We start from the raw sequence: 71,756 nt of genomic DNA, 5'->3' as shown, positions 1-71,756 counted from the left end.
GGATAAAGAAGTTGTGGTACATATACACAGTGGTTTATTACTCAGCTATTCAAAGGAATGCATTTGAGTCGGTTCTAATGAGGTGGACAAACCTAGAGCCTGATATAGAAAGTGAAGTAAGTCAGAAAGAGAGAAACAGATATTGTTATACAAAGTGAAATAATTCAGAGAAAAACAAATATATATGGACTCTAGAAGGGCTTCCCAGCTGGCTCGATGGGTAAAGAATCCACCTGCAATGCAGCGGACGCAGGCAGACTCAAATTCCATCCCTGGGTCGGGAAGATTCCCCGGGAGGAGGGAATGGCAACCCACTCCAGTGTTCTTGTATGGACAGAGGAGCCTGGTGGGCCACAGTCCACAGGGTTGAAAGAGTCGGACAGGACTGAGGCTACTGAGCACGCACGCACGGAATCTAGAAAGATGGTACTGATGAACCTATTTTCAGGGCAGCAGTGGAGACTCAGACATAGAGAACAGGCTTGTGGACACAGAGCAGGAAGAAGGGGGTGCAATGAATGGAGAGCGTAGCGTGGAAACACATACCTTACCATACGGAAAACAGACAGCCAGGGAGAATTTGCTGTGTGACTCAGGGAGCCCAACCTGGCACTCTGTGACAGCCCAGAGGGGTGGGACAGGGTGGGGGGTGGGAGGAAGTTTCAAGACAGAGGGGACAAATGTATACCTGTGGCTGCTTCATGTCATGTATGGCAGAAACCAAGACAATATTATAAAGCAATTATCCTTCAATTGAAAATAAATGTGCTGTGTGCTTGATCACTCATGTCCGACTCTTTTCGACCCCATGAACTGTAGCCCACCAAGTTCCTCTGCCCATGCGGAGTCTCCCAGCAAGAATACTGGAGTGGGTTGCCATGCCCTCCTCCAGTAAAAATTAAAAAAAAAAAAATTTTTTTAAAGAACTGTACTATGTGAGAGAAAAATTCATTTCTCTAATCCTAAAGCCACTGTATTTTGGAGTCCTTTTAACAGCAGCTTGGCAATACTCTGATATAGAAATTGGCACCAGATATGGAAAGGTGCCATGTATAAAAATCTTAAAACATGTGGCACTGGCGTGGCCAACAGGTGGTGAGTAACATGGAAACAAATATTGGAGAATGGAAAACCGGTGACCCTTCTTGCTGCTGCTGCTGCTGCTAAGTCGCTTCAGTTGTGTCCAACTGTGTGTGTGACCCCATAGAGAGCAGCCCACCAGACTCCCCCGTCTCTGGGATTCTCCAGGCAAGAACACTGGAGTGGGTTGCCATTTCCTTCTCCAATGCATGAAAGTGAAAATTGAAACTGCAGCTATTCAATCGTGTCCAACTCTTAGTGACCCCATGGGCTGCAGCCTACCAGGCTCCTCCCATGGGATTTTCCAGGCAAGAATACTGGAGTGGGTTGCCATTGCCTTCTCTGATCCTTCTTATGCTGTGACAAAACATTTAATAAAAAACACTACCTGTGGTAATTTGGAAGGCAGATCACATGCCCACTTGAGCATCTAATTCTAGAAAAAATGATTGAAGTGAAGTGAACATCACTCAGTTGTGTCTGGCTCTTTGCGGCCCCATGGACTATACAGTCCATGAAATTCTCCAGGCCAGAATACTAGAGTGGGTAACCTTTCCTTTCTCCAGGGGATCTTCCCTACCCAGGGATTGAACCCAGGTCACCCGAATTGTAGGCAGATTCTTTACCAACTGAGCCACAAGAGAAGCCCAAGAATATTGGAGGGGGGGCCTACCCCTTCTCCAGCAGATCTTCCCAACCCAGGAATCAAACTGGGGTCTCCTGCATCGCAGGCAGATTCTTTACCAACTGAGCTAAGCAAAACATTTGCATGTGTTGACTTCTCAATGTTGCCTTTAGCAAGATATTACAAGAGAGTGGCTAGTTTCGTTTACAATGAGAGATGGACAGAAAAGCAGATAATGAAGAAAATCATCCTATCCTCAGGGTTGGAAAAACCAACTGGGTTTTGTCCAAATGGCAGGTGATTAGACCTCAGGGCTCAGAGCCTTTCTCAAAACCCTGTCTATTACAACAAACAGGAAGCCGAATAACAGAATCACACTTGCGGCAAAGTATTTTACTAGGGGCGGTTACCTTGTCATCCCTCCAGGTCTGTTATTTCAGATGTCCTTAGGGTAACTTTCATTTAAAATGGGAGAGAAAGAGACAGGTTGGGCAACACAGACAAAAACTCCATGAAGAACAGAACTTGGGAGAAGGGATACATGTATACGTTTGGCTGTATCCTTTCACTGTCCCCTTGAAGCTATCACAACATTGTTAATTGGCTATACTCCAAACAAAATAAAAAGTTAAAAAAAAAGAACAGAACTTGGGGTATGGTTACTGCACATGGGACTGAGCAGAAAGACCTGAATGAAGCCTACTACATTTTTGAAGGGACTGTTATTATCAACAAAATTGCAAGACCGGACTTGAAAAGCCCATGATGGTCCCAGCCTTAAAAAAAAAAAAAAAGCACCCAAGGAGGACAGACTTTCAACATCCTGTGGGGTGGCAATCGAGAGCCACAGAGAACTGCCAAGGGCCAAGCCAGGGGCCAGGGAGACACAGAGGGGGCTGCCCTTCAGAGCACCTTCTCCACCACCAGGGCAGGAACCCCCCTTGCTGCTCACCCGAGTCACAGGTCTGCGCTTTCATCTGGGGAATGAGAGCAGAAGTCAGACTCCGGTCTCTCTTGCTTAAGAGGAAAATCCCGCCCGGGGCTTCCATGTTCCTCCCCTCATACTGGCTGTAAGCCCCAGAGGTTTCATGTTAAAGACCACAGTGCCATCATCAGCCCGGGTCCCCAAATGATCCTGTGGATCAGAGCTCTCTACTGACCCGAAACACTTCCTGTGGAGCTATTTTGTGAGAGAGCCATCAACTGGATACTTTTAAACTACTCTACGTTGGAGTCTCTTTTACACTGACTTGGATTATCCCAACCAGGAGAGCCATTAGACATTGGGCGGAGAGGTCAAGTGGGACTCTGGAACTTAGAGGAGGGTGGGGGGTGGATGCGGGCAGTTTAGGAGTCACTTCCCGGTTAGATAGGGAAATGGGTAGAAACCCGCCTTTCAGACAGACAGGGGCTCGGACAAGCCAACACGGAGAGGAGTGTGAATCAGTCAAGGATTCAGAGAACCAATGTCCAACAAGGTAAGAGTGTGGACACTAGGAGAATGGGTCAGAATCCAGGAGAAGGATGCTTCTAGAAGGAAGGCGATGATTGGAATGGGAGTAGAGACGAGGCCTAGCCGGGCTCCACCTGAACTTACTGAGAGGCCGGGGCCACGCCCTCTGTGTCCCTGCCCTGCGGAGGTCTCAGCTCCGAGGCAGCTTTCTCACAGTAGCCTTCCTGCCCAACCGCTTCAAGGACCCTGCTCAGTCGCTCTGTACCACTCTGCAAGGCCTTCTCATGTATTTGCGCTTGGTGTAGCCTGCCTTCCCGGGACAGGCTAGGTTGACTCCCCGGCCACCCTGGAACACAGGGTGGCCCCTCTCCTCAGCAGGCCTGCACTCCAGGACTGCACGGAGGGAGAGAGACTCCCCTGGGCAACACCTACGACGTTCGAGCAGCGTTCTGCGCGTGCCTTATCAAGTCATCCTCACTCACTGCCCCCCTCGCGGGGGACCCCGCTCTCACTCCATCTCACAGATGAGGGCTGAAGGTACTTGGCAGCTGACTGGGGTCTCCTTTGGTGTTAAAGTGTTGAAGCCGGCACTCAAGCCAGGTCTGCCAGACTCAGAAATCAGTGCTCATGGTTTGCAACACCCCATCTCATCAGCCCCCCCGACTCTTTCAGTTTTAGGGTTTTTTTTCTATTTGAAATTGTGTTTCTTTGTTTACATATACATGTATCTATTCTTTTTCAAATTCTTTTCCCAATTAGGTTGCTACAGAATGTTGAGCCAGTTCCCTGCACTGTACAGTGGGTCCCCACTAGCTATCTATTCCACATACCATCCCTTTGATGCCATGGGGCCAGCACTGGACGAGAAGTCAGAAGCCCAGGTTGCAGCCTCAGCTCCATCCTGTGGCCTGGAAACCATTGCTTCCCATCTCTGAGCCTCCGTTTCCCCATCTGAAGTGAACAGGCTAGACTCTGATTTGCTGGGGACCCTTCCAGCTCTGATAGTCTAGAATCCTCGGAAGGAAGTGCTGATGAGGCGACCCAGTTGCAGGAAGGAGATGCTTGCTCTGGGGCCAGAGAGTGTCAAGCAGCCCGGGCTGAGGCTGCAGGGGGAGGGCTGCCCTCCAGGGAGGGAGCCGCTGGGGGAGCAGATGGGGAGGAAGATGGCAGCAGCCTGGGCGGGGGGGGGGGGGGCATGTGCCATCACCTCCTCCACCATCCCCACCCACACTCTGGCTTTTGGGCAGAGCCAGGGTTTAAAAATAGCAACCACCAGTTCTTCAGCTATTAGCAGGGCTTCGGATCCAACAGAGCCTGCGGTACCTGGTCCAGATCCAAAGGGCCCAGGGATGCTGTGTCTGTCCTGGGATGCACAGAGGCAGGGAGCCACGGGGGCCACACAGCAAGGTGGGAAGGACCAGGTCAGGGCAGTGCTGGTCACAGAGCCCTTCTCTGCTTTCTGACAAGAGGGCCTGGCCCCTTCCTGCGGCACTGGCAGAGACCCATCGCCGGCTAGAAGCCTGAGTCAGCTGGCTGTGCCCTCAGGCTCAGCCAGAAGTCCTTCCAGGGGGGTCTCAGGCCTCTGAGTGCTGACTGAGATCATGGTTATTCCAGATGTTGCTGTTTGGGTCATTCTGTACTCTGGGTGTATTTTGGCTCAACTAATACTTGTTCACTTGTGTGTGTGTGTGTGTGTGTGTGTGTACATGAATCCAGGTGGAGACGGGTGATGGAGGTGGATGAATGTGGCACTGGGGCGGGGAGGAGTCAGCTGTGGCAGGCTAGTGACAGGGCCTTCCCCAGGTGGTCCTGCCTCCTGGACCTACCCTCAACTCCCGCTGTGGCCCTTTTTACCCCGCAGAGGGACCTCTGCACAAAGCCCGTGGCTTCAGCATCCTACCAGCTGCTTCTGCCTCACTCAGAATTAGCACTTGGTCTGGTACGATTGTGAGCATAAAAGTGCCTTGATAATTTCGCTGGAGGGTTGCCATGACAATCCCCAGCAAGCTCTACGGGAGAGGATGTTGGGTGTGTGCATAGGACATGGGGAGAGACAGAGGGAGAGAGTCTGAGAGACAGAGAGAGGAAGGGAGAGGGTCCAGGGAGATCCCCAGTGATATCCCCAAGTCAGATCTTCAACCGCCAGTGCCCCCGCCCCAGTGGCCCCATTCATGTCGCAGTGAGCTCACTGTCTAATCTGGGCCTCACTGTACATAGGGCAATGGCATACCAGCTGCTGGCAGGCCGGCTGCCTGAGCTGGCACAGCAGGGCTGGCCCAGCCAGGGGAGGCACCCAGACAACGCCGACTCCCAGGATGAGCCCCAGGGAACACCAGCCTGGAGCTGGGGACAGGGAGAGTCTTGGGGACTCAGAGAGAGCTGGAGCCCAGGGAAACCCAAGGATTTTGCTCAGGCTGTGGGGCCCGGCCACGCTGATGTGCATAATGGGAACGCATTTCCCTGCTGGGGGCTTGCTGCCTGACACAGCTTTAGCAGCCCAGGCTGTGTGGCTCAGTCCTTCCCGCGCACTTTTCTTTTCTTTTTTAACGTTTATTCGGTTGCACTGGGTCTTGGTTCTGGCACACAGAATCTTTGATCTCCGTGGCAGCAGGCGGGATCTTGAGTTGTGGTGTGTGAATGCTTAGTTGCGGCATTGGGGATCTAGTTCCCTGACCAGGGATCGCACTCAGGCCCCTGCCTGGGAGCTTGGATTCTTAGCCACTGGGGCACCAGAGCAGTACCCGCCGCCCACATGCCTTCTTGCAGGCCTAAGTGTAGCCTCTCCTGGGCCCACAGGGCTGGGACTCGCTCCGTGGCTAAAGATGAAATAATGCACAATCTGGGCCCCAGAGCTTGGCCAAGGAGTCTCCCCTCTGTGCCCTCAGCAAAGCACTGCTATCTTTGCCGTCTTTTGAGAAGAGAACAGAGGCTCAGAGAGGGGAGGAAATTAAACCAAGGTCACACAGCAAGCAGCAAGGCAGTGACAGCATAAGGATAGAACCCAGTCCTGAACTTGAGCCCAGCCTCGCTGCCCTCTATGGGGACAGGTTCTCCAGAATGGGTCCAGCGGGCACTGCCCTTCACATATAAGCAGGGACACTGAGGCCCCGAGACATCCCTCCAGCTAGTGAGCATAAAACTGTGCTGGCAGCCTCGGATCCTGAGAAATTTCACAGCCTCTATTGAACCACGAGCCAGCCCCATGTGCCCCCTAAAACAAGCCCCAGCAACTTATTTATGTTCCAGGGTTAAAGAGCCAGCAACTGCCTTGGAAGGAGATTCTCTGGTGTGAGACTCTGCACACCTGGGGGCTGGTAAAGAATCTGCCTGTGATGCAGGAGACCCCGAGCAGACTCCTGGGTTGGGAAGATCCCCTGGAGAAGGGATAGGCTACTGACTCGAGTATTCTTGAGCTTCCCTGGTGGCTCCGATGGTAAAGAATCTGCCTGTAATACGAGAGACCTGAGTTCAAGCCCTGGGTTGGGAAGATTCTCTGGAGAAGGGCATGGCAACCCACTCAAGTATTCTTGTCTGGAGAATTCCACTGACAGAGAAGCCTGGTGGGCTACAGTCCATGGGGTCGCAAAGAGTCGGACACGACTGAACGGCTGGCAGCTATGAGGATCGAAGCAGACTATTTCAAGAGAATATACTATGAGAATCCCTCCTCGCCCTGCAGGAGGGTGAATTTTTAAGCGGATTCCAAAGAACAAGGATCGAAACGAAGTCCCATGGTGTGGCGTGCGGTGAGCCTGGCCTTGAGCTGACACACAGCGTCAGCCTTGTGAGAAGCTCCTGACCCATGGGTGCCCACAGAGCCCATTCTCCCCAGCCCCTGTCTGTGTTCCTCCTCAGACACTGTCTCAGGCAGCCAGCGGACACGAGACGCCTGCTGCACCCTAGACTCTGCACACCTGGGGGCTGGGGGGGTCACTCCCAGGACCGCCACCTTAAGGCAGCCTCTCTCCGATGTCGCCCCTCCTGTAGCTGACCCTGGAAGGCGTCTCCCCTTTCTTTTCTCAGGGCAGCAACAGCTGCCGTTTCTCCAGCCAGTCCCTCACAGAGACACCACGGGGATGGGATTTAAAAGGACTGAGTTTTCCTCCTGCCGGACACCAACACAAAGCACTCTACCTATCACCTCACCCTAAGCTTATCCTCCAAAACGGGGCTTGCCATCGCCAAGAGTTAACTGAGGAAACAAGCTAAGGGACGTTAGGGAACTTTCCCAAGGTCACACAGCCAAGCAGAGGTGGAGCTAAGGTTTGCACCCAGGTCTGTCAGTCCAAATTTCATCTCATCCTCCATCAGCAGCTCCTGTGATGGGGACTCCTGGACCTTCAGAGAGCAGTTCAGGGCGAGGTGGGTTCAGCGTGAAGAGGCCAGGCCTGGGGAAGAGTCTGGAATTCCATCTAGGAGCCAAGTTCCACTTCCCAACAACTTTTCCAAAGAGAAGACGGGTGTCCTCTGGCCCCGGGCAGCAGTCGGGTGGGGTGGGGAGAGAAGCGTGGATGCCATTCACACCCACTCCTCTTCCTGTGGTGATGGCACCAGGGACCCTCCCCACCCACAGACACAGAGCAGGCAGCACCCAGCCAGACAGTGGGCGTGCCAGGACCTCCCACGGAGAAGGGGTGGGGGGGACTCACATCAGCGCCATCCGTCCATGGGCTCCCTCCTGTGTCTGAGGTTACTGTTTGAAGATATGAAGAAGGAAACCACAAAGGCTTGGCTGATGGGGGTCATGAGGCCAGAGGAAATGGAACAGAACTGCTGGCTGCCAGAGCAGGAAGGAACCTTCCAGATGAGCTGGGTCAGTTCAGAGCAAGGAGGGCCATGACCAGCATTTTTTAATGATGCACAACAGAAAACATCAGAGGACAGAAGTGTAATAAAGGATTGTTCCCTGGAGCTCTAGTTAAATGTGTCTGTAAACCAATCCATTCTGAAGGAGATCAGCCCTGGGATTTCTTTGGAAGGAATGATGCTAAAGCTGAAACTCCAGTACTTTGGCCACCTCATGCGAAGAGTTGACTCGTTGGAAAAGACTCTGATGCTGGGAGGGACTGGGGGCAGGAGGAGAAGGGGACGACTGAGGATGAGATGGCTGGATGGCATCATGGACTCGATGGACGTGAGTCTGAGTGAACTCCGGGAGTTGGTGATGGACAGGGAGGCCTGGCGTGCTGCGATTCATGGGGTCGCAAAGAGTCGGACACGATTGAGCGACTGAACTGAATTGAACTGAAACCTTTGTTTTTCTTTTTTTTAACCATAAATTGTGGTCAAAACAGCTACAAAAAATTGAATTTGTTCAACCCTGTATTCTTCAGGTGGAAAAACTGGAGCTAAGTGTGGGAAAGGGCTTTGGCCTGGGGGCCAGAGACAGACAAGACTCAGAAAGTCCGGATGCTGCGATGCTACCGCCCCAGCCCCCAGGGGCCACCTTTCAGAGCATCGCTCCTTACTCACCTTTTAGCCTTAAACACAATCAGCCTTTCCAGCTCTTGCCCCATGTTGCTCCCAGGCTAGAGTGGGAAGAATCCAGTGCTTTGTACTGAGGCACTGGGGTGACGGGTGGGGGTGAGGTGATGGGGAGGGGGATTGTAACAGAACATTCTCCTTCCTCTCACTGTTCCCTCTCGGTCTCTTTCCCTCCCCGCCCTCCTCCCTGGAAGTGAAGTGAAGTGAAAGTCTCTCAGTTGTGTCTGACTCTTTGCGATCCCATGGACTGTATAGTCCAAGGAATTCTCCAGGCCAGAATACTGGAGTGGGTAGCCTTTCCCTTCTCCTGCGGGTCTTTCCAACCCAGGAATCAAATCCAGGTCTCCTGCATTGCGGGCAGATTCTTTTACCAGCTGAGCCGCAAGGGAAGCCCTGGGCACACCCCAGAATCAGGTCCCTTTCCTTGCTTCCTCCCACCTGCCCCAACAGTGGCCTCTGTACAGACTCTCCCCTGCCTCTCTTGGCCACACTGGGCCCTCTCCCCCCAAGGCCTGCTCCTAGACCCATCTACACAGAAGTCCCTCTGTCTTCATCACAGTGAGGTCGGCCCCAGCCCACAGGGTGGAGGACCTTCCTCCTGTCTCCATTATTTGATGATGACAAGTCACCCAGACGGAGACAGTTAAACTGTCACACTCGATATTCATAACACCCCGATATTCATTAACAACCCTGTTGACAGGTCAGGAAGTTTGCCAAAGGCCGCACAGCAGGAAATTGAGGGGCTAGTTCTAGACCCAGCCCGAGATGGTGCTGGAGCTGACACCTGGACACCCCCCTGCCTGGCCCATTCCTAGCAGCCGTATCCCCCAGGATCCTGGATGGGGCGGAATGACGGTGCTGGGGAGAGCATCTCCTACCTTAGCGCCAGAGAGGAAAGGAGCGCTCCGACCCCAGGAGGGAAAAACATCGGACCTGTTCTCCAAGGCCCCCTTATCACTCCTCCTGAAGAGGACAGGCGTCGCTGATGGTGGGGACGGGGAGCCCCTTTTCTGCCCGCTTGCAGATCTCTGACCCCTGCTTGGGGGTCACAGGCCAGAGGCAATGGAAAAGAAAAGCGCGTTGCCGCTCGACTCCTGGGTCCCTGCCTGGGAGGGAGGGACGCCCGGAAGGTCCAGCGCCCCCTGCTGGAAGCTGGCCCGAGGCCCACCTCCCCGGCTGCCCCTGCGCCAGCGCGGCGGGCTTGGCGGTGACTCTCGGGGCAGCTGGTGGGTCGGAGCTTGCTGTGCTGTCTCCTTGAACAGAGCGCCCCGGACTTGGTGAGGGGGCATCAGGAGTCTGACTGTGGCCGTGGATAGAAGCCAAGGTCTCCCGTCCAGCTCTGGCAGACACGCTGACCTCGTGGCTGAGTCCTGCGTCTGTTTTTCTTATGCTGCAGCACTCGAGGCACCAGGAAACCAGACATATTTTCTCCTCACTGCTCTGAGAGTATCTACTGGGCGGCACACCCAGGCCCCTCTGCCTGGGCCGCTGCACTGGTCTCCCGCAGGCTTCCCCACCTCCAGCCCCAGCCCCTTGTTCCCTCCTGATAAACATATTTTCCTAAAAGTCTCAGTGCTCAGAGGCTCCGCACCACCAGAGCCTTCTGCCTTGGACAGCTCCCAGACCTGATCTGCGTCCATCTTCCTCTCTCACTGTCTCTCCTCCAGCTCAACACTCCCTACCTGAGCCCTGGACACAAGCCACCTAGGGCTCCACCGTTCATGAGCCTTCAGGTTGTCACTTCAGGGACTCTGGTCCCATTCTCCGGGTGCCCCCTCTACCGAGGTGCCTTCCAAGACTGCTATCCCTAATTACATCCCATAATCCTCCAACGCCTGGAGCACTCCCTGTCAGGACCCCTCATTCCACATTCACCTTGTTATTGAGGTTCTTCAAGTATGTGGCTTGTTTACTCAACAAATGACACATCACGTGACAACATGCTGCTGCTGCTGCTGCTGAGTCACTTCAGTCATGTCCAACTCTGTGCGACCCCATAGACGGCAGCCCACCAGGCTCTCCCGTCCCTGGGATTCTCCAGGCAAGAACACTGGAGTGGGTGTCATTTCCTTCTCCAATGCATGACAGTGAAAAGTGAAAGGGAAGTCGCTCAGTCGTGTCCGACTCTTCGCGACCCCATGGACTGCAGCCCACCAGGCTCCTCTGCCCATGGGATTTTCCAGGCAAGAGTACTGGAGTGGGGTGCCATCCCCTTCTCCGGACAACAATGCGAACGCGGGCTAATATGTACTGAGTGCTTGCTTACTCTCTGCCAGGCACAGGACAGTCTCTCCTTCACGGACGGAAACTTTGCTAGAACACTGGCCTGGCACATGATTGCTGCTCAAAGCATGGCCTGAGTTTCTCAAATGCACACAGACACTATTGGTAGGAGAAGTTGGGGCAAACTTTCTGGAAAGCTGTTTACATTATGTGTGCGTGCTCGGTTGCTCAGTCATGTCCGACTCTTTGTAACCCCTGGCTGTACAGGGTCCTCTGTCCACAGAATTTTTCAGGCAAGAATACTGGAGTGGGCTGCCATTCACCTACTCCAGGGGATCTTTCCGACCCAGGGATCGAACCTAAATCTCGTGTGTCTCCTGCACTGGTAGGTATATTCTTTACCACTGAGCCACTTGGAATACATTATGTATTCAAGGCCTTAAAAATATGTATAGCCTTCTGAATCTGGGCCAGGACCCCGTTTTCAGGAATGTATTCTAAGAAACAGGTATACATGTCCACAAAGGTTTCACCACAGGATGGCTGCATAAGGGGAGGGTTAATGCTTCAGTTTCATCAATTGTAAAATGGAGGTAAAAATAATGCCTAGTCTATGGCCTGTTTTGTGGATTTACAAATCATGTGTTAATATATGTAAAGCACTTAACACAGTGCCTGGCACAATATTCAGGCACAATATAAAAATGTTACTTATCTCTTCTTTTATTATTTGGAGCTTTTTTTTTTTTTTCTGTTTGTTTGAATAAACATTTCCTTTTTTTTTTCCTTGCCTGTGCCTTAGTTGCAGCATACAAACTCTTAGTTGTAGCATGGGCGATCTAGTTCCCTGACCAGGAATCAAACCCAGGCCCCTCCAGTGGGAGTGCAGAGTCTTAGCCACTGAACCACCAAGGAAGTCCCCTTCTTTTATTATTTGAATTGAGGTTTGATTGAGGCCAAATTCTAGGCTCTTAGCTAGAAGAGCACCACCCCACCATCCACTCTCATGACTTCCAAAATCAACAGAATGGTTACAAATAGCAAAAACAACTCCAACCTCAACAATGACTGAATTATCTAAGACAACAGACTTGTTATATAATGATATATCTATCTTCACAATTTTATGCTGTCACTCCTTAGGGAACAACAGTTAATATCACGCAGCAATTTACAAAATAAGTAGAAAAACACACTGATGGGGTCAGTATGAAGTTGCTTTTCTCTTTTTCCAAGGATACAAATATGTAGAGAAAAAAATCCACTGCAAAATGTGAAGAGTTGTCAACTCCAGCGTAAAGTTAGAAATGATTTTCTTTTTTGTCCTTGTATCTTTCTTTGACATTTCTTACCAAGAACACATACTCCTTTTGTAGTTAGGAATAAAAACTAAGTTTGAAGGAGAAAATAAAAGCCATGCTGGTTTACTTCTGTCTGTAATAGGAAGGATCGTGTCTCCCTTTTATATGTTCCCCACTGCAGCTAACACACAATTTCTGGGCATAAAAGCCCTGTCTTGAACAGAATTCCTGATTCAAGATTGCCTGGTAATCTTGTTTACGCTTCCAGGCCAAGGCGTTCTGTACAGAACCCAGAAATGGCCTGCAAGGATAAGCAAACAGTGTGACTGGTGGGGGTGTGTCACACTGACCTGTGACCTGCTCTCCAGGCTGGGAAACATCAGGAACTGACTCAGGGGTGGGGCCGGGGTGGAGGGGGAGGCAGGGGAACCAGGCCAGCCCAGGGGCATCAGGAGACCCATTACCTGGGGAGCATGTGGTGAGGCTGCTGAGAGCCTCCAGAGCCTCCATGCGAGGCCACTTCAGCATCTGGGAGCACTCTTCGGCTCGGGCTAAAGAGCGTCCCAGGAGACACTAGGAGGTGCAGCTGGACCCTAACAGGATCAGCCTCCTTGTGCACAATTTCCCTTTTGCCCTTCCTCCCCAAAGCCACTGGGCCTCCCCTTGCTGAGTGCAGCGGAGATGCAGGCACCCAGGGAGCCTGGCAAGGGGAAAGGCGGGGTCGCAGGGCCATCTGTCAGTTACAGCAGGACTGCCCACCCAGCACAGGGGTTAGGGTCGGGGCTAGCGGGGCATGTGGAACGTTCTGCGTAAAGCAGTTACACCGCTGGGCACATGACTATCAGGCACGCCACACTCAGGATCTCGCCCCTCACGAGACCCTGGAGAGGTGGCTGCTACGATGTCTATTTCACAAGTGAGGAGACTGAGGCTTGGGGGCTGATGGATGGGGCCCAAAGTGGCTCACTGGGAAGGACAGATGGGATCAAGGCCACATCAGCCTGGCTCAAGCTCGATCAGCAATGGCTCTGCAGAAGTGGAGGCTGGGACACAGAGGGTGTGTCAAAGTGAAAGTGAAAGTAGCTCAGTCCTCTTTGCCAACCCATGGACTACATAGTCCACGAATTCCTCCAGCCCAGAACACTGGAGTGGGTTGCCATTTCCTCCTCCAGGGGATCTTCCCAACCCAGGGAATGAACCCAGGTCTCCTGCATTGCAGGCAGATTCTTTACCAGCTGAGCTACCAGGGAAGCCCCCAGTATGTCAAAGCTCTTTCCTAACTCCACCCTCCCAGGCAACACAGTGACACTCAGGGGGGCATGGGCCTGTTGCAAAGGTGACTCTGAGGCAGGCTTGCCTGAAGTTGTCCAGCCAACTCCCTGGAGCCACTGGTGCAGAGTTTGGCGTGCTCTGTTTTCGGCAGCAGGATGCTGCCTGGAGCTGCAGCAGGGATCCTCCCCACATACCCAGTCACCTGGCTGGTGCAACATGGGAGAACATCCATACCAGTCCTCCAAGGGCTGCCCCACAGGCACTGCGACCTTCTGGGGCTCTGTGCCCAGGTTCCCTCTTGTCATCTGGTTCTGCTTTTAGCTGGGGATCTCAGGTCAGAGAACCCCAGAGAGATGCAAAGGACACTGGCCTAGGCACTTGTGGGTGTTCATGCTGGTTCTGCCAGCATGGCCCTGGGTGGCCGTCAGAGGAGCATCTGTCCAATAGTGTGTCCAATAACCACCCTCACGGGACTTCCGGAGACAAGGGGCAAGGTGTGGAAGAGTGAGCCAGTCCTTCTCTCTGCCCCCTCTCCCTGAAGGCAGAGGAGGCCTCCAGGAGGCAGACTGGGGGCCTGGGAGGGTCGCAAGGGAAGCCACACATTCAGACTCCTCTTCATCTACTCCCCCATGCCCCCACCTCCAATTTTTGCCTCTAGGCTAACTGTCCTCCTTTCCACCTTCACACCAGGTGAAGAGGGGCTAACAGCTACCATGAGAGAGAGGGTGCAGGGAAAAAATTATTGCCTAATCCCTTGATACGTTTTCAGAGAAAACATTCCAGCAAAGCGTTCTCTAAGCAACAAGGGCCTGGGGGAGACCCTTCCAGGGGGCCCTCCTCCTCTCCAGGACTCTCCTGAGATCTGGCTGGATGGTTAGCTGGCCTGAATGGTCCAGGCCAGAGTTAGGGAGGCCCCTAGGGCATCCTTCATCCGCCCACCCACCCCACAAACGTTCTCCAGGAAGAGAGGATACAGCCCTCCACCCAGAATGGCTTTTTGGAGGGTGTGGATTCCCTTCCCAGATGGTCCCATCCACGTGCAGGTGGGGGCAGGGGGAGCAGGGAGGGACCTGGCGGGCAGAGCCTCCCGGGAAGGGCCTTTCTGCCACAGCCTCTGAGAAAGGCGAGGCTGCCGTTCTGTCTCCTCGGCAAAGGCTGCTCCTGCAGGCTGCCGCTCGCCTTCCTTCCCAGGGGCGCCTAGAGCATCAGAGGCGCGGCGAGGCAGGCGGTTGTCACAGCGCTCGCCCACACCCTTCCTGCAGTGGGCGGCTAATTGCAACCCGATCACGCGGACCTTGAAAGCCCCGCGTCTGGCCCACCACTTCCTCCTGCCCACCCCACTCCCCAGGGGGAGAAGCTTTGCGGCTCCAGGCAGGGACCCAAGGTTTTGCCGGCTGGTGAAGGGGCTGAGAATGCGCAGTCCCTCTAGCCCCGGCCCAGCGCGGGAGAGGGAGCACGAGGATGCGGGGCGGTGGGGAGGGGGGGGGGCACGCGGGGGGGAGGGGGGGCACGCGGGTGGGGGGGGGCACGCGGATGCGGGGGGAGGGCCGTGGCGGTGGGGGAGCATGGTGGTGGGGGTGCAGAGACCTCCCCAAACACCAGGGATACCCAATTTCACGATCTGAGCTACCCTCTAGTACCTCAGTTTCCTCATCTGTTTAAAAAAAACTAAGCAATCAAATTCGGAGAAGGCAATGGCACCCCACTCCAGTACTCTTGCCTGGAGAATCCCATGGATGGAGGAGCCTGGTACGCTGTAGTCCACGGGGTCGCTGAGAGTGGGACACGACTGAGCGACTTCATTTTCACTTTCACGCATTGGAGAAGGAAATGGCAACCCACTCCAGTGTTCTTGCCTGGAGAATCCCAGGGATAGGGGAGCCTGGTGGGCTGCCGTCTACGGGGCTGCACAGAGTCGGACACGACTGACAGCAGCAACAACAAGCAATCAAATTATGTGGTAACTCAGCGGTAAAAAAAAAAAAAAAAATCCACCTGCAGTGCAGATGCAGGATCTATCCCTGGGTCAGGAGACCCCCTGGCGGAGAAAACGGCAACCCACTTGAGCATTCTTGCCTGGAGAATCCCATGGACACAGGAGCTTGGTGGACTACAGTCCATGGGGTCACAAAGAGTTGGACATGACTGAGCAGGCGTGTAATAGGTCCAGTAAATACTCAATGCTTCCTTCTGGCTTTCACCTTTCCTTCCCTTTTAGAAACCTACCATTTGTGTCCAGAGTTAAAAACAAGTGGGGTCAGAGGCCAGGATCCTGCCTGAGCACATCCACACTTGTGGAGCCCACATGAGAAAAGGGACTGTGATATCACCATTACACGGGAGGGGAGTGAGAGCGATTATTAGAGTATTATCTAAATAACTGCGATGATGACACTGTCACACAGGCCTTGGTCAGCTCCAAGCTGGCTCATCTGAGAAAACGCTCTTTTGGGTAATGCTGGCTACAGCAACACTATCTAAGTTATGCCGAAGGCCCAGCCCAACACAGGGCTCTGGCCACAGGCTGAGAAAGGCTTTTCTAATTTGGCACAGGAGCACCAAGCCAGCTGGAAAAGGCACCATTAGCCTGTGTTCCACTCATGAATAAACATCAAGATAATTTCCTTTCTGACCCCCTGACACAGGAATCATTGTATCTAAGAGTGGATTCCAGCAGCACAAAACTAACAGGGCTCTCATACAGGGGTTCCTTGGAAAAGAAAAAATGAGAGGGTGGGGTCAGGGGACAGTTGTAGACTCGGTCCCTCTGAGGAGAGCATGTGGGTGGAACCACATATATGTGAAGATTTCAACCAACAGAATGCATCACTATGGAAACATTCGGCTTTTTCAAAGAAATAGTTAAGAAAATAAAGCAATCAAGACTTCAGATTCAACACTCCAAGTGTTTATGACCAGAAAAGGCAAATGGGTCTCAGATATTCTGCAGCCAAGTAAAAGCTGCCAGAACTCAAGGAAGAAATATTCCCAGTGGGGCAGGGACCCGTCACGTGTCCGGGCTTTCTCCGAAGCCCTCCAACTACTCTTCTGCTCACTGCAGGGCCCACTTAACTCTTCTGGGGTTGCCATGACATGGCCCAAGAGATGGTGCCACTTACCGGCCAGGCCTAGACAGCTCTGTCACTCGCGGGGGGCAGTTCATGCCAGCCATGGAGGCAGCAGGGAGTGTGTCACAAGAGAATAGCAGGTTAACTAGTGAGCTGTGACCCCGACTTAATAGGAATCATCAATGCCACAGGAGTTAGTGGTTTAGCTGACAACTACTTGGAACCTGATTTCAATACTAAGGACACCGACACCAAGTGTCAGACTGCCCCGAGGCCTGCTTTGAGGCGAGCTGCCGGTGGTCCACATGTTTTCAGTGGGCAGCCTGCCCTGCTGCTTGGGCTGTCTGCTGGTTGATTGGAGCCGTGGTGCTGGCCAGCATCATGAGGAAGCCTGATGCTGAATCTAGGCATTAGGGTCCCGAAATGGACTCACAGGTAAGAATGAAGGGAAGCAGCGGCCACCCGCCTACGACAGAAAGGTTGCTTGGATGGTCAGGAAACATGTTCTCAGTCACTTGCCAGGAAGGCTGGAGAATTTGTCTAATTCATCATAAATTGGATTGTATCTCCCCACAATGAGCCCCCCGCCCCGCCCCCATTAAACTGGACCATTCTCGCCCAGTTGGCAGCAGAGTTTCTGACTAGGAGATGCCAGTGTTGATTAAGGAGGTACAGACATCTGCCCTGGTGCACAGGAGAGCCAGGGGACCAGCAGGGTGGCATGGCAGTCAGCCCAGCCGGCATGGCAGTCAGCCCAGCCAGCATGGCACTGAGGGGAGCTTGGGCTGCCAGCCCTGCAGGGGCAAGCCCTGAGGCTTGGGGACCCGGAGGTGCCCACTAGACCATTCTGCCTAAATCCTGCCTGGCAGAGGAAGCACAGTGAGGGGATTAGCCTGTGCTTTATGTTCTGGTTCTGCCATTCACAAGTCCTGTGAGATGACTTCCCCTCTTGGAGACTCGGCTGCCTCATCTCTCCTATGGGAACAGCAGCTGGTTCTGGCAGGGCTTCAGGGAGGGTTAGGGATTATGTATAAGAAGCTCCCGCGTTAGTCGCTCAGTCGTGTGTGACGCTTTGTGACCCCATGGACTGCAGCCCACCAGGCTCCTCTGTCCATGGGATTTCCCAGGCAAGAAGACTGGAGTGGGTTGCCATTTCCTCCTTCAGGGATCTTCCTGACCCAGGGATTGAACCGGGGTCTCCTGCATTGCAGGCAGATTCTTTACTGTCTGAGCCACCAGGAAAGCTCCTAGCATGGTTACTAAATTGTCCTGGCAGGTTATTAAAGCTCAAAGAAACCAGCTAAGAAAGCAGCTAAGAAACCAGACTTGCTTTTTCCTTCATGCTACAGCTGCTTTATTTGCTCCCTCAACTTTAACAAGTAATGCTGGCAAAAAGAGCTTTGGCCTTAATTCTTAGTTAAGATTTACAATCAGTGAGACACAGCGACAGGCTAGTGCAGTCTCTGAGCATGGGCAGTCATTGCCAGGGCCTGGAATTCCTGTCCAGTTCCGAACCCTGTCCAGCAACTACCTCCTTGACATTTCAGAAGGGACATTACCTTAGTAGTAAAGAGTGGCTGTTCTGCCATCGGGCAGCCAGAAACAAAACCTCAGACTGCTGCTCTCAGATGAAGAAACCCAGGTGGTGGGCCAGGCAGTCAGGAATTTGTTTCCCTGACAGACACGGCCGTGATGAGGGAAGAGATCAAATCTGCAGCTGACGCAATGCATGGCCCGAATTGGGAGGGATCTGGTAACAAAACTTGGAGTCATCTCCTGGCTCTTTCACTTGTGGGAATGGAAAAGGAATTTCCCCAGGGTCACGCATCCAACTCACAGCCAAAGTTGACGGCACCTCCCTAGCCAGGCTGTGTGTGTCTGAACTGCGGGAAAGCTAGGAATTAAATAGGCTTTGTTTTTTTGTTGTGGTAATTTGTATCTCTCTCACAGGAAGGCTTACTGTGAGGCTCAGATTTTATAAAGCATTTGGTATTTCTTAGACAAAGAAGCTACACACATGAGACAACATTTAAAAGAAGGGACTCTGGTTCAAGAAAGCAGAGAGCTCAACAGAAGAACACCGCCTGGCCAGGCAAGGCACTCATCTGCCCCTGGCCTTTTATCATGATCTTGGGGCTCATCAATCTTACAGCGTGGAATGGAAACAAGACCAAAAAGCAAGAAGGCTGGGTAAATTTTCCCCATGGGGCGCTAGGGAAACTCTAACTCCCTTGCCCTACTTTCAGCCGTTTAAATCCATCCTCTTTCTCTCTGGTTTTCTCTATCTTGGTTTGGAACTGATCCAGCATGCTGCTCCTAAGTCTAGGGGTCAGGAATACACGTGCTTTTATGATGCAACAAGGGGCAGCCGCTTTGTCTGTTTTGGGAAGCTTGGTGACATCAGAGACTAACCCTCGAATCTCGGGAGCGTGTACAGAAGACAACACTTGAGTCAGAAGAAAGCCTTAGTCACGGGGCTCCTGAACTCTACGGGGAAAGGCACTATTAAGGTGACTGAGTCTGTTCCCCGTAGGACGGCTCCCGCTCCTATCTGGCTTGGGTTTAAGAGACTCAAGTAATTCTCCGGGGGAAACTAATCGGTGTGGAACAGCTGCCACGAGCAGGGCATTTGCCGCTCCTCAGCTGAAATTTCTCATGACATCACTCAATTCCTCCTCCCTTTGAGGGGACAGTTTCCTCTTGTATTACGAGCAGTCCAGGGGGCAGCTTGGAAATACACTGGAGAAGACCACCTCTGCTCTTCACTCAGAGGCCTGAAACCTGTCTGCGTGTCTCCCAGGGAGATGGACAGGCAAGGAGACTTGGTTAAATAAAGTGCTCCCAGAGTATGCAGCTTTCCATTACCACAGCACACAAGCCAACATGTTCAGGAGTCGAGGCAGACTTCAGCAAAACTCTGTTTGGGTTGCAGCAGCTGTCTGCCTGCGGAAGGCTCCCGAGTCACTGATGTGTGTTACTATCTCCACTTTGCTACAGGCACAAGGAACAAAGATGTGGATTAACCCTCCCCCGGAGGCAAAGTCCATTCAAATTTCTTCAACTGAAACCGGAGAGGGCAGTGGTAGGGAAATGGCTTATGGGCAAAATCATCGGTAAACACAGCCACAGCAGTTTTTAATCTGCCTAAAGAAAATATGTGATTTCAAAATGTGATTAGGGATTACTGTTCCCACAGTAAACGTATTTTGAACACGAACTGCAGGATGTCATTTAATAGAACTCCGAGCTGAGAAGCAAATCCCACCCTCATCCTCCAGACAGCCACGAGAGCAGCTAGACCAGCCTCCGGAAGTGTCTTCATGGAGGAAGCTTTGCTCAGTCTCAGCGTGGCTTCCCTCTCCAGGATCTCACATCACCAGTGCACCCCTCGAGGGTCAGGATAAACTGTCCGAAAGGTCAAGTTTATTCTTGGTCCTCTGGAGTGGTACTCTTTGGGCACTCGATGCTAAATGGAAATAGGAAAAACTCTGACATAAACACACTTAAACTTTTACTACAAAGCCATTTAAAACTTCTTTATGAGGACACAAACATATTTCAACTTTATCCCCCTTCAATGAGCAGCAATAGCTCTTCAAGGTCTCGTGGAGAAAGGTCTTCTCGGAAACGAATCCCCACCCCCCCTCACGGAGGTCTTTTCATTTTCTTCTAAGTGCTGCTCTTCCTCGCGGCCTCCTGCCATTTTCCCCAAAGCTCATAAGCCCACACACAGATGACTGAGATCACAGAGAGGCGCAGGATGCGCTCTCAGGCTGGGCGTTCTTACATTAACCTGCCCACCTTACAAATGGCCTGGCCGAAGCTGCGGAGCTGTGCAGCCCCCCATGAGAGCCACTGGCTGCCTGAAGCTCTAGCTTAATTGAAAATGCAGTTCTTCAGCACTCCAGACATATCTCAAGGGATCAAGAGTCACGTGTCTGGTGGCGAGCGCACTGGGCTGCAGAGATACAGAACACTTCCTTCGTCACAGGAAGTTCCACCGGACACCGCTGCTCGAGAGCGCCATTCTGTCAGCACTATCAGAACTTCTCGGAAATGACGTCAGTTTATTGCCTCGTGCTCCTTATCAAAGCAACGTGCTTTTCGCCACGTTTAATGCAGAAATTAATCATCATGAGCCTGTCGGCAAACTGCCTCCCCACAACAGCGAGTCCGTGTTACCCGCATGTCCTCACCTGCCAGTCCGCTTGCGTGGCCCCTTCCATGATTAACAGGGTCCCGTGATCCAAGGGTATCTTCACTCGATCCACATACGTGTAGTCTCCATTGTCTTCCTAGAAAACAGTATTCACGGCACTGAATTTTTTCTTTTTTGCTTGTGTGATCAAGATGTAACAGAAGGCGACACTGGTTAGAGAAATGGCAACTCCAGCTCAGCCAGGCGGCAGGGCTTCGTTCACCAGCTCTGTCGCTTGGCAGCTGGCTGGCCGTGGGCAGGTTATTTCACCTCTCTGTGCCTGAATTTACTCATCTGTAAAAACGAAGATGATGGTACTACCTGGATCATAGTGCTGCTGTGAGCCTCAGTTGATGTATGTGTGAATTACCTGGAGCCCAGCAGGTATTAGGAACAGTGTAATAGCTGGTTTTAGAAAAGGCAGAGGAACCAGAGATCAAATTGCCAACATCCGCTGGATCATCGAAAAAGCAAGAGAGTACCAGAAAAACATCTATTTCTGCCTTATTGACTATGCCAAAGCCTTTGACTTTGGGGATCACAATAAACTGTCAAAAATTCTTTAAGAGATGGGAATACCAGACCACCTGACCTGCCTCTTGAGAAACCTGTATGCAAGTCAGGAAGCAACAGTTAGAACTGGACATAGAACAACAGACTAGTTACAAATAGGAAAAGGAGTACAACAAGGCTGTATATTGTCACCCTGCTTATTTAACGTATATGCAGAGTACATCATGAGAAACGCCGGGTTGGAAGCAGCATAAGCTGGAATCAAGATTGGTGGGAGAAATATCAATAACCTCAGATATGCAGATGACACCACCTTTACGGCAGGAAGTGAAGGGAAACTAAAAAGCGTCTTGATGAAAGTGAAACAGGAGAGTGACAAAGTTGGCTTAAAGCTCAACATTCAGAAAACGAAGATCATGGCATCTGGTCCCATCACTTCTTGGGAAATAGACAGGCAAACAGTGGAAACAGTGTCAGACTTTATTTTTTGGGCTCCAAAATCACTGCAGATGGTGACTGCAGCCATGAAATTAGAAGACGCTTACTCCTTGGAAGAAAAGTTATGACCAACATAGATAGCATGTTGAAAAGCAGAGACATTATTTTGCCAACAAAGGTCCGTCTAGTCAAGACTATGGTTTTTCCAGTAGTCATATGGATGTGAGAGTTGGACTGTGAAGAAAGCTGAGCATCAAAGAATTGATGCTTCTGAACTGTGGTGTTGGAAAAGACTCTTGAGAGTCCCTTGGACTGCAAGGAGATCCAACCAGTCCATCCTAAGGGAGATCAGTCCTGGGTGTTCTTTGGAAGGAATGATGCCAAAGCTGAAACTCCAGTACTTTGGCCACCTCATGCAAAGAGTTGACTCATTGGAAAAGACTCTGATGCTGGGAGGGACTGGGGGCAGGAGGAGAAGGGGACGACAGAGGATGAGATGGCCGGATGGCATCACCAACTCGATGGACGTTGAGTTTGAGTGAACTCCGGGAGTTGGTGATGGACAGGGAGGCCTGGCGTACTGCAATTCATTGGGTCACAAAGAGTTGGACACGACTGAGAGACTGAACTGAACTGAACAGCTATTAGTGTTCATATCATCAGCATCCAAATTGCAGAAAAGTACATTCTGGCCTATGGAGGAATTCAAAGTCATTTATACAATAATTCTTTACATCTGCCTTATTCTGTGCCCTGTGTTCTGACAGTGTTAGGAGAACAGGCTTTCAAACAAGATGTGGTGTGGTGAGCTTTGACCACCTTTCACAGTTTATGCTAATTCACTAATTAATATCTATGTTAAAACTGATCATAACTCTTCCTATAGCTACTTTGGTATTTTGGAGATACATTCTTGTTTCTTTCCAGAACAGTCAACAGCCAGATTTTCTCAAAGAAAGGGACTCTGTCGAGACCAGAACAGTGTTGCTAAACTGAGCCTGGCCGTGTAAGCTTTGAGAACGGATGGCAACACGTGAGCACCTAGAATACAGATGCCCACATTTACACTGCCCTTTCTTCCAGAGCTCAAGTCAATCCACGGACAATATCATGGTGAAGCTTCCCAGCACGGCTGCGATATGGCCCACAGGTGGTGTCACTCCTCCTGCACCGCTGACAAAGGAGCACAGTCAACAACTTCCTTGCTCACAGCGAGAGAGAGCACGTGCAGAGCTGAGACTGGGACAGGCCCAAGTGTCCTGACTTCTTCACCCCATTCTAAGCAGACCCATCCATCCATTTGCTTCACTTCCAATGCAAGAGATTTACATTTAAATTACTGCAGGACTGATTTCACTGCAATGCTGTGTTTATGTTTATTATTGCAGGGGTGCTTCTGAGAATGTAACTGTTTACAATGATTTCCCCCAGGAAAATCAAAACCAAAACAATAATGAACTTTTATAAACAGTCTAGATTCCAGGCCCCAACCCTTGGCAGTGACTTTATCAAGTACTGTCATAACTTTCCTAAGCAGAAGACACAAGCAATGTTTGAAATAACTTTTAGTCTCCGTGACTGATTTTATGTCTGCCACCTTCTGCTTTCCAGTAGTAAGCACTACAACATTTACCTCTGACCCCTCAGCCAACCACAGAGGACTGGGAAGGTGACCTTGTCTGCAGGTGGCCCAGTTCCATCTCAGAAAAGCAAAAGGGTGCTCTCTGAAAAAAGGACTGCAGATAGAGGAGATGTACATCCTACTGAAGAAAAGATATCAGAAGGCAGTACGCTGCTCATGAGATCAGAGGGTCCAAGGCTCCTTGATTTAGGCTGTAAAGTCAGTCACCAGATCAAGGTTCGACACAGCTACAGACAGAACTGCTGCTGCCCTCCACATAACCCAAAAGTACAGCGGGGCTTTAATCTATAAATCAAGCAGTGGGACAGGAGAGTGAGGAGACAGGAAAGACACTTAACACCACAGGAAGACAAGCCTGAGATGATGATCTCCTAGAACATTAAAGCATTATTGAAGTAATACTGTACATCAACTATACTTTAATTTAAAAAAAATAAAACACTAAGAAAGAAAAGCATGTCCTAGGAAGGAGGAGTTGTACATGCAACAGCTAGAGGCCAGGAAGCCAAGGCCCGTCCTGCATACACAGGTCTGTGAGACCAGAGGGCAGGTCTAAGGAGTGATTTGGAGAAGAAGTTAGGAGAGTCAAGAGCCAGCACTTTCTAATCCAGGGTTGCTCTGTCAGAGCCACTGTAATAAAATGCAAATCTGATCTCAGAATTTCTCTCTCTTGCTTAAAATACATTAATGATATCCCAAAGGTTTCAGGATGGGGTTCAAATCCATTACCCTGGCACCCAAGGCCCTTGATGACCTGCCTGCTTCCTTCTCTTCAGCTTTGTCTTCCTACATCCCTGTGCTCCAAATAAATGGAACTCCTTAACACTTTTCCAAAAGTGGGGGGAAAAAAGTCATTAGTGGGGGAGGAGGAGGTGCTAAGGCCAGCAGAAGAGGTGAGCACTATAACCCTATCTGGAAACACGAAGCAGGGAGAGAGGATTCCCAACCCAGGAGGGGTATATCAGCATGGACTGAATGTGATGCTCAGCAGAGCCACGTCCCCCTCTCCAATTCTAAGATCTGAGTTTTTCAAATGAGAGAAAGCCTCAGGGTGGTTTGAAACAAATCACATCCAGTATAATCCTTCGTTGTACCAAACAGCAGAAGAGGGGAGCCTTTTCTTGGCAGGGAGCTGCCTCGATCCGTCTCCTGCGGGGATGGTGATACCAGCACATCCACAGGGAGAGGTGATGTCACCACTCTGCTGCTCGTCATTCGCTCCTTCAAACACCCTTGGCTCAGCAAATGCATTCCTCATTTCCTTCTCAGGGGAACTTCCCGACCCAGGGATCGAACCCAGGTCTCCTGCACTGCAGGATTCTTTACTGACTAAGCCACCAGGGAAGCCCCCCATAATTCGCAGGAGGACACAGATGGGAAAGAGGACAGGGGATTATGCCAAGGCAGCACTGGACTCACAGATGCTTCCTTCTCCGGAGCCTGGGGCAGCAACAGACCACACAGCCACCCTTCAACGCAACCAAGATCCACAGAGACTTTTTCCAGCAAGGAATCAGATAGAGGGCCAGAGGAGCTCACGTGGCTGAGCATAAGAGCTCAGTTGATAAATGGATAAGCAACAGTGGAAACATGGGTCTGACTGTTTGGAGGAGCAAACTCACGGCTATTAAGCATGGCTGTTACCCAAACATGGCTCTGAAACCTTTTTGATTTACTCAGGTCTTTGTGCAAAACAAAACAAAACACATCCTCTAAAAAGCCCTGGCTTAGGGTAAAATTTTCCATTCCTGATCCCCATTCAAAGAGACTGCAGGGCCAGAGTCAGTCTACAGGGTGGGTTTTGCCACTGATATTCCTGGTTTCCCACACACCTGAAAACTCTCAAGTAGATGGAAAAAGAAAATGAAAAAGAAAAAAAAATTTTTTTTTTCACATTAATGTTAATCAACATTCTCACTCCCTCCTCAACCATAGCCAATTCATCTGAATGCTTAATTATACTTTTCAATGAATGCTGGGATTTTCCAAAGTTTCACAACTCTTACCAAGATCTGAGTCTATTCAGTTTCCTTTAGAAAAATGCTATTTAGAGGGGAAAAAAAAAAGCCTGGATGTATTTATTGTCATATCATTACACACCACCCAACAGATAAGAAATCTAAACGTTCTTCATTCTCTTGGAAAGGAAATCTTCAGCCCGTATGAGATCGATGTAGATCTTTCATGTAATTATCGCTTTCTCGTCCTAAAAAGGTATCTTAGAAATTACAAACATCAGTGCTTAAAAACCATCATTGGCATAGTTTTTTTTCCCTACTATAAAAGTAACATAAGTTCACTAGAGAAAATGATATGCTTGTAATTACCTGTTCAATGTCCGCCTTTTTGATCTCTGATAAACTCCATGAGGGGAAGACATGCTATCTTTCCCTTTTGAAATATGCTCAATGCCTATCACATATATCAATAAGTATGTCCTGAATGACTGAAGAAAAGCACCAAGAAGAAATAAAAATCACCTTTAATCCCATCATCCAGAATTCGTACAATACAAACACAGGGAATATTCTATACGTACAATCGTGCACTCATTTTTAACACTGTCCTGTGAGCATTTCCTACATCTTAGATGTACAGTATTTCTTAAAAATGGCTATATAATATTCCTTTGCATGAACATATCCTTCCTCCCTTAAACTCATAAACTATTTTTTGACCACCTGGATATGTCAGGCACTGTGCTGAGGATACAGCAGTGAGGTACGCACAGTTGGAAATAGATTTTAATATACCACTAATACTTAAAAAAAAAAAAAAGGAAAAAGAAAGAAAAAGCTACTGCAAGTAGATTTTGGGCAAAATATCTCTGAGTGTATTTCTAGGCTATATTCTTTTCTTCTTTTTGGCCATGCTGTGTGGTATGTGGGTTCTTAGTTCCCAGACCAGGGATCAAACTCATGCTCCCTACATTGGGACCGCAGAGTCTTAACCACTGGAAGTTCCTAGAATAAATCCTTTAAAATGGAAAAACTGGATCTAAGGGCATGAACTTAAAGGCACTTTGATTTATAGTATCAAACTGCTTTAAGCAGATTGTGGCAATTTATAATTCCATCTGGAAAATATGACAGTACCTACCTTCTGAGCACATCATCATCAATATGGAACATTATCAATTGACAATGATGAAAAAAGTTTAGGGAGAAACAGCAGCTCATTCTTCAAATATAAAGTTCTTTAGTTACTAACCAAGTTCACCATTTTCTCATATGCTTATCTGCTGTTTGCATTTCTTCTATTGCAAACTCTGTTCGTGTCTTTTGTCCATTTTTCTATGAGATGTTAACGGTTTTATTGATCTGCAACCATATATAGTAAGATATTTCCCCTTTGTTATATTTTCTGTAAATATTTTTCTTACTTGCTATTTGACTTTTAACTGTGTTTATGATGTTTAACACAGAATAGCTCAAAAACTTTTACAATCAACTCTGCTGATCTTTCTTTGATTCCCCTTCATGGTTTTTATGCTTAGAAAGCCTTTTTCTCATTCACAGGAAACCTAAATATACAACTGCATTTCCTTTCAGTTAAAAACATTCTGTAGTTTTTAGATTTAACTCTTTAATCCACCTGGAGTTGGCTGCCCACTCCCCTGGGTCCGAGTGTTTTTTCCTAACAATTTCCCGGTACTTAAACCAAGTCATCCTGCTAGACTTTCTGGACACCATCAACCATGGTGTAAGCTGCTAAAATGCCAGGCATGTTAGGGACCGTATGTACCCAGTACTGCTAATTCTCACCACAACCCTGTAAGGGACGTGATATTCTTCATGTTATTATAAGCAAAGGAAGCTGGAGGGAAAGTACATTTCTAAGGCAAAAGGCTGGCAGGAGACATGGAGGCAAGTATTTGAACTAAGACCTGCCTTGTTTTAAAGTCTGTATTTTTTTTCCACCTTATTGTGCTCTCCAAAGTGCTTTCTTTCTTCTGAAATCCTGTAATACTTCCTGTCTGAATGACATGGCACCCTGTCTGTTCTGTAAGGGTCACCATTACCAGCAGGTGGCATAAACAAGGCGTGTGGGGCAGGTGCAACACAGCGGGGAGTGGGGACCATGGACACCAGACAGCCCGGGACTTGTGCACCCTCTGCAGCTTCCTTGTTATTCCCCGGGTGTTGCCTGATCTTCGGATTTTCTAGAGAAGCTGATAAATGGGATTTTTATATGATCTCTCCTGAGTTATAAGTTTCTTAAAATTTCTTAAAAATACTGGGAAGTATATACACAAGTCTGAGGACCAGTTCCTGCTTAAGAGCTGCCCAACTGAGCTGCTGGTGGACCCATCACAACTCCTTCTCTCATGCTCACATGTGGTCATCCCACGTAAGCGCCCAAGCAAGCCCAGATGTTACCTGCCCAGCTTCTTTGATGACCCTTTGCCATTCCACGTGATAGTGCCTGAAACAAAGCTCAGTACACATATGCTGCTTCAAATATCGTATTCTTAATCTCAGTGATCCCAAAACAATCAGAAAACGCCATGGATGTGAAATATGCTTCCAAATTAATGATCTTGGTCAACAGTGAAACATCTGGTTTTCCAAGTCATCTTTGATCTCCCGGATGAGCTACTTACCTAGAAATTCTTCCATCTTTTTATTAATAAGATGCTTATAATAACAAAACAAATGAGCAAGAAAGGTCAAAATAAAGTAGAAGCCTGCTATCTGTTTTTCATTTCCAAAGCTCAGGAAGCACCTGACATGCAGTAACTATTATTATTTTGTTCACTGAAAGGCTTCAAGGCTACAGGAGCCCTTGAAGGCTAGAGAGGACTTCAGTTAATGAGAAGGTGGTGTGCATTTGTGCTAAGTCGGCTCAGTCATGTCCAGCTCTTTGCAACCCTATGGACTGGGGCCTGCCAGGTTCCTTTGTCCATGGAATTCTCCAGGCAAGAATACTGGGGTGGGTTGCTAGGCCCTCCTCCAGGGGATCTTCCTGACCCAGGGGTCGAACTTGTGTCTCTTATGTCTCCTGCACTGGCAGGCGGGTTCTTTACCACTAGCACCACCCAGGAAGTCCAATGAGAAGGTGGAGAGCATGTCTAAGGAGCAAACAGATAAGCCAGAGTATGGTGCAATCACACAGGGACATCGAAGTAAGACATCAAAGTTGGTTGGGCATAGATTTGGTGAAGATTTGACAATCTGGCTGGGAGAGTTTACATTTTATACCCTGTGTTCCAGCAGGAGCGAGTAAAGACTTCTAAGTTGGAAAACAAACTGATGAAAGCAGTGAGCTCAGTCTTGGCTTTCTGCTCCTCTTCTCTATTCTTCTGCTCTGAATTGATAATGGGTGGTTCCATAGCTTTACATACTATCTAGATTATTAGTTTCAAGTCAGTTCAACAACTGAGTGTCCATTCCATGTGGAGCAAGTGCCTTAACACAGGGCCTCAGCCACCTCACCTGTGCGAAGGAGATGCCAGCAGCATGGACTTCATGATTCCTGGAGGCCGCATGGAAAGCACTGAGAACAGAGCCCAGCACAGACTCCATACTATGCACCCGTCCTATGCTATTTATCACTATCCCTTTACGGTCGTTGCTGTTGGTATCCTGACAGTTCCCAATGACACCTCTAGCACAGGCCTATCATCTGCAGCCCTGACGCCATAGCCAATTTGGAAGTCTCAAGCATCTTGAACCTAGCAATGTAGAAGAAGGATCTCTTGATTCCTCCACAATCCTCCCTAAACAAGAGCAAAATAAAATGCAAACACCCTGCTCCTCCTCCACCTGAGTAAACAGCACCTCCATCTACCAACTGCTTGAGCCAGAAACCTGGTCCACCCTCAAAACTATGCCTCAAGCTCATCTACTGTGCTCCTCCTCACTGGCACCATCTGAGTGCAAGTCAGCAGCCTCCCAGGAAAACACTGGGACAACCTTCTAGTCTCCTGTTCTCGCCTCTCCCTGAATTATCCTTCCACAGCATCCACAGTGCTCTTTTTAAAATATGAACCAGAGCATGTCACAACCTCCTTTGTTCCCATTGCTCTTGGAGTGAAATCTAAATTCAGAGCCCTAACTGCAAGCCGTAATTATGCTTCTCCCTTGAATCGACTGTTCTCTAGCTCCTGTGACATCCAGGAGGGCAGGGCCCGTGTCTGCCACGTTTACGGCTATTTCCCCAGAGTTGAGCACCGTGCCCGACACACAGTGCGTGCTCAATTAATATCTGTGCTGAGGAGGAAAGAGAAGAAGGAACAAACAGAGAAAACAAGCTATTCCTGAAAATATCTGGCGTCTGGTTATCAGACAGAACTGAGGGAGAAGAGATTAGAATTACGGATATCAGAGTGGAAAAAGGCATTTTAGTATTTTAGGCATGTGGTAAAGAGAGCCTGAAATGAAGCCACTATTAGAAGGATGAGTTTTTTCAGACCTTTCAAGACAGAATTAAGAAGATATGGAACTAAAACAACTGAAATGAGAGAATGGGGAAGAACTGAGAATAGTTTACGATTAAACCTGACCAACAGAGTAGTGACACCATGAACATAATGGCACTTACGAGCAGGTAGCATTGTGGAGTTTTCTGAGAGAACAGCAGTAAGTCTACAATTTCAGGTCAGAAGTCATGTGCTGTTGTAAGCAGAAACGTCTCATGACAAAGTGATGATGACTAAGAACAAAGTGATGACGAGACTGTGAGATAAAAGTCAAAGCCGGAATTGAGATTCACAAGTTGCTCCACCAAAGAAGAAATGGTTGAAGCCACAACAACAAATGAAATCCATTTATGTATTCAATCAAAACACACACACACACACACACACAGTGCTAAACGCTGGGGATGTAACAATAAAGGAGGCAGAAATGGACCTTGCCCACATGGCGTTTCCAATCTGCTCCTGGTTCATAATTTCCCTAAAAGCCATGTAGACAAAGATGACAGAATCAAAGACGATTCTGAATATCCATATTTAAAGGGGTTGCATGTAAAGGGAAAAAAAAAAATCAAAGGAGGCAGAAACATAGCAGTGAGAAAAGTGTGAGAATAGCTACGATAATACAGCATTTCAGAAGCCAGTAGGAACAAGAAAGGGCAGCTAACAGACGGCTGAGTTTCAGGAAGAGACATGCTGGATGCTGGTGACCAACATTGCAAGGAAGAAGACAATGACGACCAAGGAAAGGCCAGACTACTCGCTCTTCAGGACAATGGTATCACTGCACCAGCAGCATGGTGAAATGGAGCTAGAGAGCAGCCGTTCCAAAAGTGAGTTAAGCTGTAGGAAAGGGAACCTGCAGGTGCAGACAACTGATCCCAGAATCTGTGCTTCAAAAATCAAGAAAAAAACCAAGATGTTGGAGCATCTGCAGAATCAAGCAAAGGGTTTTCACAAGATGGTAACAGACAGAATAGGAATTTCCCTTGCTCTCTGGTCCAAGAATCCATAGTAGAGCTGCTTGACAAGTATGGTTAAGGCTTTACCACAGATTAAAATGATATTTGAAAACTAAATGCCAGCATGTGCTACAGCTGCTTAGACTGCTGGAGCCAAGTGTCCCTTCGCTGGCCCTGCTTCCTGAGCTAGGACTATGCCAAAATGTCTCCTCTCCTCTCTTTCAGTCATTTCTTCCCAGCTTGTGTTCCCAATCAAACTATGGTGTGGCCTTGCCCTTGAGAACCTGGCTGGCTTCTAGACAGCTTTATGGATCATCAAAGTTTGCAGCTATATTTGGACCATAAAGTTGTTTCTACAGCGCCAATATAAGAACACAGCTGGACCTGTTGTTCATAGTGGTAATATATTTTTTAAATTTGACATAAACAAAACATATTAGTTATGGAAATTATGGAAACAAAATAAAGCTAGGAACCCACAAAGTCATCTCCACAGTTAGTCTGCTGACTCAAACCAAACACTTTCAGAGATGGCATCTTCAACATGATCTGAAAAACATTACTTTAAAAAAAGAAGCAGCTGGTTTTGAAATAAGATCTGATAAAGTAGGAAACTAGATGGGATAGCATAGACTTTTTTTTTTAGGCCTTGCCATGCAGCATGCAGGATCTTAGTTCCCTGACCAGGGATTGAACCTGTGCCCACGGCAGTGGGAACACAAGAGTCTTAACCACTGGACTACCAGGGAAATCCTTGGGAAAGCAAAGATTTAAAGTGATTTGAGGTTATCTGTTCGAAACAGTTTTGAACTCACTTGCCACACACAAATATTTGAGCTTTTATCAAACTCTTTTCCTGATTTTTGACGTGGATTTGGCAGGAAAGGTTCTAGTGAGGTGAGTGAGAACACTACGCATGAGGGCCCGGCACGTGCAGCCAGCCAGCCCAGCCCAGGCACACCCAGTGATCCTAGAAGGCAAATGCAGTTCACACGGCAACACCTGCCACCAGTGTTTGTTGCTGGTCTAGGGTTGGGGGTAGGAGGGCTGAAAAGTTACTGAATTAAGCAGAAACAAGGTTGGCTTTACCTTTACTGTTACAGTCACTCTAGCTATACTAAATGTGCATTTAAAGCCAGAAGATTTAATGTAATGAAGATGCTGTTCTTGGTGATTTAATATTTCCAAGAAATGCAACTTAAAGGAACTGCTATTTTGAAAGAGCTTTTACTCAAGACTGCAGCACCAGAAATAAATGCTCTCCTTCCTCGAAGAGCGTACAGGACAAATTCCACGAAGCCTGACTGACATCCAGCTGACCCCAGTCACCAGGAAAAGTGTAGGGTTCTCCAGTCATCCATTACATCAGAACACTTATTCCCAAACCATCCCAAGACGTAACCTGATTAAACACAATCCCCCACAACCACCCCTGGCCCTGCCACTGTGTCTGCTGGAATTCTCATGTAAGGATGAGCAAACGCCCCCAGATCCTCAACCTCATGTGCTCTGAAGGTTCCCTCTACCTCCTTGTCCTAATCAAAACCTAGGTCTCTCCAGAAGACTCCAAATTCTCAGAAACTCTCTCTCCTGTGGAAGATGATCATGTCTTTCACATCGTTAGAGTGAGGGGATACTCCTCATTAACACTTTCAGACCATTATTCCCAGCCATGTCTTAAAAATGCTTGCTCCTTTGAACTCACGTCATTGAGGCTGTCCACCTCTCTCCTTCTCTGCCTTGGTCCCAGGAGGTATAACAATCTCTTAATTGGTCTCCTGGCTCTCACTCTTGCTCTTGTCTAGTCTGAGCTCCACGCAGTAGTAACTGACCTTGTAAAATTTCAATCAAATCGTGTCTCTCTTCTGCCTAACACATTTCAGTGGCTTCCTGATGTACTTAAAACCCACTCCTTCCTGAGGATCCTGTCCTTGTGGGATCTGGCCCCGCCCACCCCTTCCATCTCATCCCCTGCTCCTCTCTGCACTTGCTCACTCTGCTCCTCTGTTGGGCCTCCTTCTCCTTCCTCAAACTCACTAAGCTCTTTTCTGCCTCAGCTAAGCAGTCATCCACCAGGAAAATGTGGCTTGTGAAAGAAAATCACCAGAAGGCTCAGGAATAGTTTTTCAGAGTATGGCAAAGTGGAGGCGGGGAAAAACTACCATTAAGGCAAGGTTTTAAAAAAAGTTTCCAAGTAGGCCTCATACCTAGTCAGGACACACACAAATTTGACACAAATCACTTTGGAAAATGCTGTTCTCCCAAGATTAAAAGTGCTATCAGTGGCAATACAAAACCAGGAGGTTCTTTGCAAAAATTAGTTTTTCCCAGTGGCAGTTAGGAGACGGATTCTAGCCTGAGACAGCCTCCAAAGAAGCAAATGACGATCCCAACTCCCCAAAGAGCTCGTCTGTAGAGAACTGAGGTCCTACCAGGACTACTTATCTTTATCCATTTACACGTGCACCAATTTATCTCCCCACTCACTCACTCACACTCTCCAAAACACTGCATGACCCTAAAGACAGGAGCTCAAAAACTCAATCACCATTCCTGATCCACAGGCACTTGACCCTCCCCAAGTCTCCCCCGCACCCCCTCAATGAATGCCATTCACAGGGTGAGGCAACCCTGGAGGTTAGCCTCACTGCCGTTCATTTTCTTTTTCAGTTTCCACATCTGAAAAGTCCCTGTAGCATCCACCGCTTATAACAGCTTAAAAATTCCCTGATCACGGCAACAACTTTCGTAGTGCCTTTCATGGGAAAACTTTCCTATTACTCCCATAAAGTTGCTACCAATTATCATCCCCATTTACAAAAATGGAATGAGTATAAATGAGGCAGATAAGTGCTTTTTACAGGCATCAGTAACAGAAACAGGAAACGAAACCTGATATTTTAAATTTCATTAGGGACTGTATTAAAAAGATGATGGTTATCAACAGTTCCTTTCGAGTAGTTCTTGTAATTTCTCAGAACAGATGCAGTAATCAGAAGATGGACTAAGAAGTATGGATGCCTGGAAGAGCAGCAATGGGCGTGGTGGCTGGCCGCAGCTCGGGGCCACCCCCGGAAGGCCACACAGTCTAGTTTACCCGATTTTCAAATTTAGGCTAGTCAGCTTATATTATTTTGGATTCTAATATCCTCAATTCTTCTAGTGCCCTGGAAAAAATATTGATATTTATGATTTAAATGACCTTTTTATATCCCATTCTTCCCAGTAGTGTGTAAACAGGGAGGTACTAGGAACTCGAATGCACTGGTAACTCTCAACCTCTCCCATCACAAGTGGTCTTACAAACATCTTTTTTGGTATTATGAACAGAGTTCTCATTCTTCAGAAGGTGCTAGAGAAAGGAATGGTTGGAAAATTTCCCAACTTGCCTCAACTCCATCATCTTGAAGTAGATAGAAGCCCCTCACATTTTTAGGATTCAGCTGATAAAGGATAGTGCTTATGCATGGGTGATTTTCTAGAAAACAAGGCTTTTGGCATCTAAACCTCCAGTGCATCACAAACTTCCTATTATCTAATACTCACCCCCCTCCCCAACTCAGCCATCATTGTTTCTATGGTAACCGACAGAGAAATAGCAGCCTGCCAAATGGCTTTTGTAGTTCCTTTTCCAGCCTGTTTTTCAGTATAGAATTAAAGCTATACTGGGAAAAGAACCAGACTAATCTTTATAACAGGGACATGACATAGCCTGAAAAGTACAACTGGGTTTGGGACACAAACGTAGAAAAGCTTTAATGAGCCCACCTTGGGAGAATTCTTTTGGAGCTTCTTGGTTTCTTAAAAAAAAATGTCTACAGAGGTATAGTTGGTAAGCTTTACTTTTGTCTTCAGATAGTATATTCTGATGTTGGCCCCGGAAGATAGACACAATGCTGTTCACTCAGGTTTAACTGAATTAACGAAAGAAGGGATGGGTGAATGAAGGAAAGGCTACCATGTCTCCAAGTAGCTTATTATCATTAAAGGAAGTGGTAATTGACTATCAAATCAAAACAAATGAGCAGAAGTTGACAGACTTGGACAGGGTGATGAGGATCAAGGATTGGCATCTTGGAGAAGTGAATGTTTAATCCTAAGGATGATGCATGTGCAAAGCCGCCTGAGCCAACTGCATGAATCAGAGGGACACTGATGCTTAGGGAAACAAAGATCTCCTTACCATCTCAGCACAGCGAGAAATTGTTAGGAATGCAATGTGTGGAACTGGGGCAGCTTTCAGAAGATCAGCAGCTACAGAGAACTACTTAAGGTGCCAGACTGCAAAACAAACAGCTGCTGCAGGGGTGGGGGAGTTGAATGTTAAAAAAAAAAAAAAAAAAAGGCTAATTCCCTTTGAAAGTGGCCCCGAACAGATGCTTTTCTGTCTCAAATCTGCATACTTGAATCAAATACAGGAAATCTCATGATTCCTTTATGTCAGCTTTAGATGAGAAACTTTGACTCAAGTCAAACAGGTATTAACTTCTTCTCTGATAGGTTAAAACTAACTGGATTTTGAAAAAGATGCCCTCCCACGATCTCTAGCATACTCCAAATGTCTTGTTGACAGACATGAAAATTACAATCTTTAGTGGCATAGTGAGACAGGTTCCTAGGAGCTACAGAAAGTCAGACTCCTACAATTCCACACAGAAGACTAACTTGAATTACACTTTTTATTTTATGCTTTTAGCTTGAGTTATATGAATCATGAGTCATGTTCTCAAAGCTATCACCATAGTTAAGGAAGAAAAGTAGACAGATTTGCAACAACCATTCTCCTTCCAATCCTTCAGAAAAGGAATCTTTATTCTAAGATAAAGATGATGTGCCCTAAGATACATTCCCAAAGATGTCAACTCAGAGAAAGGCTTCTATAGCTCAAGTTTAGCTAGATTTGTGAAGCCCAAGATGTTTTAAATCTGTTAAAGAAACTTGAAGAAATTTTTCCAAAAGTTTAAACCTGGGTTTTGTTTATCCAAGAATGGAGTTTATAGGTTCTTGGGGAGGGGGTGAGGGGAGGGGGGGAGGGGAAGTAGTTTTAAAACTGTATTTACTAACGCATGATTATAATTTCAAATATATTAACCTTCAATTTCCCCATCTTAAACAAAAGTCAGAATTGAAGGAATATACAACTGCATCAAATTCAATCACAGTTAAGACTATGCCAGAAGCAAAAACTTATTAATCAGTCACCCGACATACTGACACATTTGTATTTCTCCCCATATCTGTTTCCTCAGCCAACTTTGTTTCAAGATCTCAGACAAATTTTCTTACTTATCAGATAGGTATTTTCGTCAAATCAGCTACTACAGTTATAGTGCAAATTCCCCTGCTATTGGCAGACAATTACAGGGACTTAACCACATTTTCAGTGTCTCATGGCCTGTGCTTTCACTCCTGTTCATCAAAATAGACTCTAAGAAGCCTTGAGAAGACAAAGGTTCAGTAAGTATGGTCAGTGTCCCTCTTAGAGATTTTGTTCCAAATGGTTGCCCTCAGACACAATGCTATGTGGCAGTTACATTTTCTATCCACCCCTTAACCTATAACATAACTGAATTATATTTCCAAGAAATAATTCTTGATCACCATGAATATGTTCTCATATGAGAAAATGACCTTCAGCTGTCTAGAGGGGAAAAGGAATAGAGGTATTCTGGGCACCAGAACACTGTTAATGCTTCAGTTCAGTTCAGTCGTTCAGTCGTGTCTGACTCTTTGCAACCCCGTGGACTGCAGCACGCCAGGCTTCCCTGTCCACTACCAACTCCCAGAGGTTGCTCAAACTCATGTCCATTGAGTCAGTGATGCCGTCCAACCATCTCATCCTCTGTCGTCCCCTTCTCTTCCGACTTCAATCTTTCCCAGCATCAGGGTCTTTTCAAATGAGTCAGCTCTTCGAATCAGGTGGCCAAAGTATTGGAGTTTCAGCTTCAACATCAGTCCTTCCAATGACTAATGCTTAACAGTTGGAAATTGCTTGTACAGTAAAACTAATTATCCTACAAAGCATGCTTCGGGAATTCTTAACCTTAAAATCTGCAAATAGGCCAAAAAATGTTTTTGAAAAAGGGTGATGGTGGTGGTGGTGAATGTACATGTAGAGAAAAACGGGAACTGAATACTTGAGTGCTTGGCAACAAAGAAAGTCACTGCAAAGAAGCAGAGACTCGGCTTACACCAAAGATTATCCTGGATCCACCAGAGTTTGCTGTCCACTCAGAGAGCTGGAAGGATAACCCTGGAAGGGAGACAGAGCACTAACAGGGGCCAGATCATCAGCTCCAGGAGGGGAAGGATGACTTCATCTCACTTACTCATGGCTATAATCCCAGCTCCCAAGACCAGGCCTGGCAAAAAGATGGTGTTCCGTATGTCTGGATTGGGGGTCTGAACTTTACAATAAGACACCTGGTGTTTCTTTACCATTCACACAATAGAAGACTTTAGAAGGGCAGGATGAACTCCTCATGTGTGAACGTAGGATTTAACCAAGTGGAAGCCTGCATATAAAAGCTAACTGTGCCTGAAAGGAACATGGCAAAGGCTGGGGAGCCTGCTTCTTAGGCGGTTTTCCCTGGTACACTGGGACAGTGAGGCTAGTCAGAGTGCCCAGGGAGCAAGTTTACTCAGGAAGTCACTTGCAACTGACAACTACCCCCAATCCCCACCAACACAGACCAAAGCTTCTGTGTAAACAGAAGCAAATACAACCCTGTCGATGGAAGATATGCCAAGGAAAGGTGCTTAATGGAGTAAGTGCAAAACAACACAATATGCTTCAAAATACCATGTTTGGAAACCCAAATACATGTCAGGAAAACAGCCCAAGAAGTATATCTGATGAAGAACAGACACAAGCACTGACTGCCTGATAATTATGTGGTCTGGATTAGGTCATACTCAAAACACAGCCCTGTAGGCCATCCACACTGACTGTGTCTGGTTTAACGTTATAAGCTAAATGATTGGGAGCCTTGGTTTAAAAAAACACCCACACGCAAATCCTGGAAATAAGATAATTTGGTAGAGCTTTGCTCTTTTCTTAGAGTTCCTACTATCTTTCTATCTGCTTCAGTCCAAAAGTTCTACACTTCTTGATTTTAAAAAAACAACAACACAAAGAGCCCTCATACCCCTCCAATGTATTAAAATATAGGCAAGAGCGGGGCTGGACAGCTCAAGTTATTCTACAGTTTAGTCACTGCTTGTCTAGTCACCTGGCTGGAACTCCCTCTCTGAAAGAGGTAATGTTCATCTGGATTTTAGGAACTGGCTAAGAAGGAATGGGGATGCGTGTGGTTCAGTTCAGTTCAGTTCAGTCGCTCAGTCGTGTCCAACTCTTTGCGACCTCATGAACCGAAGCACGCCAGCCCTCCCTGTCTATCACCAACTCCAGGAGTCCACCCAAACCCATGTCCATTGAGTCGGTGATGCCATCCAATCATCTCATCCTCTGCTGTCTCCTTCTCCTCCTGCCCTCAATCTTTCCTAGCATCAGGGTCTTTTCCAATGAGTCAGCTCTTCGCATCAGACGGCCAAAGTATTGGAGTTTCAGCTTCAACATCAGTCCTTCCAATGAACACCCAGGACTGATCTCCTTTAGGATGGACTGTGGTACTTCTCTTCAAAGAGGACAGGCAACACTGCCATGAAGAACACTTACTTAAAATAAAGGCTCCTAAAGAAGGGCATCTTCCCTGAGCCTCCTTCCTTTCCCTTCTTGCCCCTACTCACTTGAGTTCTGCCATCCGGTTACTTGAGTAATGAATAATGTCTGTCTACCCCCATTTCCATGAGGATGGGGACCGTGTCTGTCCTTTCCACCAATGGAAATAAGCCTCTGACACCTGGCACACAGCAGGCAATTTCTGTTGCAGAAAGGAATGAATGGCCTCTTTGGAAGTCAAAAGTTATCCACAGGATATAAGCCATCAGTTGAAAACATTTCATCAACCAGACACATACTCCAATCCCCTAAATCTGAAAATAGGAGCCTTTTAGGAGCCCAGCTCTTTTTTCACCGATTATTAGATAGCGGGAGGAACATAAAATAAATAAAGGGACTACTCACTGGCGGGGGCTTCTTTCTCATCTCAAACATGCGTGTGGCACCAAAGCTGAGTGAAGCAATGACGGGGCACCTCCCCAGTGAAGGCTCGTCATCGCTGTGCCAGTCCACGCTGTCCTTCTCATTTCGGTAAAGATTGCAAAGCAAGGAGTTGAAGGGGTGGCCAGTGTTCTCTTCAATGTGGCTCTTCAGCGTGAGCAGCACAGGATGCCACTGCAATCAACAGGTCAAGAGAAGGGGCAGAGACAGTTCACAGGAGATACACAGTGGCAGTCACAGGGAAAAACAGGGAGCGCAGCATCAGTCACACTGTAAACAGGGGCTTGGGGTAAGCAAACCATCCGAAACATAATAAGCATCAGGCCAGAAGAGAAGTTGCATTCTCTCCCGTCATGTCTATTCTGAAGCAAGCTGACCTCTGCAATTTTATTAAGGTGCTAAATTTGGTGTAGCAATGTCATGAAGACCAGGCCTATCCTCCCATCTCATCCTTTCCATGTTAAATATATGACCCTCCAGAGAAGTAACTGTCGGTACACTCTGGGCGGTCGCCTCAGTAAGGCATGGAGGTGGCATGTGGAGCAGGAAGCCTGCTTTGTCACCACAGCTGATGGGCCATCAGGAGTCGGCAGATAAAGACTGAAGTCTGAGGGTGAAACAGCTCTCCTTCGGGGTGGCCCTCTGTTCCATTCCTGTGCTGTGCTTAGTCACTCAGTTGTGTCTGACTCTGTGACCCCATGGACTTTAGCCCGCCAGGCTCCTCTGTCCATGGGGATTTCTCCAGGCAAGAATACTGGAGTGGGTTGCCATGCCCTCTTTCAGGGGATCTCCCTGACCCAGGGATCGAACCCAGGTCTCCCGCATTGCAGGCAGTTTCTTTACCATCTGAGCCACCAGGATTCCATTCCCATTTTATCACAAGTGGCAAAATTGCTCTTTGAAAAGGATATTTAATATTTCTAGAGTGGCACACTTCCTAAGACCAGAACCCAGAGGGGAAAAACATGCTACAGAATGGAGTCATGAAATGGCTGTGAACTACAAAAGATTTAAACAGTCCACAGCCCTGCCTCCTGAACACCGAGTTCACACCTGTAGTTTATATTCAGAACTCACCATCTCGCCATACATGCTTTAGGAAACTATGACCCTTGACCTTAGGTTGTACTAGGGAGCTACAATCAGTGTAGTTCTTATGGTTCTGGTTAGAATTCTGTATGTCTTGCCTTCCAAGAAACCTCAAGTGCTTTACAGAAGCTTCGTGTAGGACAGGGCTTCTCACACCACTACCAAAGATGACTGAGGAGGGAACTCCTTGGCAGTCCAGAGGTTAGGACTCAGCACGTTCACTACTGTGGGCCTGGGTTCAACCCTTGGTTGGGGAACTAAGATGCTGCAAGCTACACAGCACAGCCAAAAAAACTTACTGAGGACCCCAAAGAACTTCTATGTGTTTGAGTTATAGCTATGATAGCTACCATATTAAAAATTAAAACTAAAAATATTTTAACTTTTGGTTAATTCATTTAAAAAATAACAACCCCATTACAAGCTAACCCAAGTAGTATTTTATGAAAAATTAGCTTTTTTCCTATATAAAAAAATTGGTGAGACAAGCAGCACTGTTTTGCAAATCTCGTCAATGTCTGATTTAACAGAAGAGAGTTGGTTCTAATATCTGCTTCTGTATTGAATCTGTTTAAATGTTTTTGTTGACACATACAAAGAAAACTGCCTTCACAAAGACATGTAGTTCAAAAAAGGAAGAAAAAACCTTTTCAAATAACCGTAGATATTCTTTGCTATTAAACCAAAGCTCAACTGTACTGATTTCTTAAAGGTGAGAGGCAATGTGGAATCTGAAACTATATCAATGTACTTTTTATATTATTACATCTAAATCTATTGGTCCAACTTGCACTTTGAATGGATCTTGTAATCTTGCATGATTCTATAACATCAAGCACTGGTCATGTGGAAAATACTGGCTCACTGAGTTATGCAGACCCTCTTACTACTGACATGTTTCATTATACACCATTAAAAAATCATCTCCATTAAGGTTACCACTGATTTCTTCAGAAAAAGCTAAGTAATGGGAAGAGGTCAGGTTCAAGGTGAAGGATATGAGTTTTTCCAGAATTCCTAACATTTCCTTGAAACCTCAACTTTTATCAGCATCAAACTTTTACTAAATCCTGTCCATTGTTTTCCTAGAAGTGACACTTCATTCACTTCTGAGAAAGTGTCTGCTGAATACTCAAGTCTGAACAGTGTGTGTGCCAGTTGCTCTTCCAGGTAAAATGGTCCAGGATAAAAGTAGCTAGTTCGGCTTCTACCTTAAGCAATCACACACAACCATCATAAATCATTTGTAGCAGAAATGCCTTATGCATACTTTCCATTTCATCAAACAATTTTAAAAGATCAAGATTTAATAAAATAATGCTTATCACTTTACCAAAGGACACCCTTGAATGAAACCATCTTTTATTTTTTTTTTAAACTGGAAGTGTACGTGGTAAAGAAAACAATGATTACTAGTACAGTTCGGTGGCAATGCCTTGATTCATACTAAGGTGCCAGCAATTTTACTCACCATTGTTTTTGTATAGTGCAAACTCAACACAGTGAAAAATGTCACCTAGTCTTAGTAATCTCATAAAAATAATTCTGACCCTGTGGATTCCCAAAAAGAATTTTGTGGACTCCCTCCAGGGACCCACAGATTCTACTTTAAGGACTGCCACTCTAGGGTTTCCCTGGTGGCTCAGCGGTCAAGAATCTGCCTGCCAATGTAGGGGACGTGGGTTCGATCCCTGGTCCGGGATGATCCCACAGGCTGCAGAACAACTAGGCCCATGTGCCACAAGCCACTGAGCCTGTGCTCTAAAGCCCAGGAGCCACAACTACTGAGCCCACCTCCACAACTACTGCAGCCCATGCACCCAAGAGCTGAGCTCCGCAATAAGAGATGCCGCCACGGTGAGAAGCCTGTGCATCGCAACTAGAGAGAGGCCCCCACTCTCTGTAACTAGAGGAGAGCCTGTGCAGCAACAAAGGCCCAGCACAACCAAAAATAAATAAATATTTAAAATTATATAAAAAAAAAAGAACTGCCACTTCAGAGAGCCCTTTCAGAGTTCATGTTCTGTGTTTGGAAGTGAAGAAATGTATGTTCAGCAAAGGAAAGCATAATATCATTCTTAGGTACATACCATGACTATTATCAGGTAAAACTTCCAGGGAGCATATGCGGGAATCAGCTTCACTGTCTCAAGGAAGTCATGTTAAAAGCTGGCATTCCGTGTTACAGACAGTGGCATTACACTCTTAGCAGAAGACTTTATTTATTTCACTGAAGTAACACTGGTTTATAACATCATATTTCTGCCATGCACGTGTGTGTGCTCAGTCGCTCAGCAGTGTCCGACTCTTTGTGACCCTAAGGACTGTAGCCTGCCAGGCCCCTCTGTCCATGGGATTCTCCAGGCAAGAATCCTGGAGTGGGTGGCCATGTCCTTCTCCAGCCATACAGCACGTTCACCTCCACCAAACATTCAGTTTCCACCCGTCACCACACAGTTGCCCTCCCTCCTCTGTTGTGCCCTCCATTCTGTCCCCTCCCCTTTGGGAACCACTACTGTGCTCCTTGTACCTACATGTTTGGTTTGTTCATTTATATTATTGATTTTTTATATTCCATACATTAATAAAATCATACGGAATCCATCCCTCTCCACCTGACTTATTTAACATAATGTCCTCAAGGTCTGTCCATGGTCTCACAAAAGGTAGGATTTCATCTTTTTTTTAAATGGCTAAGTAGTAGTCCATTTATAAATATAAGAGCGTTGGACCATGAAGAAGGTTGAGCACCAAAGAACTGATGCTTTCCAACTGTGGTGCTGGAGAAGACTCTGGAAAAGTCCCTTGGAGTGCAAGGAAATCAAACCAGTCCATCCTAAAGGAAATCAGTCCTGAATATTCATTGAAAGGACTGATGCTAAAGCTGAAGCTCCAATATTTTGGCCACCTGATTCGAAGAGCCAACTCACTGGAAAAGACCCTGATGCTGGGAAAGAATGAAGGCAAAAGGAGAAGAGGATGGTAGGGGATGAGGTGGTTAGATAGCATCACCAACTCAATGGATATGAACTTGAGCAAACTCCAGGAGACAGTGGAGGATAGGGAAGCCTGGTGTGCTGCACTCCATGGGATTGCATAGAGTTGGACATGATTTAGCAACTGAACAACAACATATACATAGACAGACACACACCCCCGACATCTTTATCTGTTCACCTGTTGATGGGCACTTAGGTTGTTTCCATATCTTAGTTATTATCAATTATGCTGTGATGAACACAGGGGTGCACATATATTTTCAAATTAGTGTCTGCATTTTCTTTGGATAAATAACCAGAAGTGGGATAGCTGGACCATACGGTATTTCTATTTTTAATTTTTTGAGAAATTTCCATAATGGCTGTACCAATTAAATTCCCATCAACAGGGTATGAGAGCTCTCTTTTTTCCATATCCTCACCAGCACTTGTTATTTCTTGCCTTTTTGATAACAGCCTTTCTAGCAGGTATGGGGTGATGATATCTTACTATGGTTTTGATTTGCATTTCCCTAATTAGTGATGCTGAGCATCTTATCATGTGCCTATTGTCCATTTGTCCTGGAGAAGGAAATGGCAACCCACTCCAGTAGTCTTGCCTGGAGAATCCCATGGACAGAGAAGTCTGGCAGGCTACAGTCTACGGGATCATAAAAGTCAGACACGACTTAGCAACTAAACCACCAACACCACCACCATTATCCATTTGTATGTCTTCTTTGGAAAAATATCTATTCAGCTCCTCTAAGGCAGAGGATTTAAACAAATGAACTGCAATAACAACAAACAAAACTTAGATCACTAAATAAATGTTATTAAACTAACCTACGTTCAAGAGTGAAATTCCATAATAATGTTATCAAGCTGTACTTCCTATTTATTTTATGGCTTTAAGCTATCTTTAACCTGTATGTGAGTCAAGGAGTAACACTCAGAACCTTTCATGGAACAACTGACTGGTTTGAAATTGGGAAAGGAGTACGACAAGGGTGTATATTGTCACTGTTTATTTAACTTATATGCAGAGTACATTATGTGAAATGCCAGGGTGGAAGAAGCTCAAGCTGGAATCAAGATTGCTGGGAGAAATATCAACAACCCCAGATATGTAGATAACTTTCTAATGGCAGAAAATGAAGAGGAACTAAAGAGCCTCTTGATGAAAGTGAAAGAGGAGAGTGAAAAAGCTGGCTTGAAACTCAACATTCAGATAACTAAGATCATGGCAGCTGGTCCCATCACTTCATGGCAAATAGCAGATGAAAAAGTGGAAGCAGTGACAGATTTTCTCTTCTTGGATGCCAAAATCACTAGATGGTAACTGCAGCCCTGAAATTAGAAGACACTTGCTTCTTGGAAGGAAGGCTATGACAAACCTAGACAGCATATCAACTTTGCTCACAAAGGTCTGTATATTAAAAGCTATGGTTTCCCCAGTAGTCATATATGGATGTGAAAGTTGGACTATAAGGAAGGCTGAATGCAGAAGATTGATGCTTTCAAACTGTGGTGCTGGAGAAGACTCTTGAGAGTCCCTTGGACTGCAAGGAGATCAAACCAGTCAATCCTAAGGGAAATCAAACCTGAATATTCACTGGAAGGACCAATCCTGAAGCAGAAGCTACAATACTTTGGCCACCTGATGTGAACAGCTGACTCACTGGAAAAGACCCTGATGTGGGGAAAGTCATTAGCAGTCATTAAACATAGTCATTCCAGGATGTCTGGCTCTAGGTGAGTGATCATACCATCGTGATTATCTTGGTTGGGAAGATCTTTTTTTGTACAGTTCTTCTTAATATCTTCTGCTTCTGTTAGGTCCATACCATTTCTGTCCTTTATCGAGCCCATCTTTGCATGAAATGTTCCCTTGGTATCTCTAATTTTCTTGAAGAGATTGCTAGTCTCCCATTCTGTTGTTTTCCTCTATTTCTTTGCATTGATCGCTGAAGAAGGTTTTCTTATCTCTTCTTGCTATTCTTTGGAACTCTGCATTCAGATGCTTGTATCTTTTCTTTTCTTCTTTGCTTTTCGCTTCTCTTCTTTTCACAGCTATTTGTAAGGCCTCCCCAGACAGCCATTTTGCTTTTTTGCATTTTTTTTCCATGGAGATGGTCTTGATCCCTGTCTCCTATACAATGTCACGAACCTCAGTCCATAGTTCATCAGGCACTCTATCTATCAGATCTAGTCCCTTAAATCTATTCCTCACTTCCAGTGTATAATCATAAGGGATTTGATTTAGGTCATACCTGAATGGTCTAGTGGTTTTCCCTACTTTCTTCAATTTTAAGTCTGAATTTGGTAATAAAGAGTTCATGATCTGAGCCACAGTCAGCTCTCGGTCTTGTTTTTGCTGACTGTATAGAGCTTCTTCATCTTTGGCTATAAAAAATATAATCAGTTTGATTTTGGTGTTGCTTATCTGGTGATGTCCATGTGTAGAGTCTTCTCTTGTGTTGTTGGAAGAGGAACTAAAAAGCCTCTTGATGAAAGTGAAACAGGAGAGTGAAAAAGTTGGCTTAAAGCTCAACATTCAGAAAACTAAAATCATGGCATCTGGTCCCATCACTTCACAGCAAACAGATGGGGAAACAGTGGAAACAGTGTCAGACTTTATTTTTTTGGGCTCCAAAATCACTGCAGATGGTGACTGCAGCCATGAAATTAAAAGATGCTTACACCTTGGAAGAAAAGTTATGACCAACCTAGATAGCATATTCAAAAGCAGAGATATTACTTTGGCAACAAAGGTCCATCTAGTCAAGGTTTTTCCAGTAGTCACGTATGGATGCGAGAGTTGGACTGTGAAGAAAGCTAAGTGCCGAAGAATGGATGCTTTTGAACTGTGGTGTTGGAAAAGACTCTTGAGAGTCCCTTGGACTGCAAGGAGATCCAACCAATCCATTCTAGAGGAGATCAGCCTTTCTTTGGAAGGAATGATGCTGAAGCTGAAACTCCAGTACTTTGTCCACCTCATGTGAAGAGTTGACTCATTGGAAAAGACTGATGCTGGGAGGGATTAGGGGCAGGAGGAGAAGGGGACGACAGAAGATGAGATGGCTGGATGGCATCACTGACTCGATGGACGTGAGTTTGAGTGAACTCCCGGAGTCGGTGATGGACAGGGAGGCCTGGTGTGCTGCGATTCATGGGGTCGCAGAGTCGGACATGACTGAGCGACTGAACTGAACTGAAGCATAGTCAAGGATATATAGTTCTTTCTCAAGGGCTATAGATAACCGTTTAGTCCCTAAGTCATATCTGACTCTTTTTGTGACCCCGTGAACTGTAGCCCACCAACCTCCTCTGTCCATGGGATTCTCTAGGCAAGACTACTACAGTGGGTTCCAATTTCCTTCTCTAGGGGATCTTCCCAACCCAGGGACTGAACCTGTGTATCTTAAGTCTCTTGTATTGGCAGGCCATTCTTTACCACTAGGACCACCTGGGAAGCTCGATACTGGGAAAGACTGAAGGCAAGAGGAGAAGAGGGCAGCAGATGAGATGGTTGGAAAGAATCACTGATTCAACGACATGAACTTGGGTGAACTCTGGGAGGTGGTGAGGGACAGGGAGGCCTAGCATGCTGCAGTCCATGTGGTCGCAAAGAATCGGCCATGACTAAATGACAACAAGAAGCAGCTTATCTTCGTGGGGATAAAGATCAGATGCTAGAATCATACACTTAACAAGAAACACAAGAACGTAAAGGAGGAGGATAGCTTTTCGGCAATGTAACTGAGAAGCTAATTAGCACTTCCTTGACTTGCTCAGGGACTGAACTAACACCAAGTCTGCATTATGTTTCTAAGTGAATATATTTTTTTTTCTTGGTTATTTTTGGTGGTGAAGTAAGTAGAAAAGGAGAAAACAAGGAATAATGAACTAGGGGATTAATTTAGACTCTCCAACCAATACTCTAAATACAGATCCCGCAGAACTGAAAGTCTAAATTAAAATCCAGCGTCATCTCACTCTTCAGTGAAGACATTCTATCCTTAAAAGACATTTGAGGAAAAGAGTATGAGAAAATACAAGGACCTATTTGGTGGACTTCAGTGTTTTGCAGAGACCCAGGTACCACAGAGATGCCTCTGGGACCACAGGAGGAGAAAGGAGGAGAGGTCAAGATGATGAGACTACCAGTCAGTGAGGGTACTCTTTTATTTCCACACAGTGGATTCATATAAGATTTAGCTTGGAAAAAAGACTAAAAGGGACTTCCCTGGTGGTCCACTGGTTAAGAATCCACCTTCCAGTGTAGGGAACATGGGTTTGATCCCCGGTTAGGGAATAAGATCCCACATGCCGGGGGCAACTAGCAAGCCCACAAGCAGCAACTACTGATCCCATGCGCTCTAGAAGCCACCCGCCCATGCTCCACAATGATGGAAGCCTGCAAGTTGCAACTAGATAAGCCCCCACGTGCTGCAACTAGCGAAAGTCTGCATGCTGCAATGAAAACCCAGTGCAGCCAAGAACAGACTCAAAGACTAAAAGATGTTTAAGTACCTATGATTGAACCTCCTCCTGTGCTATGGAATACTAAGCTTGAGGTAAAAACAACTTTAAAATTAAACTAATATCCCCAACACATATATACACATTAGGGAATCTTCCCTTAAAAGGGACATCTGTTTTGATTTCGTTCCAGATGGTATAAAACTAAATCTATTAGCAATAAGTACAAAGTTATGAGCCAGTCAAATTCAAATTAAAGAATTCTAACATGACAACCTTATGATACTACAATATGTTAATAATACAGCAAAATTAAATGTACTATATGAATAACTGATTTTTTATTTTTATAGAGAAATTCTCTACATATATTTGCTTAAAAAGAAAAAAAAGACTGGAACCAAATCATCAGATGGAAGCACTATTCAAAATTTTAATATTCTTCATATTTACCTGCAGTTTCTAAATTTTCAGTAATAAACACATATTACTTATGATATGAGAAAAGGGTTGTCATTTAAACAATTCTTTTGAAGAGTTGTCAAAATGTCGCCAAGCATAAGTGGTCACTCTACCTCAGCAGACCTTACATGTCTCACGTTTAATCTAAAGCAGTGGTTCTCAAGCAAGGTCAGTTTGGAACCCCAACAGATGTTTAGCAACGTCCAGAGTCATTTTTGGCTGCCTTGACTGGGTAAGGGGTGCCTCTGGCATCTAGGGGGCAGAAGTCACAGATACGGCTAACCATCCTACAATGCGCAGGACAACCTAACAACAAAGAGTTGTCGTGTTTGCAATGTCAGTGATACCAAGGTTGAGAAATCCTGTTCTGAAAGATCAGCTAGAATGAAAGAACTTCTTTCCCACAGGCTATTTAATCCTCAACTTCTCTGTTATAACTGTTGATAAGAAGATACACTAATTCTGACAGAAACATATCCAGCAGTTTATGCTGGACTGGCTTAGTTCGATTCTCTTCATGTTTCCAAGTCAATTTCAGATATAAAGGGTCTCCTCAGTACTTCCCTGGGTTACATTCTAAATGTAGCCTTAGAAACCAGAGAACCCATCTATCTCTTCATGTGAAAAAGTCATGTTCCCTTCAGTCAATACTTAATCCCTGAACATTTTAGTAAAAGGCTAGTTTATGATAAGAAATTACTAGGAGTTCTAAATGTGTCACATTTCTCTTTATTCCAATGCCATAAGCAAAAACTCCATTTTCTTCAAAGTCTCCTTCAAAAAAAAAAACACCCAAAAACCATATTATTATTTGCCAAAGGCAAGATTCCAAGGACTAAACAGAGAGCTATTTCTTGGATCTTAATTCCATCATCTGGATAAGCTTAATTTATACATTAGAATCTCTTCGTCTTTCATGGACATTTTTAAAAACACAAGAAGCAGTAGAGACAAGCCAAAGCAATGATAAGTATGAGAACTGCAGCCACAGAATGAATACAAAGTCAACAAGAAAAGGAACAGATTTTTCTCACAAATGGGAAAAGAGCCTGAGACATGGAAAGAAACATTCTGCCCTCACTGGTCAGTCGTAAGGATTTGGAACCAGAGCAAATATATACCAGGAGATACACAAAGGGCTATGGCAGAAAAGCTTGGGGAAGGAGGAGATTAGGAAAATAAATGATTCATTTCTCTGAAATCCTTGCGTCTGGTTCTAGTTTACTCTAGTTCCAGTTTTTTTTTTCTCATCCTCTGACTTCATCTGTGGATCAAAAGCACATCCATGGTGATAAGCACAAAGACTCAGTGTTTGAACTTGGAGGGTTTTTTGAACTAGGAACCACCGCGCAGCTCCGCAAGGCCATTTATTGTTATTTCACAGTACTCTACAGGCATAGTATATCGTCTATAAAACCATATCAATAACAACATTCCAACATACGTGAGGATTTGGTTCCATAGTGATTCTTGAATAAGTGTAAGGAAGTTCTCCATACCATGCTGTAAGTCTTGGTTGCTGGTAAGTTACATCTAAGAAAGAAAATACAGGGCCTTTGAAAGGGTTTGATGCTATTTTACGTGTACCTACCGAGTGCCAACACCCTGCCTAGTAATGTATAGGGAGCTATGAGAAATACAAAGGAAGAGGCGGGATGGGCTCTGACCCAAGGTTCCACCTTCATAAGGGGCACGGGACCTCAGGAGTGGCATGGGACAGCTAAAAGGATGGCAAGAGAGGGTATACTGGCAGAACCAGTACGAGTGAAGCTCTGGGGTAAGAATGTGTGTGACCCATTTGTGTCAGTGGTGACACAAACCAGAGTGAAGGAGTCACACCACAGGACAGAGGATTCACATTGGGGAGGGTCTAAGATGCAGGACATGGAGTTTGAACCCTTGTAGGTAGGAAATTGTGGCATGAACGTCCATACAGGAAACAAAACCAACTGTTCACCCATGTGCCACCACTATCTAAGCCCTTTTAATTCCAAATAAAGAAAAAGGTGCTCTGACTCACCATAGCACATATTTAATTTTAATCAGAAGTTTTTGATGGCCACTTTATAATTAAAGAAGGAGCTACTCACAGATCTGCTATTTTTCCCTACAACTGACTGCAACCACTACAACAACAATAATAATAAAAGCAGTTAACATTCACTGAAGGCTTACTATGTGCCAAGTATTCTGTTAAGTACGTTACCAGGCACTGTCTCATTTAATTATCACAACAACCTTGCAAGATAGGTATTATTATTAGCTCTATTTTCTTGATCAGAAAAATTAAGAATCAGAAAATTACTTAACTATATCATTTGTCTAAAATAAACAATCACTTTGAAAGAGCCAGCAATTGAAGCTAAGTCTGTCACCAAAAGCCCTGCTGTAGAAACTGCTGGGAATTAGAAGGCTGCCCTGAAAGAGCCGACTCTCCTTCTGATGCTTGTTACAAAAGTGATGCCAGTATACTTTGCCTCTTTCTCCACAGAAAATTTAAAATCACTCAATGTGCCAGGAAAAAAAAAAAAGATTCTATGCTAGAGCACCAACGCCCCCCAGTGACCACCTTTGGTATAGCAGGTACTGCTGCTTGTGTAGTACCCACTCCAAGTCAGGCAATCTTGACAAGCTCAGGAGAATGCTACAAGTCCTGAAGCTAAAGGAGACTTCTAGTGAGACTAGAGTGACAATAAAAAGATGATGGAAAGAACAGATGCCAAACAGAATCAGAAAAAAACAAGTTCTGGAAGCTTCTATGAAGAAAGAGGGAAGCTGGCATTGTCTGAAGTAATGAACAGTGATCAAACACTAGGAGATAAGCATGTCAACCACAGCTCAGCCAAACCAAACTTCCTTCCTTTCCTTGAAAGCCCACCTCTGCCACACACAGGACCATGCGCTGTGTCTTCTGCGAGGAACACTGCCCTGTCCCCTTTGGCGAATTCCTGCTTCCGCTTAGGGTTCCAGTTAGGCTTTGAACATCTGTGCAAGTCTGGCTGCGATGCCAAGACGCAAGCATACTGGAAAACAATCTGGAAAGGAGGGCCAAACATCAACAACTGTGATCCCAAGATATCCACTTACCGTCTCTGATGCCGGTCCTCTGCTTCCAGGGAACATCCCGACAAAGCTGTTCAAACACTGAGTTGGCCTCTTTCAAGTCAACGAAGCCAGGACACAAACACACCCTGGAGGCAGAAAGAACAGCTCCTAACTAAAGAACACAGAAGACGGGTGGACTCCAGCCATCAGCGGAGTAAATGAATCTGGACGATGCTTCCTTTCGTGGGTAGATGAAATCATCTTGCCACACCCCCAGAGCGTGGTATCATCCAGATCATGATGGTCCAGATGAAAAACCAATCTCTGCCAAGTTAAGACAGGCAATGAAACAGGCAATGAAGGATAAGGAGGTACACGACAGCTTTCACAGACATGGTTCAAATACTACCCCAGCACTGCTGGGCTGTGAAACCTTGGACAAGTTACTTAACCTCTCGGAACCTTGGCTTTTATCATCTGTCACACAAAGATGACCTCCACCTGATAGCATCATTGTGAAAAGCAGAATAAAAAAATGCTTGGCCCTGTGTTACTTTAACAATTGACAGTCTTCCGAGACTATGCCAATCGTAGGGAAAGCAATCATTTATAACTATAACAAACTAAAGATATCCAAACGAGGATTTTTTATCTCACTGAATAGACACTTATTTCAACAATGCCAAGTCAGCTCAGAATTGTTTTAGATATCTTTTTTTCTCTCCTTTACTGAGGTATAGTATAATATACTGTAAAATTCAACTTAGTGTAATGTCTTCAAGGTTTATCCATGTTGTAGCACATTATCAAAACAACATTTCTTTTTATGGTGGAATAAAATATTCCATTATATAGATATAACACCTTTTGTTGTCCATTCACCAATTGATGGAGATTTGAGTTGTTTCTACTTTTGTCTATTTTGAAGGCTGCTATGAACCTTCACACACAAGTCTTTGTATGGATGTGTTTTCATTTCTCTTGAAATCAGATATCTAAGTGTGAAACTGCTGGGTCATGTGATAAAGGTATGCTTAACTTTTTAAGAAACCACCAAACTTTTTTCTAAGTGGACTGTACTATTTTACATTCCACCAAGAATAGAGGAAGGCTCTAGTTTTTCCACATTCTCTCTTATAATAACACTTATTGCTGTCTTTTTGACTGTGGAAATTCTAGTGAATATAAAGTGGTATATCACTGTGGTTTTGATTTCAATGTCCCTAATATAAGATTTCATTTTAACAATGCATTTGAATTTCTGGATAACTTTCTTAAGAAATGTTCTGAAAGACAGGAACATGCTCTTCAACAGCCTTGCTGGTAATAAATTTTCACTCTTTGAAGGTACGTATGATTTTTTTTTTAACAGTTTAACAAGGAATTTTTTAATTTTAACCAGCTGTACAGTTTCCAATGTTTGATCTGAATTATTATTTTGTTTCCAGTCTTACTGAGATATAATGGACATACAGCACTGTGTAAGGTTCCAGTGTAAAGGATAATAATTCGGCTTACACGTATTGTGAGTTGATATTTTAAAGAGCTCACCTGAAGCCATACCAGGTTAACAATGACATGTAACAAAAAGAATGCAACTGGTTTCCTTGTGTGACTATTAAACTTGCTCTAAAAGGGAAGTTCTGAAAACGGAAGTTCTGAAAAGGGTTTTAACAATGGCAGTGCCACTGGACTAACTGCAGAGACTTTCAAATGCAAAAGCTACTCTTTCTAAGCAATTCACTTAGATACATGAATTCTGATTTATTTAAACATCTCCTTAATTTACAGCAACAAGCACTAAGGTGATGCTTTCAAAATGAAATAATGACTACAGCCTAACATACCCTAAACCGCATATGCTTTAATATTACTGAAATCTACCTTTATATAGCAATACAATATAACTTAACATATACTATATATAATAATGCATGATTAACATAATAATCCATGCAATAATAAGCGATCCCCTTCGTGGATCACAGTCTTGTCATGGTGAAGGGGTCTGTGTAACTCAATGAAGCTATAAGCCATGCTGCGCAGGGCCACCCAAGACAGATGGGGCACAGTGCAGAGTTGTGACAGAAGCCGGCACACTGGAGGAGGAAGCGGCACCCACCCTAGGATTCTTGCTCCAAGAACCCAGTGAGCAGCGTGAAAAGACAAAAAGATACGACACCAGAAGATGAGCCCCCTCCCCCTACCCAGGTCTGAAGGTATCCAACATGTTATTGGAGAAGAGCAGAGGGCAATTACTAAAAGCTCCAGAGAGAATGAAGTGGTTGGGTAAAAGCAGAAATGTCGCTCAGCTGAGGATGTGTCTGGTGGGGAAAGTAAAGTCCAATGCTGTAAAGAACGGTATTTCATAGGAACTTGGAATGTTAGATCCATGAATCAAGGTAAACTGGACATGGTCAAGCTGGAGATAGTAAGACTGAACATTGACATGTTACGGATCAGTGAACCAAAATGGATCAGTGAACTAAAATGAATTAAATTCACAAACAGGTGAATTTAGTTCAGATGATCATGATATCTACTACTGTGGACAAGAATCCTTTAGAAGAAGTGGAGTAGCCTTCACAGTCAACAGAAGAGTCCCAAATGCAGTACTTGAGTCCAACCTCAAAAATGACAGAATGATCTTAGTTCATTTCCAAGGCAAACCATTCAATAATACAGTCATCCAAGTCTACGCCCCAACAACTGATGCCGAAGAAGCTGAAGTTGACTGGTTCTATGAAGATCTACAACACCTTCTAGAACTAACACACAAAAAGATGTTCTTTTCACCATAGGGGATTGAAATGCAAATGTAGGAAGTCAAGAAATACCCAAAAGTGAAAGTGAAAGTCAGTCAGTCGTGTCCGACTTTTTGTGACCCTATGGACTATACAGTCCATGGAATCCTCCAGGCCAGAATACTGAAGTGGGTAGCCTTTCCCTTCTCCGGGGGATCTTCCCAAACCAGGGATCAAACCTAGGTTTCCCGCATTGCAGGCAGATGCTTTATCAGCTGAGCCACCAGGGAAGCCCAAGAATACTGGAGTGGGTAGCCTTTCCCTTCTCCAGCGGATCTTCCCAATCCAGGAATCAAACTGGGTTCTCCTGCAATGCAGGCAGATGCTTTACTAGCTGAGCTACCAGGGAAGTCCACAAAAAATACCCCAAATAACATGTAAGTTTGGCCTTAGAGTACAAAACGATGCAGGGCAAAGGCTATTAGTTTTGTCAAGAGAACATGCTGGTCATAGCAAACACCCTTTTCTAACAACTCCAAAGATGACTTTACGCATGGACCTCACCAGATGGTCAAAACTGAAATCAGATTCTGTTCTTTACAGCTGAAGATGGAGAAACGCTATACAGGTAGCAAAAACAAGACCTGGAGCTGACTGTGGCTCAGATCATGAGCTCCTTACTGCAAAATTCAGGCTTAAATTGAAGATAGTAGTGAAAACCACTACACCATTCAGGTATGACCTAAGTCAAACCCTTTATGATTGTACAGTGGAGTGACGAATAGATTCAAAGCGTTAGATCTGGTAGACACAGTGCCTGCAGAGCTACGGACTCTATATAGGAGATGGTGACCAAAACAATCCCAAAGAAAAAGAAATGCAAGAAGGCAGTTGTTGTCTGAGGAGGCTTTACCAAGAGCTGAGGATAGAAGAGAAGCAAAAGGCAATGGAGAAAGGGGAAGACACACCTAACTGAATGCAGAGTTCCAGAGAACAGCAAGGAGAGATAAGAAGGCCTTCTTCAATGAACAATGCAAAGAAATAGAGGAAAACAATAGAAGGGGAAAGACTAGAGATCTCTTCAAGAAAATTGAGATACTAAGGGAACATTTCATACAAAGATGGTCTCAAGAAGGACAGAAACATTAAGGATCTAACAGAAGCAGCAGAGATTAAGAAGAGGTGGCAAGAGTACACAGAAGAACTATACAGAAAAAGGTCTTAATGACCAGGATAACCATGATGGTGTGGTCATTCACCTAGAGCCAGACATCTTGGAGTGTGAAGTCAAGTGGGCCTTAGGAAGCATTACTGCAAACAAAGCTAGCGCAGGTGAGAGAATTCCAGCTGAGCTGTTTAAAATCCTAAAAGATAATGCTGTTAAAGTGTGGCACTCAGTATGTCAGCAAATTTGGGAAACTCAGCAGTGACCACAGGACTGGAAAAGGTCAGTTTCCATTCCAATCCCAAAGAAGGGCAATGTCAAAGAATGTTCAAACTATCATACAATTGCACTCATTTCATATGATAACAACATTATACTCAAAATCTTTCAAGTAGGCTTTAGCAGTACATGAACTAAGAACGTCCAGATGTACAAGCTGGGTCTCGAAGAGGCAGAGGAACCAGAGATCAAATTGCCAACATTTGCTGGATCATGGAGAAAGCAAGGGAATTCCAGAAATATATCTACCTCTGCTTCATTGACTATGCTAAAGCCTGTGACTCTGTGGATCACAATGAACTGAGGAAAATTCTTCAAGAGATGGGAGTACCAGACCACCTTACCTGTCTCCTGAGAATGTGGGTCAAGAAGCAACAGTTAGAACCAGACATAGAACAAGGGACTGCTTCAAAACTGGAAAAGGAGTACATCAAGGCTGTATATTGTCCCCCTGCTTATTTAACTTATATGCAGAGTACATCAGGTGAAATGTCGGGCTGGATGAAGCTTGAGCTGGAATCAAGATTGCTACGAGAAATATCAACAACTTCAGATATGCAGATGATACCACTCTACTGGCAGAAAGTGAAGAGGAAATGAAGGGCCTCTTGATGAAGGTGAAAGAGGAGAGTGAAAAAGCTGGCTTGAAACTCAACATTCAAAAAACTAAGATCATGGCATCTGGTCTCATCACTTCATGGCAAATAGAAGGGGAAAAAGCAGAAGCAGTGACAGATTTTTTTTCTTGGGCTCCAAAAATCATTGGGGATGGTGACTATAGCCGTGAAATTATAAGACACTGGCTCCTTGGAAGGAAAGCTATGACAAGCCTAAATAGCGTATTAGAAAACAGGACTATCACCTTGCTGACAAAGGTCTGTATAGTCAAAGCTACGGTTTTTCCAGTACTCATTACAGATGTGAGAGCTGCACCACAAAGAAGGCTGAGCACCAAAGAACTGATCCTTTCAAATCGTGAGGCTGGAGAAGACTCTTGAGAGTCCCCTGGACTGAAAGGAGGTCAAACCAGTCAATCCTAAAGGAAATCATTCCTGAATATTCATTGGGAGGACTGACGCTAAAGCTCCAATACTTTGGCCATGTGATGTGAAGAGCTGACTTGTTGGAAAAGACCCTGATGCTGGGAAAGACTGAAGGCAAAAGGAAAAGCAGATGGCAGGGGGTGAGATGGTTAGACAGCATCACCAGCTCAACAGACATGAGTATGAGCAAACTCCGGGAAACAGTGGAAGACAAAGGAGCCCGGCATGCTACAGTCCATGGGGTCCAAAGAGTCGGACCTGACTTAGCGACTGAACAACAACTACAACAACCCAACAATAATATATCACTCACAGCACAGAGGTTGAGACCAGACTCAACTTTAATACTAAACTGCCATGTAGCACTAGGACAAAGTATTGACTCTCCCTGGACCTCATTTCCTTACATGAACAACTAGAGAAGTAACAATTATACTATACCTGACAGAGAGGTGATGAAAATGTTTTGAAGCTAGTATAAAAGGAGATATTACCACATATTTGCTCTCCAGGAATTTAAGGGGCAGATGTTACCTACTTTAATCAAGGTTAACATTCTACAAGGAAAACATTCTAAATATTTCAAAAGACTTGAAGTAAGTGATTAACTATAGTCCCTTTCTAGTGAGAATTCACTTACCTAGATATGCCTGTGGGTGACATGCTGATTTCATACACACCCTCTTTACTAAAGAAACCAAGAAAACAAAGATTTATTAGTACCAAGTTAAACAACATGGAAGGAAGAGTTGTCCTTCGGAGTGCACCAAGTCCCAGCTCACCAAAACCACTTCCTGATGAGGGTGCCCAATGAAGGAAATATAGCCCCACCTTCTTCTACCACTGAGATAAGGGGTAAGATGGTGGTAACCATTAATGGCCCTGGGTATAGAATCGTGACAAAATCAGGCCGTGAAGGCAAAGGCCAGGATAAAGTAAATTCTTATTCTATACATTCATATTTCACCCATAATTCAGGTTGATGTGGCATAGGAATCTATCATAAAAAGGGCCGCCAAATTGAGCATCCCCTCTATTGAGCAATAGAGATATACGGAACAAAAGTAGAAGGTCCCCATGATAGAGCTCCACCTCATAAAAGTTGCCACAGACTCAGCATCCTCAGGGTAAATACTGCTTGGAATCTCCTGAATATACCACCACATGTCTGATCCCACGCTCTTCTACATGCTAGCATGTGTCCCCACTATCTAGCACCCCCAATCCAACTCGCCCCCAGCTTCGGTCCAGTGGAAAATTCTAATTCATCCTTCAGAATCTCAGCTCAGTATCACTTTGTCTAAGCCTTTCCTGACCTGTGATCCAGTCAAATAATGTTACATAGCTCATCCTCTGTGACCACTACACCTCACCTAGAAGTATACTGTTCCAAGACAGTCACGATCACGATTTGTCAGACTACATGTCTATTTCATTTACTAGACTATGAGCTGCTGAAGGGCTGGAATGGGTGACTTTTCTGTCTCCTAGTGCCTAGCACACAACAGATGAAGAGTAAAAAGTTTACTGAACTTAATCAAATGTATGAAAGTACAAAACTGTTACAGAAGGGCACGTCATGGTAAGAAATGTGATCCAGATTGGATAGGTATTTCTGTCCAGATAGCTGTGTCAGACGCTTCTCACAGAGATAAGTTATGGAGAATAATATAAAGGGACAGTATTTACGTCATCCTTTTCCAGGTGACTTGGCAGTTCATAATCTCTGAGCAGGGCCCTTTGGGTGGATGTGTAAGCCACTCTGAGCCAAAATGTAGGCAGAGTTATTATCATAAACATATAGCATGCTTCAAAATATTAGTTGGCTATAAAACTTCCTAGAGTGCTCATATTTCAGTGCTATATTTTGGGCCATATTTAGAAAATGGTTCACTCCAAATATCAGGGATATTTCTGGCTATTAAAAAAATCTAGCATAACTAATTTTAGATAAACAGAATTAACAAACCCTATGGTCAAGGAGGAATGAGTACCATCATTTTTTGTCTCTGTCTTGGAAATTCACAATTGTCCCTTTTTTTCAACCTGAATGTCCCATTTGTAGCTTGTAACAGGTTTCTTGGCTTTGTTTCTTTTCCTTACCATCGATGGAGGCAGTATCACATTTGTACTTGCAAAACAAAGACTGTTAAAGCTACCAGATTGGGTCTTAAGTGACTATATAGTCCAACCTCTTCATATTACAGGCAAGGAAACACAAGTCCAGAGAGACAGTAATAACTTACCTAAGGACTAGTTACATAGCTGACTAGTGGCCAGGCCACAACTACACATCCTCTCTGAAAATATGATGATACTTGTGTTAATTTCAAACTTTTCTAAGATATACAAGTTGACCTGCAAATAGCCAAACAGCTTAATACTTGCTCATGAGCAATAGTACACATATAATGTTAATTTGCTAAAATAAAAGCATGCTTTCTACAGATAATTTATCTGCATTAGATGGAAATTGAGAAGCAGGACAAGAGAAATCAAAGCATCTTTCATCATTTTAAAAAATAATATTTTTAGACACAGATCAATATAAGAGAAATGTTTATTATCATTTAATGGCTCTGGAACAATTCTGTGGTTTTAATAAATGAACTGTAAAATCTTCTAGATTTCTAGCAGTTTTCATAGCACTGCTAGTAAATTGATACTAAAAGGTTTTTTGAAGAACCATGTTTCAATGACTCAGGAAAAAAATTCCTCTGTGTCTTTACGTAAGAGATATTTTAGCTGCTATCTGTATATATGTTAGTCAAACAGAGTCAGGAAATCTACACCAGTCTGAGTTTAAGGAACAGATATCTTGTTGCATTTTCCACACCATCAGCAAATTCAGAAAGGCTTCTCAAAAGACCAGGTTTAAAGATATCTGAGACAGGGATATCCCAGCTTAAAATTTAAGACACTAATTGGCCATTATCTTTTCCAGATGGAAAAACCAGGCCAAGGGAAAGATCTGAGGCTCTCCGTTTCACTGTGGGCAACAGTTCCAGGAGGGCAGCAGTGTACTTACTCAATCACTCGTGGCTCTGGGGCTCTGCGTACCACCTGCAGAGAAACGGTCAGATATTATTTCTGAATGATTCCTAATCCCCAGGGAGGTTTCCTTGCAGAATTATGGTATCCTTTCATTCCTAGTTAAAACAAAGCAGGTTTAAAACTATCCCTGTTTTATTCTAAGCTCTTAGTATCCCATCAGAAACTTCTGGTTCTACTCTTCTTAGAACTACTCCAGAGTGACTAGTAGGCAGTAAAGGATGACAAAATTAGAATTAATATGTTTTCCTAGCAGTAAGCACTCTGAAGAAAAACATTCTTTCCAAGGGATTTTTAAAAATAGAAGACATACTAGGAAATACGAGGTTTTAATCATTATTTATGCAATCATTACTACAGCAAGATACCTGATTTTTAGCTCCTTTTCCCCATGTTATTAAAAACAGCAACTCTTCCCCGTTTCTTACATTTTTCCCAGTGGGATTAAGCAATTCAGTAGCTAAAATTTCAATCCAATTCCATAGATATTTGATACACTAGCATTTTTAGGACTGTTAGAACTTAGATGGAGAAGGCAATGGCACCCCACTCCAGTACTCTTGCCTGGAAAATCCCAGGGATGGGGGAGCTTGGCGGGCTGTAGTCTATGGGGTCGTACAGAGTCGGACACAACTGAAGCGACTTAGCAGCAGCAGCAGAACTTAGATAACTAATGCAAACTCTAGTCATGGTATCGGAGAAGGCAATGGCACCCCACTCCAGTACTCTTGCCTGGAAAATCCCACAGATGGAGGAGCCTGGTGGGCTCCAGTCCATGGGGTCGCTAAGAGTCAGACACGACTGAGCGACTTCACTTTCACTTTTCACTTTCATGCACTGGAGAAGGAAATGGCAACCCACTCCAGTGTTCTTGCCTGGAGAATCCCAGGGACGGGGGAGCCTGGTGGGCTGCTGTCCATGTGGTTGCACAGAGTCGGACACGACTGAAGCAACTTAGCAGTAGCAGCAGTAGTCATGGTATAACCTCTAATCACAGAACATCTCCTTGGCAAAAAAAAAGGCAATTATATATGTCTATAAATTGGGGGAAGACTACTAAGAATTCTCAGACATACTAAGAAATTAATACTCCACGTTTCATTATTACTATAGGCCTTTCAGTTCTCTATTAGTGAGCTTATTCAATCACTATTTATTTGAGTGTCTACTATGTGACTGTTGCTTTTATAAATAAATGTTTGTTACTGCTGAAGAAGAAACAAGAATTTACCTCCTGGGGTTCTTTGAACACAAACTGTCTGTCAGACAGATGCTGCTCCTTGTTCATCCAGGTTTTACCAGGTCTCTGTTGAAGATTGTTCTCAGCAGTGGGAGCTGAAAAGAGAGAAGATTCAAACCTTAACATTAATTAAAAGAGAACGATACTGGTCCACACACATACACACACAAAAACAGGAGCTCCCCACAGTTCCTTGCCTGGCTGAGCAGTGGCCCGGCTCTTAGCAGGACCAGCCCAGGCTCCCTGCACTCGGGCTCGCCGTCTTTTGTCCTCCATGCTGACCGAGACTTCTACTGTTAGCTTTCAGAAAATTTCATTTCTGATTCAAACTACACAATGGTATCTGTTTAAAGGAAAAAAACCAAACAAACATGCTTTAAGTTGGGGTTGTGAAAGCTTTGACTTACCAAGCTTTGACTATAATCCTTTCAAGTAGATGAGATGACTTAATAGCAATCAGTGCTTCTACATAAAATCAACTCTGAGATCACAACATCTCAATCAGGAGCCTACTAAGTTACTTGGGGATGCTGCTTTTAATGTTTATCTTTTGCAATGTTTATCTTTTAATGATTTAGCTTATTGAAGTACTTTCACTTCATTCACAAGAAAGTAGATATTAAGAAATTCTATAACCAGGATCTACCATAAACCACATTATTCTTATTAGTCCCCCAAGACAACAACACAACAGAACTGTGATATGCCACCTACATGAAGATTCAGAAATAGGCTAAAACTCAGTTACCCAGGGCATTTCCATACTCCATCATCACAGGCTGCATCAAACTTCCCTTGAAGCTTGTCACCTATGGCCTGTCTCAGAAGATTTGATGTTGGATGGATACAGCTGTCTGTCACTGAAACAAGCTTTGTAGAAAACGATGATAAACAGATATGTAAGGGCCACTAGGTTAAGTGGTTCACCCAATGTCACTCAGGAAATCAACAGGTAATTAACGATCAAATTTTACCACGTTCCAGTCTTAAGTAAAAAATCCACACCATAATGACCAGTAATTAATCTGACATTTTTGCCAATAAAAGTCTAGCCCACATCAAAAACAGAGCAAACACATCGGCAAAACCAAACCAAATCAAACGAGAACGGTGCGGGCACATACGGACGTATAGTCCATTTTTTCATAGGTCCAAGACAACTTCACTCCAAAGTTCTCAAAGGTTAACAGGCTCTTTTTAATAGCTTGTTTAGCCTACAAATCCCCAGCCCCACCCCCAGACTTTCTGATTCAGTAGAACTAAGCTGGTCTTGGGAATCTGTATGTTTAACAAATTCTCCCAAGTGATAAGCATGTAAGTTTTCTTATTTAGTAAGTGGACAGAGGACGGAGGCTGCCATCTGCCCACAGAGTTAAGGGCAGAACCAAATACCTACTCTCCAGTCCCACATGATTTGTAGAGGAAGCTTTAAAACCGTAACGCGACAACCAGCTATCATTCTTGCTGTGTTCACAGGGGAGCGATGTGTTGTTACGTGCGCCGCACGGCTGCTGAAAATACAGATTCCAGAACCCCATCCCAGACAGACTGAATCTGCGGAGTCTCGCAAACTATTAACTAACCCCCACCTTCCACGCCGAGATTCTTTACCCGAATTAAGCACGAGAACCCCGCTTCCAGGGCCAAGAGCGAGCGCTCCGGCGGCAGCCAAAGGACTCGCTTTGAATCCGAATCTGACCCTTCCCAGCGGCGTGGCCCGAGGCAAATGCCTTCCCCTTTCCGAGTCAGTTTCCTCCTCTGTCAACAGAGGAGCCAATACCTCTTTCACGGTCCGAGTGAGAATTAAGCGATGCTCGAAGGTGAAAGAGTCTGGTCCTCTCAATAAGGCTTAAGCAACTTTATTTTAGACCCGTTTCACCCCACACACACCAACGGGAGGCCCTGAATGAAGCCCCCTGAGGAAGGGACCGCAGGACGGTCCCCACAAGTCGCAGCGACAGGCCGGGAGGCCGCACCTGCCAGCGGAGCTGGGCGCGCAGGTTTTAAAGCCGCTCTTGCGAAAGCGAACCCCGCGCTGCCTCGGGCCTGCTCTGCCGCCGGCGGTCTGTGGGAGTCTCAGGACCCCGGCCCGACTCCAGCACTTCCCCGCCGCAGGCGCACGGCAGCAAGCACGTCCTATGACGTCACGCGCCGCCGCCGCCGCCTCTTCCGGCGCCACAGCCCGGATCTCCGGGCGGCTCGGCGTCCCTCGAGCCGAAAGGGCCGTGTCTCTGAAGGTGAAGATGGCAGCGCCGGGGTTCGAGGGGAACCCAGAGATTAAGGGTGCGGTGGAGCCCCGTTAAGTGTGGGCTGTGGCGATGGTGAGGATGAAGACGTTTCTTCGGCCGAAGTCCCACACCCCTAACCAAAGACGAGAGACTTCCAAGCGCCGGCTACTTTGGTCCGTCCCGGAAGAGCGACCGAGCCCCAGCGGAAGGGCGAAGGCGTTGGGGGACCTGGTCATGGTGCGCTGAGCAACAGGGTTTGACTTTTATCCTGAACTCCACTGAGAGTCTGAGATGCACCTCGTTTGTTTTCCCTGCAGCCGGTGCAGACTTCTATCATAGTACTGAGAATAGGTCCGCGCCCTATTTGCAAAGTTTGCTTGAGAGAAGAGATCTGAGTTTCAGGCTATACACCTTTATACTTGGTGTATAATCTAGGTCGGGTACCCTGCTTTTTTATGAAGTGGGCATAGCTTTTCTGTAGGGAGGATTAAATGAGATAATGTATTTACAGAATTTAGCACGATGCCTGGAACACAATAGAAACTTAATAAATGTTAAGTGTCTTCAATCTGTCTGAGTTCTGGAGAAACATCTTTAAGTGGCCGTGTTAAATCATGTACCTTACAGTGTGAAGGCTTCCCTGGTGGCTCAGACGGTAAAGCGTCTGCCTGTGATGCCTGGGTTCGATCCCTGGGTTGGGAAGATCCCCTGGAGAAGGAAATGGCAACCCACTCCAGTACTTTTGCCTGGAAAATCCCATGGACGAAGGAGCCTGGTAGGCTAGAGTCCATGGGGTTGCAAAGAGTCAGACATGACTGAGTCACTTCACTTCACTTCACTTTACAGTGTGAAAATAGCAGAAGTAGTGCTAAATTAACTACACCTTGTGCAAGTTATACTGTGGAAGTATTTAAAATAAACGGTGTTATATAGTGCTTAACCTGCAGGAAGCTCAGTATACCCCATCAACAACCCTACGTTGTTGCTACTATCATATCTAATTTCACAGCATCCGTTACTCTTTATTATACTTTGTGACATTGAAGGGGAAAGGATTTATCCTTGAACTGAGAGGAGAGAAAAGTGGTAAGGCCGGACTATAATTTTTATCTTTCCCCCATCCCATAAACTAAGGCTTAGTTTACCCATAAATTAAGGTTCTTAGTGGTAACAAACCCACTTGCCAATGCAGGAGACATGAGACATGTGGGTTTGATCCCTGGGTCAGGAAGAGCCCCTGGAGAAGGAAATGGCAAACCACTCCAGTATTCTTGCCTGGATAATTGCATGCACAGAGGAGCCTGGCAGTCTGTAGTCCATAGGGTCAAAAAGAATCAGATGCAATTGAAGTGACTTAGCCCTGTCAACCGGAGAAGGCAATGGCACCCCACTCCAGTACTCTTGCCTGGAAAATCCCATGGATGGAGGAGCCTGGTGGGCTGCCGTCTATGGGGTCGCACAGAGTTTGACACGATTGAAGTGACTTAGCAGTAGCTGTAGCAGCCCTGTCAACAAACAACTTGTCAGTGTCTTCTTCTGGCTCAGGAACCTTGTCTCTAATTCCAAAGGATGTCATCTCTTTCTTTTCAATGATTGTGGTTTTAGAATGGAAAGAAGTCCTGGTCTGTTCTCCAAGTAAAAGTTCTTAAAAATCACTTCATGGTCCACTTGCACCCAAAATAACCTTTAACAGATTTAATAGAATCACCTGTATTTCTACCAAGTGCCCAAGGCAATTCTGATGCACAGAATGTTTGAAAACCTTTGGGATGCATGTATGGTGACAAATATGTTCCAGGTTTTCTGGGACTGAGGGGTGCCCCTAGGACGCAAGAGTTTAAGTGCTAAAGCTGGGCAAAGAACCCTGGGCAAACAGATGGCAGGTCACCCTAGATACATGTGAGTATATAGCTTTCAAAAGATGTTCCTGATGGCTGTTGGCATCCTGGGTTTCCTCATTTCTGTTTGCAGTATTTGTGTTTTTGCTTTCGTGGGTGGTGGTGGAGACCATGGAAGAGACAATAAAGGTAGGGGTGCTTTGCCAGTCACCAGTGTGTTGACTCAGCCCCAGTCCTTTTCTGCCTTGCTTGCAATACTGGAACGTTTTTTTCTTGCCATTTGTCCCAGTATTAAGCTTCATCAGTAGAGGATGCTGGAGGGACATTAGAATGAGAAGGAGCTCTTTCCCCTGATTCCAGGGTGCTCCTCTTAGCTAGCTCTTCAGTACATGGTAGCCTGATGTGATTGGCACCTCTCTGCTGTGAATTAGTTGAATTTACAGCCTTGTTAACAACTCTTGTGAAGTTGGCATCATCTTCAACTGGAAGAAATGGGATTCCAAAATTTGAAATAGGGAACATCTGCTTGGACCCAGGTGAAATTGACCATATGGAACTCCCAAGCCACCCTGAACCTCCCTTGGCAATGGCAGCAGTTTGCCCTCCTGTGTCTGAGGAGCCTGGTTACCCTCTGCTTAAAAGCCCCGTAAAACCCTCCGCTGGAGCAGACGACGTGGAAAGTACAGCGCCGGTCTGTGCTTCCTGATGGGTTGGGAGCGCTTCTGTATTTGTGCCTGCCTTCGTGTTCTGCCTCAACATCAAGGTAGGTAATGGCTATATATTAGAGTTTCCCTTTACCCCTTGTAAGTGAAAAAAGTGAAAGCGAAGTCGCCCAGTCGTGTCCAACTCTTTGCGACCCCATGGACCTTAGCCTACCACGCTCCTCCATCCATGGGATTTTCCGGGCAAGAATACTGGAATGGATTGCCATTACCTTCTTCAGAGGATCTTCCCAACCCAGGGATCGAACCCAGGTCTCCTGCATTATAAGCAGACGCTTTACCGTCTAAGCCACCAGGGAAGTCTTACCCTTTGTAGGTAATCCCTAAATTCCCTCTGAATCACTGTATGATTTCTGTCTCCTCTTTGAGTCCTGACTGTTACGATGTGCTTGTGATGGCAGGGGCGGGAGCAATAGCTAGCAAGTGGCTGGCTCCATGGTGGGCCTTCCACTGTAAGGGCAGGCCTTAAAACTGCCTCTGATTTGCACCCTTGTCATCCCTGACCCTTTACTCTTGCACTACCCTTCTTGGGTCTCTTCCCCTGAGACAACCCTCCTGAAGCCCCAGTAGGTTTTTGCAGAATCCACTGGCTTGCCTGAACTCCAAAACCAGCATTTCTCAGCATGTGGTTAGACGACCATCTGCTCTGGAGTCAGTAGGGGATGCTTATAAATATGAAGATCCCAGGTCCCCCAGATCCGGAGTTCGTGGATCTGGGGCAGGGCCCAGCAATTTGCACTTTCAACAGTGCCTTGTCTCACTTTGTAAGGATTTTCAAAAATTCTCTTCACCCTTTGCTGCTGCCTGCTCTCTTCAACGGATTAGTCTTCTGCCCAACATTTATCTTCGCCTCGGGATGGAAAAACTGATAGGTACTTTAAACACTGGTAGCTCTTAAGAAATCATTCTGGGGAAGCCGCACACCACAGCTTGTTTTCAGTGGCTGATTGTTACCGCAGACTCTTGCCAAACATTAAGTCCTGTGCTGCCTGTAGAGCACCTGCTGCTGAGTTCTGTGAAAATCCAGTCCAAGGCAAATGATGGCCAACACGCTAATAGCTCTCAGTGAAGATGTCATAAAGATATTCCCAGCTCCTGTCTCAGCTGCCAGAGGCTCAGCATTTCCCGACTGGAGGCCCGAGGGTGTGTGCATGGAGGTTTTCAGGTCTCTGCCAACTTTACACCATGATGAGGGGGAGAGGATGTTTCCTCAAACTCTAGACAGGAAGTCCTCCTGTCCAGTGCCCAGCATGATTGTGGATACCGCCAGAGATATGAACCGCGGTGTAAATGACTTGTTGCTGTTGTTTAGTCGCTAAGTTGTGTCTGGCTCTTGGGAACCTGTGGACTGTAGCCTGCCAAGCTCCTCTGTCCATGGCATTTTCCCAGGCCAGAATGGGTTGCCATTCCCTTCTCCAGGGGATCGTCCCAACCCAGGGACAGATCCCAGGCCTCCTGCATTGCAGGAGGATTCTTTACCATCTGAGCCAGCAGGGAAGAGCAAGAATACTGGAGTGGGTAGTCTAGTCTGTCTCCAGGTGATCTTCTGACCCAGGAATCAAACCAGGGTCTGCACTGCCAGTGGATTCTCTACCAGCTGAGCTACCAGGGAAGCCCCTCCTTGTTATTGAATAGTAGCAAATAATATTATTTGTTAACATTTCTTGAGAGGTTCTTTTTTAAAAACACATTTATTTTTATTGTAACAAAGTGACTTGTACACTTTTAAAGCTGAAAACTGAGCAACATCTTTCCAGTGAAACAAACAAAAAAAATTTTTTTAAACGGGAACAAAATTACAATAGAGAATGTCAATTGCAAATAAGATACTGCAGGTTCTGCTGATTCTCCCATTGAGTGGCAAGGCTCCAGGCATCATTAGGAGAGAATTCTATTTTAACAGTATCATCTTAAGCTGCAAAGATGTCCATTAACCATCACAATTAAATATGCCAAAGGAGAAGCCATGTCGTCAAAGTGCCCACTTAACCCACCCAAACATCTTCCACATCAAGCACTGCACCAATTATTTTCATGCTTACACCAGTATACTTTTCAGAACAATCTTGTGATGTAGGTAATATGTATCTTTTATTTCTTATATATAATATAATGAGAAATATTACCAAATAGTCCCATTTTCAAAGGCGAAAACAGAACCATCATGCTTCATGATGTCACCAAGCTGCTGCTGCTGCTGCTAAGTCACTTCAGTCGTGTCCGACTCTGTGCGACCCCATAGGCTGCAGCCCACCAAGCTCCCCTGTCCCTGGGATTCTCCAGGCAAGAACACTAAAGTGGGTTGCCATTTCCTTCTCCAATGCATGAAAGTGAAAAGTGAAAGTGAAGTCACTCAGTGGTGTCCAATTCTTAGCAACCCCATGGACTACAGCCCACCAGGCTCCTCTGTCCATGGGATTTTTCAGGCAAGAGTGTACTGGAGTGGGGTGCCATTGCCTTCTGCTAGTTCTGTACAAATGCATGGTAGAATGAAAGCCAAATAGAAAAGGCATGACTGTTCCCAAATGATACATGGAGCCATTTCCCAGGACCTCGTAGCTGATTTCTTTCAGTGATTACAAAACTGAGGAGTTGGTAGCAATATTTTCCAGCAGACCCTGGGTTATGCGTCATTCTTAATGGCTTTATCTACATGGCCTAGCAGATTCCTCTTTAGAGTTACCTAGTCTTCAGAACTGTGTGAACTGTATTATTTCAAGTGTATGAACTGTGTCTCAGCCTATTTCCTTGGTGAATAACTTCAGAAAGGTTACTTAAGCCCTTCCAACCTGAGTTTCCTCATCTGTTGGGCTGTGTGAAGATTTGCTCATACATTCACTAATATACTTATTTAATCAACTAATAATGAGTGCTGACTATAGGCAGCACCATGCTAGATGCGAGGGACAAAGTTGTGGTCAAGACAGACCTGATTCCTCCCCTCACGGAGGTTATAGTCTAGCAGGGGAGGTAGACATTTAAAAACCAGATCTTACAGTTGTATTTTGTACAAGACATGGGGGACCTAACCTAGTCAGTACTGTCTGCATTGTATGCTGAGTCCTGGTTGATGGGGAGTTCTGATTTGGATCTGATTCAGCAGGTAGGTCAGCAGTTGGTGCTTGGCTGGTTCAGATTAGTACTGGCTCCATGTGGTCTCTCATCCTTGAACAAGCTCACTAGGCATGACCTAATAGTGGTGTCAGGGGAGGTGTATGTAAACACACATGGATCAGTTCAGTCAGTTCAGTCGCTCAGTTGTGTCTGACTCTTTGCGACCCCATGAATCGCAGCACACCAGGCCTCCCTGCCCATCACCAACTCCCGGAGTTCACACAAACTCATGTTCATCGAGTCAGTTATCCCATCCAGCCATCTCATCCTCTGTCATCCCCTTCTCCTCCTGCCCCCAATCCCTCCCAGCATCAGTCTTTTCCAATGAGTCAACTCTTCACATGAGGTGGCCAAAGTACTGGAGTTTCAGCTTTAGCATCATTCCCTCCAAAGAACACCCAGGACTGATCTCCTTTAGAATGGACTGGTTGGATCTCCTTGCAGTCCAAGGGACTCTCAAGAGTATTCTCCAACACCACGGTTCAAAAACATCAACTCTGCGGTGCTCAGCTTTCTTCACAGTCCAAATCTCGCACCCATGCATGACTACTGGAAAAACCATAGCTTTGACTAGACAGACTTTTGTTGGCAAACTAATATCTCTACTTTTCAATATGCTATCTAGGTTGGTCAAAACTTTCCTTCCAAGGAGTAAGCATCTTTTAATTTCATGGCTAAAGTCACCACCTGCAGTGATTTTGGAGCCCCCCAAAATAAAGTCTGACACTGTTTCCACTGTTTCCCATGAAGTGATGGGACCAGATGCCATGATCTTCGTTTTCTGAATGTTGAGCTTTAAGCCAACTTTTTCACTCTCCTCTTTCACTTTCATCAGGAGGCTCTTTAGTTCCTCTTCACTTTCTGCCATAAGGGTGGTGTCAGCTGCATATGTGAGGTTATTGGTATTTATCCCAGCAATCTTGACTCCAGCTTGTGCTTCTTCCAACCCAGCGTTTCTCATGATGTACTCTGCATAGAAGTTAAATAAGCAGGGTGACAATATACAGCCTTGATGTACTCCTTTTCCTATTAGGAACTAGTCTGTTGTTCCATGTCCAGTTCTAACTGTTGCTTCCTGACCTGCATACAGGTTTCTCAAGAGGCAGGTCAGGTGGTATGGTATTCCCATTTCTTGAAGAATTTTCCACAGTTGATTGTGATCCACACAGTCAAAGGCTTTGGCATAGTCAATAAAGCAGAAATAGATGTTCTTCTGGAACTTTCTTGCTTTTTCCATGATCCAGCGGATGTTGGCAGTTTGATGTCTGGTTCCTCTGCCTTTTCTAAAACCAGCTTGAACATCAGGAAGTTCACAGTTCACGTATTGCTGAAGCCTGGCTTGGAGAATTTTGAGTATTACTTTACTAGCATGTGAGATGAGTGCAATTGTGTGGTAGTTTGAGCATTCTTTGGCATTGCCTTTCTTTGGGATTGGAATGAAAACTGACCTTTTCCAGTCCTGTGGCCACTGCTGAGTTTTCCAAATTTGTTGGCATATTTAGTGCAACACTTTCACAGCATCATCTTTCAGGATTTGAAATAGCTCCACTGGAATTCCATCACCTCCACTAGCTTTGTTTGTAGTGATGCTTTCTAAGGCCCACTTGACTTCACATTCCAGGATGTCTGGCTCTAGGTGAGTGATCACACCATCGTGATTATCTTGGTTGTGAAGATCGTTTTTATACAGTTCTTCTGTGTATTTTTGCCACCTCTTTTTAATGTCTTCTGCTTCTGTTAGGTCCATACCATTTCTGTCCTTAATCGAGCCCATCTTTGCATGAAATGTTCCCTTGGTATCTCTAATTTTCTTGAAGAGATCTCTAGTCTTTCCCATTCTGTCGTTTTCCTCTATTTCTTTGCATTGATTGCTGAAGAAGCCTTTCTTATCTCTTCTTGCTATTCTTTGGAACTCTGCATTCAGATGCTTATATCTTTCCTTTTCTCCTTTGCTTTTCGCCTCTCTTCTTTTCACAGCTATTTGTAAGGCCTCCCCAGACAGCCATTTTGCTTTTTTGCATTTCTTTTCCATGGGGATGGTCTTGATCCCTGTCTCCTGTACAATGTCACGAACTTCATTCCATAGTTCATCAGGCACTCTATCTATCAGCTCTAGGCCCTTAAATCTATTTCTCACTCCCACGGTATAATCATAAGAGATTTGATTTAGGTCATACCTGAACGGTCTAGTGGTTTTCCCTACATTCTTCAATTTAAGTCTGAATTTGGTAATAAGGAGTTCATGATCTGAGTCACAGTCAGCTCCCGGTCTTGTTTTTGTTGACTGTATAGAGCTTCTCCATCTTTGGCTGCAAAGAATATAATCAGTCTGATTTCGGTGTTGACCATCTGGTGATGTTCATGTGTAGTCTTCTCTTGTGTTGTTGGAAGAGGGTGTTTGCTATGACCAGTGCGTTCTCTTGGCAAAACTCTATTATCCTTTGCCCTGCTTCATTCCATATTCCAAAGCCAAATTTGCCTGTTCCTCCAGGTGTTTCTTGACTTCCTACTTTTGCATTCCAGTTCCCTATAATGAAAAGGACATCTTTTTGGGCTGTTAGTTCTAAAAGGTCTTGTAGGTCTTCATAGAACCGTTCAACTTTAGCTTCTTCAGCATTACTGGTTGGGGCATAGACTTGGATTACTGTGATATTGAATGGTTTGCCTTGGAGACAAACAGAGATCATTCTGTCATTTTTGAGATTGCATCCAAGTACTGCATTTCGGACTCTTTTGTTGACCATGATGGCTACTCCATTTCTTCTGAGGGATTCCTGCCCGCAGTAGTAGATATAATGGTCATCTGAGTTAAATTCACCCATTCCAGTCCATTTTAGTTCGCTGATTCCTAGAATGTCAACGTTCGCTCTTGCCATCTCGTTTGACCACTTCCAATTTGCCTTGATTCATGGACCTAACATTCCAGGTTCCTATGCAATATTGCTCTTTACAGCATTGGACCTTGCTTCTATCACCAGTCACATCCATAGCTGGGTATTGTTTTTGCTTTGGCTCCATCCCTTCATTCTTTCTGGAGTTATTTCTCCACTGATCTTCAGTAGCATATAGTAGGTCAGGAGGGGTGGCAGTGAGGAGAAACCCCTCGTCCAAGGTAAGGAGCAGCAGCTGCGCTTTGCTGAAGCAGCTGTGAAGAGATACCCCATGTCCAAGGTAAGAGAAACCCAAGAAAGACGGTAGGTGTTGAGAGAGGGCATCAGAGGGCAGACACACTGAAACCATACTCACAGAAAACTAATCAATCTAATCACACAGACCACAGCCTTGTCTAACTCAGTGAAAGTAAGCCATGCCGTGTGGGGCCACCCAAGACAGGAGGGTTATGGTGGAGAGGTCTGACAGAATGTGGTCCACTGGAGAAGGGAACAGCAAACCACTTCAGTATTCTTGCCTAGAGGACCCCACAAACAGTATGAAACACACACAAGACCTCTCCAGTCCCAGGCTTGGAAG

The 71,756-nt window shown here is 45.7% G+C and overlaps 1 protein-coding gene and 1 non-coding gene across 5 annotated transcripts; both read right to left on the bottom strand.

The window, feature by feature from the left end:
* Nucleotides 1-19,681: 19,681 nt before the first annotated feature.
* Nucleotides 19,682-62,486, bottom strand: ALKBH3 (alkB homolog 3, alpha-ketoglutarate dependent dioxygenase). 4 transcript variants are annotated; one of them, XM_068988683.1, is made up of 11 exons: nucleotides 62,360-62,486; nucleotides 61,132-61,253; nucleotides 60,581-60,726; nucleotides 60,375-60,478; nucleotides 59,121-59,155; nucleotides 56,733-56,780; nucleotides 50,904-51,007; nucleotides 49,261-49,349; nucleotides 38,767-38,976; nucleotides 20,706-20,804; nucleotides 19,682-19,975 (listed from the first exon to the last, which is right to left on the bottom strand). In XM_068988683.1, exons 3-11 carry the CDS (start codon nucleotides 60,657-60,659, stop codon nucleotides 19,883-19,885), a joined length of 861 nt encoding a protein of 286 aa, XP_068844784.1. In that variant the 5' UTR covers nucleotides 60,660-60,726; nucleotides 61,132-61,253; nucleotides 62,360-62,486; the 3' UTR covers nucleotides 19,682-19,882. The 4 variants fall into 4 exon arrangements, with proteins under 4 accessions (XP_068844784.1, XP_068844785.1, XP_068844783.1 ...); XM_068988684.1 differs by lacking the exon at nucleotides 61,132-61,253 and having other exon boundaries at nucleotides 62,164-62,486; XM_068988682.1 differs by lacking the exon at nucleotides 61,132-61,253.
* A 2,912-nt stretch (nucleotides 62,487-65,398) lies between these two features.
* TRNAY-AUA (transfer RNA tyrosine (anticodon AUA)) lies at nucleotides 65,399-65,470 on the bottom strand. The gene has a single exon. It is a non-coding gene; the product is annotated as a tRNA-Tyr (tRNA).
* Between the last annotated feature and the right edge of the window lie 6,286 nt (nucleotides 65,471-71,756).

Source organism: Capricornis sumatraensis, chromosome 16 (genome assembly GCF_032405125.1).
Source record: "Capricornis sumatraensis isolate serow.1 chromosome 16, serow.2, whole genome shotgun sequence".
NCBI classification, from domain to species: domain Eukaryota; kingdom Metazoa; phylum Chordata; class Mammalia; order Artiodactyla; family Bovidae; genus Capricornis; species Capricornis sumatraensis.
This window is presented reverse-complemented; position numbering and strand designations above follow the sequence as displayed.

Coding starts and splice junctions, on each gene's coding strand:
- ALKBH3 (XM_068988684.1), bottom strand. CDS start 60,659: ATGGAGGACAAAAGACGGCGAGCCCGAGTGCAGGGAGCCTGGGCTGGT. Junction 51,008..56,732: donor TCACCCACAGGCATATCTAG/GTAAGTGAATTC, acceptor TTCTGCCTCCAG/GGTGTGTTTGTGTCCTGGCT. Junction 19,976..20,705: donor CCACGCAAGCGGACTGGCAG/GTGAGGACATGC, acceptor ATTTCCATTTAG/CATCGAGTGCCCAAAGAGTA.